Raw genomic sequence first — 72,089 nt, 5'->3', positions numbered from 1 at the left:
GGTCTGGAATTCCCTTATTTCACTGAAAGTCCATTTCCTTGCCCAAAAGATTATGCTCAATTTGGCTGGATAGTTGATCCTTGGTTGTAGTCCAAGCTCCTTTGCCTTTTAGAATATCATATTCCAATCCCTCTGATCTTTTAATGTAGAAGCTGCAAAGTCTTGTGTGATCCTAACTGTAGTTCCACGATATTTGAATTGTTTCTTTCTTGGCACTTGCAATATTTTCTCCTTGACCTGATAATTCTGGAATTTGACTACAAAATTCCTTGGAGTTTTCAATTTGGGATCTCTTTCAGGGGGTGATTGGTGGATTCTTTTGGTGATTATTTTACCCTCTGGTTCTAGGACCTTGGGCATTTTCCTTGATGATTTCTTGGAAGATATTGCCTAGGCTCTTTTTTTCATCATGGCTTTCCAGTAGACCACTAATTCTTAGATTATCTCTCCTGGATCGATTTCCCAGGTCAGTTGTTTTTCCAATGAGATATTTGACATTTTCTTTTATTTTTCCATTCTTTAGACTGTGTTTGACTGATTCTTGATGCCTCATAGAGTCATTAGCTTCTACTTGCCCAATTCTAATTTTTAACAAATTATTTTCTTCAGATAGCTTCTGTATCTCTCTTTCCATTTGGCCAATTTTACTTTTTAAGGATTCATTTTCTCCTGTTAGATTGTGTAATTTTTCTTTTACCTCTCTAATTTGGTTTTTAAAATTCTCCTTGAGTTCTTCCAGGAATACTTTTTGGGCTTGAGACCAGATCATATTCCCTTTTGAGGTTTCCGATGTGGGTACAGTGTCAATGCTGTCCTCTTCTGAATTCGTATTTTGAGATTCTCTGTCCCCATAATATAATTCAATGGTCTTTTTTACTTTTCTAGATTGCTTCTTCATAGTGGTTCCCTTTTTCCTGGCTTTTAAAGTGGATCTCTGCTTCTGGGGCCCAGGGGCCTCTGTCACAAGCTTCTTGTGATTGGAGCTAGGGGCCTGGTTACTGGCTTTGTGTGCTGTTGCCTCTGGTTTTGTCAGTCAGAAGCTATATGCTGCTGCAGCTCACCTGGTGCTGAGCTGGAGCAGGCTGGTGTGTGCCAAGGATCAATGTCCAGTGAAGTCTTTCTGAGTTTCCTCAGAGTTACAATGAAGGTCACAGCATGAGGTGTGGGGAAGGGGTGGTCTGGCTGTTGGAAGTCTCCTCTTCCCCTAGGGCTGTACTATATAGCAGGGTGGCCTCATCTATTGGTCTGTGCTGGTCTCTGCCAATTCCCCTGGCTATGTGAAGGCATGCCTGGGGTCCTGGTTCTGGCACTTGCCAGCTCTACCCTCTGGGGCTTAGGAACTCCCTCTGGGCTGCTAAAGTTGGGTTTGCTGTGATGCTTCCCTTCCTGCACTGGTCTCCTGTCACCACAAGAGGCGGTGTCCTTATCTTCCCAAGCTAAACGACTGCTGCACCCCCACTTCTCGCTCCTCTATTCCACGGTTTTTCCTAGGGCAGTATTCTCTGGGTTATTCAAGGGAGGCATGAGAGCTCTTAGAGTTTACGTGAGTTTCAAACCTTTAGACTATGGGCTGATAGTCCCATGAGTAGCTGTTGCTGTTGCTGAAGGCTCTGTGCTTCTGTCTCATCTAGCTCATTCAGACTCCTGTCCTGTACCAAGAGGCCTGGGGATTACCACTGCAGTCAGGGGCCTGGGCCTCCTCCCATTCCAGTATGGTGCTGCTGTAGGGTCGGATGTAGTTCCATGTGCTCAATGCTCTCCCAACCCTGTGAAACAGATCCCTCCTGCCAACTTTCTGGGCTCTCCTAGCTTGGAAATCTGCCCCACTCTGTATTGTAGTGGATTCTACCTCTCTCAAATCTGTTCAGATTCACTTCTCAAGAAGCATCTGAAAGAATTCATGAGAAAGCATGGCATTTACCTGCTTTCCCTCCACCATCTTGGCTATGCCCCCTAAGGTTTTTTTCCAGGAAGATGGATATCTAGGGTAGAGTGACCAGCATCTAAAATTTAAATGGCATCAACAACATTGTTCTGGGGTATACCTCTTGTCCATTCCTTGGTTAAACCACAGGTGAATTTTTTACCCTATCCATCTGCCCTATTTATTCCCATCCCTTCTCAGGTCCAAGGGCAAACTTCTTTTAAAACTTTGCTTTCAGTACTATTTTTCTTGATTCTGAGTTTGAATACTTTCACTGCTGGGGAGTTCATTAATTCACAAAGTAGCCTGTTCCATTTTTGTACAACTGAACCTATTGTGACCAATAGGAATAACTAATGCTCATAATAATAGCACTTATGCAGAGCTTTAAGATTTACAAAGCTTGTTACAATATGTTCATTTATTTGGAATATATGTTTCTATACTTCTATTACATCTCTTTTGGGAGTCAAGGGGCTTCCAGAAATTCTTAGAGGTAAAACGGATTTTCGAGACACCTTAAAGTGATAAGACTATACATGAACATTAACATCCTGGATTTCCTAATACTTTTTCCTTTGCCCTTGTGAGACACTTTCTGCCAACCACACAGGGCACAGGGGGCAGAAAATGCTACAGTTTGATTTAGGTTTCTTCTCTACTGTTTGGTCAATTTGGAGTTTTCTTTGAGAGTTGGCCATGACAGTTAGAAGGAACACTATAACATCAAGACTAGGCCAAGACTTTGGGATTGGGAATTGCCAGGTGGCACTGGGCTGTAGTTCAGCCCCTTATCTTCTATGAACTGACCAGAAGCGTATGAGCATAGACCAGCACCCAGACCAGGATTGTGGTGATAACCCAGACTTAGGAGCAGAAGGGGAAACCAGAGAAAGAGGTCCTAAGTGTTACAGACTATTAACTATCACAAATCCTGTGGCAGCAATACCCATCCTCTTTCCTATTCTTTCCCTGCCTTTCCTTATTCATACTCTGTGGCCTAGAACAGGCCTAGAAACACATCCCTTCTCTTTTGTTCCACTTTAACAATCTTTGGGTGAATATGGCTTGGAAATCTCCTTGGTGCACTAGAAGAATGCCATATGTTGATTTATCTGTATTCTCTGAATGTTCAACAGAAAGAAGAAATTCTGCATATGAAGATGGATAGAGTTTAGATTTCCTATTTTAATATTTTTGAATGATATTTTATAGCATCCTCCAGATCAAGGGTCAACAGACTATGGCCTATAGGCCAAATCTGTCCAACTATCTATTTTTCCATTACCCTGAACTAAAATTTTTTCTACATATTAAAATTTTATCAGATTTTAAGACACAAAAATCATTCTTAGCTCCCATGAAAGAATAGTCATTGGGCTACATTTCATCTTCAAGCTATATAGTTTGCCTACTCTTGGTCTAGACAAATTTAGAACCTGGTTAACTTGGATTTTAAAGTACTACACAGTCACATTCAAATCTACATGGTGTGGTAGTATAGGAGGCTCCTTTATGGACATGTCAGAGAGTCTTAAGTAAAACCACTGGGCTGGTAGCTTACACAGAGTACCACCTGGTGAACAACTAAGATTTTCTACTTCCTTGCTGGAAAATTATTGTAGTATCATATTGCCTTTCTCTATGCTTAAAGAAGACAATACAGACATTGATTTGGACTGCTTTCCTTATTGCAGTGACCTAAGTTTCATGCAGTATGCACATAAGAGGAAATAAAATATTGTTAACGTTCTGGGAACAAGGAAAATAAATTCAATCTCTCTTCCCCAAGATACTCTTTTATAGGATCATAGAACTGTGGAGTAATATAGAATCAAACCTTGTCATATCACCAATGAGGAACTGTAGAAAAGCAAAGTGGTTTGCTACCCATCACACTGTATTTAGCAAAGCTAGGATTCAAACCCAGGGCATCCTAATTCAGTACTAGAGGCTTCCAAAGAAACTCTACCCTAGATATCTGAAGACAGAAATCAATTCCTATTTATATATTTTTTCTTCTTCAGCTAATAATAATAACAGCCAACATTTGTCTTCAAGAAAAAGTATTGTCTTCATAACATGCCTATAGGTAGGACATGTGTTATCTTGCCCATTTTATAGATGAGGAAATTGAAGCTGGGAGAGATGGGGTGCAATGTCCCACACAACTAATAAATATCGAAGGTGGGAATAGAACCTGTTTCCTTCTTATGACATCAATTCCAGTGTTCTTTCCAATACACAACACTAGTTAAAGTCTTACAGAATATATTTCATGGAGGAGGAAATGATTCTTACATTGCAGAAGATGTGTTACCTAAGGATGTGTTCATATTTCAGTGAAGATAATGTAAGCAGTCGGAAAAACTTCATAAGTGTAAGACGAATTAAGCAGTTAAATAGTGTGTGCCAAGCTAACGGATGAGATGGTATCCTACTCTGTGTCCCACACTCATTAGCTGATTAATCTTTCTTACAAAATGGAGAAGAGTATACTGCAATTAGTAGGAGGCTATTTTGCAAGAACAGATGGTTGACCTGAGCCAGAGTGGTTTAGGCACTTCCCCAATGCCAGAGATAAGCGAAAGCCCGAACCTGCCATAACAAAAACTATCAGAGAATGTTAGAGCTGGAAAGGAAAGGACTCTAGAAACCTTAAAATCCAAATCCTTCATTTTTCAGGTAAGAAAACTGAAGCCTATGAAGCCTAGAGTGGGGAAGTCTTTTACTTGAAGTCAAAATAACAAGAGGCTAAGGCAAGACTCAGATCTTAACTCTTCCTGCTCAATGATTAAACAAGTAAGCACCTGAAATGAAGGAACGCTTCAGGTCTGTGGGATATGAGGATAGCATAAGGAAATGGAGGCATAGAACCCAGGGAAGAGAGGATGAGGGTTGAGGGAGAGAGGAGAGTTGCTATATGACAACTATGTCAAGTATTAGGAAGTCTATCCCCTGGAACAAGGATTGGACTTATACCAAAGCACAAAACTAAGAACAATGGCTATGGAGGTTTCAGAGGCAAATTTAAATGTTAGGAAAAAAATCTTGAAAATTAGGATTGTCCTAATGGTAGAATGGTTTGCCTTAGAAGGTAATAGTTGAGACAGTAGATAGAGCACTGGACCTGGAGTCAGGAAGATAAGTCCAAATCTGACCTCTGATGCTTACTAGCTATGTGACCTTGGGCAAGTAACTTTAAGCTCTGTTTGCCTCACTTTCCTCAACTGTAAGGTGGCAATTATAATACCTATCTCCCAAGGCTGTTGTGAAGATAAAATGGGACTATGTTTCTAAAGCACTAAGTGCCTACCTAGCACATAGTTTTTGTTTGTCTTTCATTTCAAAGAGGACCAATGACACCACAGGGTGATGTCTTGACTTGCCTGTGAATTGGATTTAAGTGAGGCAGAGGTGCTCAAAGTCATTAAAGTCTTGCAGCAAGACAAAAGTTGGGATAATTAGCAATGGCTCTGGATGCAGTGGATGACCTTGGTGTCTTTGATGTCCTCCTCCCTCCCTCCATTCCTTCCTTCCATTATTCTTCCTCCCTTTTCCTCCCTCCCTTCCTTCCTTTCCTTTCCTTCTTTTCCTTTCCTTCCTTCCTTCCTTCACTTCCTTCCTTCCTTCCCTTCCTTCCTTCCTTCCTTCCTTCCTTCCTTCCTTCCTTCCTTCACTTCCTTCCTTCCTTCCCTCCTTCCTTCCTTCCTTCTTTCCTTCCTTCTTTCCTTCCTTCCTTCTTTCCTTTTTTTTCTTCTTTCTTTTCCTTCCCTCACTTCAAGAAGAAGCCTTAGAAGTGGATTATCTTGAAGGATTTGGTTCCCTCTCACTAGAGGTCTTCAAGAATCTTGATGACCATTTTGTTGTTATTTTTTTTTTGGTTATTAGCTAAATGGCCACTGAAATCTACCCCAACTTTGAAATTCTGTCGTCTGATTATGATTTTATAAATTCTGTGGTCCTACGATTAGATTTTATAAATTCTCACAATTGAAAAGGACTTTTCAGAAGTTGTCTAGTATAACCCAAATGTGAAGTCAGTATATACATATTTTTCTTCTGAGCGTATGTTTTGCTATGTTCCGAACAAATGGGCATCAATTTAATGAGTAGAAGGAATCTTGGGTAGAAGAGTAGGTGATAATACTACAACATTGATAAAATATTCATTAAGTGTTTACTAAGGGTCAAGCAATGTTCTAAGATCTGGGGAAACAAGTACAGGAAAGGAAGATAGCGTCTTGTCTCAGGAATCTTATGTTCTAACAAGGGAGCACAGCATATGCCTAGAAGAGGGGAGAGGCTTTGTGTGCGGTGGCATGGCTTGGAAATAGTCAAAAGTGATGTGGAGGTCTGCTTCCAGATAAGATAAAGTGCAAAGCATGCTTACCTGAGCCCAAGATGGTTCTAAGAGTAGAGTCCTGGACTTAGGTGTAGCATAGATGAGGAGAAGGAGGACAACTGTTGGAATTCAGGGGAGAGACATGATTTGGAATGGCCAGGAAGTGACCTACTAGCGATTCTTCCAAGCTAGAATTACACAAAATTAAACATGGAAGGCACTTTAGAGGCTAATTAATCCAATCTACTTTTATTAGTAGGAAAGAGGAAAGAATGCTAGGGCTGGAGTCAGGAAGATGTATCCTCATGAGTTCAGATCTGGCCCTAGACACTTACTAGCTGTGTGACCCTGGGTGAGTCACTTAACCCTGCTTGCCTCAGTTTCCTCATCTGTAAAATGAACTGGAGACAGAAATGGCAAACCGCCCCAGTGTCTTTGCCAAGAAAACCCCAAATGGGGTCAAGAAGGATCAGACATGACTGAAACAACCCAACAACAACAAAACCTTCTAGTATCAATTAAGAAACTGAGGCTCTCAGGGAGAAATAGGACCCTGCATAAGGGAAACAAGCAGGAAGTGGCAGCACAGAGTTAACCTGAACCAGAAGCATGGATTCTTTCTTCTTCACTCCTGTGTTTCTTCCCCCGTCCCCTTCATTTAGCACCAAGGCAACACACAAGAGAAGTGGCTTGTCCAGGCTTTTGCCATAATTCTGGAATCACTTTTTTTTAAAGGGAGTATACAGCAAAGCACTTCCCACTAACCTGGAAAGAGGCAGAGCAGAAATCATAGCCCCTCTGGAAGCAGCGGGATGGGCAATTTGTTTCATATGACTTCTTTTTATGTTCCAATTGGAGGGAAACTTGCTAATTCACTCTAATGACAGAGACCAAAGTATTCGTACAAGGCAGAGCGTTGAATTGTTTCCAAAGGTTGATTTAATGGGGAGGATTAGATTCAGCAATCTGATCAAATGAGATGAGATATATAAAGCACATTGTAAACTTTCAAGCTCTCTAGAAATATTGGCCTTATGGTTAATATTGTTGTTATTATCTGCATGAAATTATCCCTAGTCAGTGAAGACCATGCTGAGTGAGGGGCAAAAGAACCCAAGGCCAGGGCGTTGGGCTAAGCTTGACTTTACCTTTGCCCTTTGACCTTGTACAGATCATTTGAATTTTCCATCCTCTAGTTTCCTTATCTGTCAAATTCATAATAATTAACAATAATCAGAGGACACCTACAGAAACAAAGAATCTCATTAGGCAGCCAAGTAAGGCAGGCAGTACAAATGTTGTCCTTGCTTTTCAGATGAGATTGACCAAAGGCTCAGAGGGGCAAACCTGCTCACCTACCATGACGCGGCTACCCCTGGCTTCCAGAAACAATGATATAATCACGGACTATGTGGGTAGAATTTTGGAGAAGTGATGATGCTCTTCCTTGAGTGCCCTTACATGACCTCAGGCAAATGCAGAGACACATAAGACCATGGGTCTAAATCTGGGAATCATTCTATAGTGAAGGAAAATAAAGCCCAGGGACATGTAAGTGACTAGCTCCTCGTCATAGCCAGAGTAAGCAGCAGAGGCGGCATTTAAACCCAGATGGTCTGATTCCAGAATCATCGCTTTTTCCACTCTCTCCCCTAGTCATTATTTTTTCTCTGAGATGAGTGTCCTTATTTCTATAATGAGGATAGTACTAGTTATACTATGATTAGCCCCTACTAATAATAAATTAATAAGAATGTTTATTATTATATAATAATATAATTATTAATAATAATAACCACTATTAATGGGGTTGTAGTGAGGATCAAATGAGATGTCAGGTAATTGTCAACTCTAAAGTGCCTCAGGCATATATAAACTTGATGTCAGAAGATGTTTCCTAAGAACTGGAACCATCCAAAAGTGGAAATAGGCTGCTTTGGGAGGAAGTTTCTTCAATTTTACAGTTGAGGAAACTAAGGCAAACAGAGGTTAAGTGACTTATCCAGAGTCACACAGCTAGTAAATGTCTGAGGCCACATTTCAACTCAGGTCTTTCTGACTCCAGGCCTCAAATCTGGGAGAACATTTATTGGGTAGAGGCAGCTAGGTGACCCAGCAGACAAAACACTAGGTCAGGTGTCAGGGAGATTTGAGTTCAAACGCAATCTCAGACATTGACTAGCTTTGTGACCTTGGACAAGTCACTTAGATGCTGTAAGCCTCAGTTTCCTTGTCTGCAAAATGGGGATAATAGCATCTACTTCCAAAGATAGTTGTGAGGAATAAAATAAATTAATATTTCTAAAGCACTTTATAGACCTTAAAGTTCTACATAGATACTATCATCATCATCATCGTCATTGTCATCATCATCGTCATCGTCAACAGTAGTAGTAGTAGGAGAAGGAGGAGGAACAGCGGTAGTAGTATCACTATGTTACCATCTTGTCCAGGTGTAGGTAGGACAGGATAATTTCTCAAGTCACTTCTCCCTTTTACACTGCATGATTTTCCGACTTACCCTAAACTACACGGTAAATGACAGTTATTGGATTCATACCTACACCTCCTGGGTCCTAGTCAAACGCTTTTTTCATCACACCTACCTGCTCATACCCAGGCCCAAAACACCCCACAAAATCATTTCAAGGTTAAAATAGGTTCCCAATAAATATTTATTGATTTGATTTCCCCTTCATTTCCAATATCACCTATTCGCTCTTATCACCCACCACAAACAGCCTTGACTCCTTTTCTTTGCTTTTAGCATCTTCTGCAAAGGAATTCTGGTCTAGTTGACCTGCCTTATCTGTATTATGCAGCTCACAGATTGTAAACGTGGGAGGAGGCCTTAGAACAGAGTATGTTAGAACACCAACCATGGGGACAAAGAACAGAGAATGGTAGAGGCATTTCAGAGAGCACCTAGTTGAATCCCTTCATTTTAGAGAGCAAACTGAGCACCAAGGTCACACAACAGGTAAGTTGCTGAATGGAGACTAGAATTCAGGTATACAGAAGCCCAAAGCTTTTCCATCATACCCCTAGAAAATTTCTCCTGGATTTATATATCTTTTCTTTAAAAATGTATGATTGGTTTTTATTTGCTTTCTGTATTACCATACTTCCCAACAGTTCCTTCTCCTCCTAGGAGAACCCTCTCATAACAAATAAGTATAACGAAAGCAAATCAAAACATTGGTAATTTCTGAAAACATATAGCTCCTTTACCCACACCTTTAATCCATCACTGCTCTGCTGAAAGATGACTGTCCCTTCTGTTCCTTCTAGGTCAACGTACTGTCTTTTTTACGCTCTGAGTTCCTTATCGTTTCTTACTCTGCTCTTAAATCTTTACCATCTTTCTCCTTTCTTCCTTGCATCCCCTCCTTAAAAGACTTTCATTCTTCTAGGAAGAATTCCTTCAATGGAATCACAAAGGCTTATTGTCTACTCATTTAATGCAAATAACAAAAGTGTGACCTTCAAAAGCTTTTAAAAAATGTTTGTGACCTGGATCCCTTGCTCTGTGTGTGTGGTATCATCATTGAATGTTCATTTATCTGGGTGTTTGCTTACCTTGTAGTTGGAGGGGGAGGAGGAGGAAGAAGAGGAGGAAAAGGAGGAGGAGGAAGAGAAAGAAAAGAAGAAAATAAGCATTTATATTGAGTTTGAAGGTTTGCAAAACATTTTACATGTTATCTTACATGATCCTTATAATAATACTATGGGGTATGTGTTATCACTCCCATTTTACAGAGGAGAAAACTGAGGCAAACAGAAGTTAAGTGATTTGCCCAGGGTGACACAGCTACTAAGTGGCTCAGGTCTTCCTGACTCTTAGTCCAATAGTCCATCCAGTGTGCCACCTAGGTCCCTCTTAATAATTTCTAGCATTTATAGAGTACTTTAAGGTTTGCAAAATACTGTGCACATGCTATCTCATTTTATTGTCACAACAATTCTTCGAGTTGGGTGCTATTATTATATGTTTTTTACAAATGAGGCAACTGGAGCTGACAGAGATTAAATGACTTGTTCAAGATCACACAACTAGTTGCTGTTTAAGGTAGGATTTGAATTTGGGTCTTCCTGACTCCAAGTCCATCTCTCTTCCCCATTATGCTACCTTGATAGAAGATAACTAGATAAGAATTATCAGATCAAAGGACTGATATGGTCATGGACCTGGCAGAAGGAGCACACTGAAGGGCAAAGTCACAGCCATCTGTCTCTGTCCCACATAACCTCAGGCTTCCTCCTCCTTCTACTCTCCCACTTATGACCCAAAACTTTTTCAGACAAACTATCTCCTCTGCAAATGGGGACAATACGTGCATTGATCTCACAGGGCTTTTGTGAGACTCAAGGGATAAAAATAAGAATTAGCCCTGTGTTGTCATTGGTGTAGGGAGCTTCCGGGAAGGAGATTCTTCTACCGAAATAGCTCTGTACTTTCAATGTAACTTACAGTGTTCCCTGGGGCACTGAAAGGTAAGTGACTTGCCCAGGGTCACACAGACAGGATGTGTTTTCCTGGCTTCCAGCACCCTGACTTTCATTGAGGATACAATGCCCTAATGTATAGAAAGAGTTTTTCAAACTTTTAAGTGGTATATGAATGTGAACTGTCACCACCACCGTCACCACCACCACTATTACTATCACTACTACCTATTACTACTACTGCTGCTGCTACTACTACTACTACTACTACTACCACTACTACCACTACTACTACTACTACTACCACTACCACCACTACTACTACTACTACTACTACTACACTACTACTACTACTACTACTACTATTACTATTACTTCTTCTATTACTACATACTACTTCCACTATTACTATTACTTCTATTGCTCTTCCTCCCCTTGGATTTCACTACTACAACTACCACCCCCACCCCCACCCCCACTAATGCTTCTACTGCTACTTCCATTAATACTAGTACTACCACCTCTATTTCTTCTTCTTCTTCTTCTTCTTCTTCTTCTTCTTCTTCTTCTTCTTCTTCTTCTACTACTACCACTACTACTACTACTACTACTACTACTACTACAACACTACTACTACTATTACTATGACTACTACTACTACAACTACTGCAACTGCTACTACTACCACCGTCACATCTACTCCTGCTGCTTCTGCCAATACTAATACAACTATTTTACTACAAGGACTGTGGATTCCTTCAACTTCTGCTACTGCTTTCATTATTACTACTATTATTTTTACTATTACTATTATTGTTTCTATGCACCTTTATACCAGTATTACTTCTACTAACCCTTTAACTACCACTACTACTATTTCTTTTCTTTCTACTACTTACTAGGACTTCTACTATTCCTACTGCTACCTCTACTATTCCTACTACATTCCCACTAATATTACTGTATTACTACTATTAATTTTACTGTTATTACTATTGCTACAAGTATTATTGCTGCTAATTTACCACTGATATGACTATTTCTACTTTTATAATTATTGCTATTCTTACCATTACTTCTATTACTCCTGCTCCAAGTCCTATTATTACTACTAATTTGGCTACTACTCCTTCTACTACTACTCCTTCACCTCCTCCCCCTATTTCCTGCCTCTCCTTTTGCCCATCCTCAACCTAGCAGTCTTTAGCAGAGGAGGAAAAGGGGCTGATGGATGGTGAGAGAAAGAAACAGATGGGATCAAAGGAAGAGGGGAAGTGCTTTTAGAAATAGGAAAAAAAAAGAAGTGAATGAAGGAAGGAAAGACAGCTGAGGGGAAAGACTGAGGAAAACAATAGACAACATAGAATTTTGCATATTTTTGCAATGATTTGCAATTAGTTATAGACTTGTTTTTTAGTTAAAATTTGCTGCTTTTTTTAAAAGAAAATTGACATTGTATGAAAGGACACAAACAAGAGTATTATATGATGGACTGACAAGGGTCAGCTGCAATCTGTCCTGTGGAAGATAATACCCTGGCCAAAGAGATTGTAGAGTCATTTAAATCACTGAATATTCAAATACTAGAGGTGATAGGTGTTAAGACTAATAAATTTAAATTAGAGCAATGTCCTAGCAAGTCTATTTTCGTAAAGCTATCCTTTCTCAGTATAATACTTGGATTGTGATCAAGATAGAACTAGAGATGGGTGTGCAAATATGTAGATCCCTAAGTATATAAATTCATCTCTATTCAGCATCCAAGCTCCTGCAGAGGAAAACAGGTGAGAATAGCAGCAAGTAAGTGATTCAGATTCTATGCTTCACTAATAAAGGGTGAAGTAGTTTTTCAAAAATGGAAATGAAGCATTTTTTAAAAATCAGCTGGCTTTTTTTGTAATTAGCTACAGGTGAGAGGGTTGGCATGTCCTAGTACAGTGTATAAAGAATTGATTTTGGAGTCAAGAAGTTCTAGATTCCAAATTCCACCTCTGACACATCACTGGGTGACTATAGGCAAATTACTTAACCTCTCCATACCCTCACCCTCAGATAAGTCTCTGAGACTCTAAGTTAAAAGGGAGCAGTTGGTTGCTTTGCGTTAATGGAGAGAATTTCCATGCTGAAGATTCCCTATGCTTGATAGAGACAAAATCAAAAACAAAATTCCAAAAGTCAGGAAAATAACAACAGAAACTTGAATATGAAATTATAAGAAGTTTATATATATATATATATATACATACATACATACATACATATATATGTATATATAAGTTTCATTAATGATAACTTTCTGTACGTTTGTCTATTTCTTTCAAAGCTAATAAGGCAGTCTCATATACACTTTCTCGTTTAATCTTCATAACAACCATGGGAAATAGGCAGGGCATTTTATAGGTGAGGACACTGAGGCACAAAGAGATAAATCACCTTGGTTGAAACCCATAGCAAGTACATGACTAAGGTCTCCCACTGCATCCAACCCAGGGTCATCTCCAGTGGTCCTTATCTATATCTTGCCGTTGGGCCCACATAGTTCCAGAGGAGAAAGTGGGGCTAGTGACCTTGGACAGCTCTGCCCCCATGAAATCCAATTTACTTGCAAGTGAAGGACGAACAGCAACATGACTAAACCAGTGAGTGTGTGAACTCCAGTCTCCTCATTCCACATCCAGTGGACTCCTCATTGTATCACACCGACTCACCATTTTGGTTTAATTCTAGCTATGAAAAAAAGAAAAGCACATGTGCACTTGTGTGTGTATGTGTGTCTGTGGTCTGGGGAAGGGGGAAGCAGGATGTACTAAGCCCTGGCTAATTTCCTCCATTGGGACTTTACATGTCAACATACTTTTTACATGAGGTGTACATTGAGAATCCTAGTTGACTCTTCATTCTCCAGGCTCATTATCCAAAATTGCTATTCACAGAGGAAAAAAGAAAGACACAAACATGGGGAACACATGTTCCCTACTGCGTAGTCACATGAGTGGGGAAAATTCCATATGGGAAGCAGATGTCTCAGCTTCCCAAAGGGTGAAGAAGAGATTCATTGGCTTTTTTTGTGGGGGAGGCTGAAACTGGGGTGTGTGATAAAGTGAAAGAGGAGGAAGTGAGACAGGGAGCTCAGACTTCAGAGATTCTGAGCTGTTAGAGAAGTGGAGAATCACACAGTATGATCAGTGTATCCTTGAAAGCAGCTGGGCAGGGCTGGACCTAGGGAGAATGGTGATATAGGTGAGGGTGAAATTATGGAGGCAACCTTCCATTCAACTTAGTAAGAATCACATACCCTGAGGCCCAGGGTCTGGTAATCTAGTGCTGGCCTTCATTAACCCTGATTACCCATTGTCACTTCCTCCTCCTTCCCCATCCACAATTCCCTTCTCCCTTCCCCATATCCCTAATGATGCAAAACTCTAGCTTTCCTTAAGGGTCTTCGTTCCAGGAAAACTCAACATTCCATGTCTCAGTGCCCAGGGTTCTATGAGGAAATAGCCAAGGGAATTTGACAAACTGATTACAACCAAGGAGTTAATAACTAATAATGATTCAATGTCCTATGTGTCCCAGATAATACTTGAGTTTGAACAGCAGCCCTAGCTATAACTTTAAATGAATAGAACCATAGAATTTCAGAAGGACCTTCAGAGATGGTACAGTCACCATACCTGAGTAAGACAGAAGGAAGAATGAATAAAACCTAAACAGGAAAAGAGTGGAGCAGTGAGATGGCACAGTGAGTGCCAAGCCTGGAGTGAGGAAGACTCATTTCCCTGAGTTCGAATCTGGCCTCAGACACTTTCTAGTTGTGTGACCCTGGGCAAGTCACTGAACCCTGTTTGCCTCAGTTTCCTCTTCTGTAAAATGAGTTGTAAATCACTCCAATAACTTTGCCAGTAAAACACCAAATGGAGTCACAGAGAGTCAGATATGCCTGAAACAGCTGAACACAACAACACTTTAAACAAATATTGTACTATGAAAAAAGTCAACCAATATTAAGTGGATGATGAAAGATAGAATCCTGTGAATTCCTGACAGGTCATGGAAAAAAGCAAAAAAAAAAGTTTTTGCTCTTCTTATTGATATTATCATCTCATAAAGCTTAGCTTCCTTTGTGCTTTAGCATTCTTGGCACTGTTCATATTAGATGGTTACTTTTGCTTTGTATTCACCCTCAGTTAACTTTTTTGCTTTTATCTTTTTTAAAACCTGTATTTTAAAATTCTGAGATGGTTGATGAGTCTCTACCCTGTTCCCTATAGTCATCTTTTTTTAAAAATCAAGATCTTATTGGGATATACCATCAGAATTTCATTCTTTAGAATTTTCTATTCCTCTTGAGTCAACTTTCCTTATATAATCTTCAACCATAAAATCCAGCCTACCCTTTCTTTGAATTAAGTTGGATTAAACTCTTTAACTCTTTAATTTTCTCTCCTAAAATCTAGGGTGTATATGTGTCAGAAGATGCTTGCCTTTTTTTCTTTTTTATCTATTCTAAAATTTGGATCATAGATTCTGTTAGAGTGAACCTTAAAACTCTCTATTTTAATCCATACTAGAACACAAACTCTCTCTACTATATCTTCAAGTGGTCTTTCAGCCTCTATTCGAAGACATTCAGTGAAGAATAAATAATTGTCAGAAACAAGTGGTACAGTATACTTTTGGAAAGTTTGGGTAATTGGTTTAAATGTTTCCTTTTGGGTTGATATATACCTCTACTCAACTTCTACCTATTTCTCCTATTTCTACATTGTAAGGCCAAAGAGAATAAGTGTAATCCCTGTCCTACATGAAAGTCACTTAAATACTTAAAGATGGCAATTAATAATTTATTTTGTGTAGACTTAAATATCTACAATCTGTTTCCCCCAATGGAATATATAAGTCCACAAGGGTAGGATCTGTTTCATTTTTTGCCTTTGAATCTCTTTTGTCTTTGAATCCCTTTACAATGCCTTGTAAAGTGCCTGGCACAGAAAAGGTGCTTGGTATTTAATATTTGTTGTTTGATTGATTCATCACACAATTCTCCCCTTTCCTTTCTCCTTTGCTCTATCCCAAGAATGGTGTTAGTGATTGTCATTAGAACAACATCTACCTGGAATTATTCCCAGTGAGAATGGGATGGGACCAGGAGAGGGGGAGAGAATTTTGAAGCATGGGACACTTCAAGGGGGAGCCACTGGATCCTCCAGAGGATGATGCCTTCTTGGAGGTCAAGCACATGGAAGAAACAGGTGTTAGAGGCTGAGAAAGAATTTTCTGTAAATTGAGGTTGTGCTTAGGGCCTTGGTTGGTTGCTTGTGTATCCCTTTGAATGCCAGCTTGAGAATGCTTCAGGGCACCATGACCCAGAGGGAGTGCCAAATTTAATGTGCAAGCTATAAATCCCAGCCTCTTAGCATGGTCTGAGTTAAATCACTTCCCTCAGTCTTGGTTTCTTCATCTCTAAAAATGAGAAAGTTGGTTAACTGAATTTTAAAGTGCTTTCCAGCTCTGTGCTTTTATATTTTCCCTAAGTCTTTTTTAACTAAGTTTAATATCCCATATCTCTTCAATTATTCCTCAAATGGCATGGTCTCCATTCCTTTTTCATCAGGCTGATCATCCCCCTTCCAGCTAGATACACTGTAGTTTGTCAATGTTCTTCCTATGCTGTAATGCCCAGGATAGAATACAATTCTCCATGTGAGTGGTCTGATCAGAGCACAGTACATTGGGATTATCAACTCCATCTTCTGGACCTTAGGCTTCTGTTAATAGAGTCTAAGATTATTTTGGGTTTTTTTGATAGCCTTGTTGAATTGCAAAATCACTAAAAGCCCCAGACCTCTCACACAGGAATTACTGTCTACGCCAGTTTTCTCCTTGATTCACAGAGAAGGAGACTGTGATACACAGAAGTTAGGGACTTTCCCCAAGGTCAATGAGAGATATCAAAGCCTATATCTTCTGATTCCCAGTCATTTGTTTGTTTTTCCCCATTAAGAAGAATTGTAAATAGAGCAGGATGACCAGACTTTGTCTCAAAGGAGGGATTTGTCCAAGGGTAGGGATGTTGGTCTTAGAGTATTAAATTTAAAGAGCAATCTCCAGACTTTTGTACTGCTCTAGAAAAAAAAAAGGATAAGAGGTGGATAATTGCTGGGGGAACAGGGGTGGGACAATAGTTTTCTGGAGAAGAGTCAGGAGCATACTATAACTGGGAAACCATAAGCTCACAGATCCAGATCTGGAAGGGACATTAGAGGTCAACTAGTCCAACCAATTTCTTCATTTTACATTTAAGGAAACTGAGATCCAGAGAGGTGGAGGAACTTGCCCAAGGTCACATATGTAGTAAGTGGCAATGCTGGGATTAGAACACAGGCTGATAAGATGATAGGATGCTATATTTAGAACAGGAAGGGAACTTAGAAGTCATCAAATTTTACACCCTTATTTACTGATTGATTATAATCACCTTTTCATGATCCTTTAAGACTTACAAAGCAACTATATACTTTATGTATGTTTATATTAATCTTATTAATTAAATTGTATAATTAACTTAATCTTAGTTCTTTCCTTCCAAGATTATCTTCAATATATGTATATGTACATGTATATAGATGTATACATATAATTGGTATATAGTTGTTTGCCTATTGTCTCCCTCATTAAACTGTGTTCTCCTTGAGAGAACAGGGATTTTTTTTGCCTTTCTTTGTATCCTCACCACTTAGCACAGTGCCTGGAATATAGAAGATACTCAAATGTTTCTAGACAAATATATGATATATGTATTTATAACATATAATGTGTTTATGCATATATACATGCATACACACATATATACACATATACACATACACAAATACATACATTAATGATTTCATTTGAGCTTTATAACCACTCTGGGGTAGGTAATACAAGTATTATTTCCCACATTTAAAGATAAGAAAACTGAAGCTCAGAGAGATAATAAAACTTGACAAGGGTTACAAAACTTTATTTGAAGTAGTTTTTTACTTGATTCTCTAGGATTCTCCAAGTTCATTATCCTATCATCTGCAAAGAGTGATAACTTAGTTTCTTCTTTGCCTATTCTAATTCCTTCAATTTCTTTTTCTTCTCTTTTTACTAAAGCTAACATTTCTAGTACCATATTGAATAACAGTGGTGACAATAGACATTCTTGTTTCACCCCTGATCTTTTTGGAAAGGTATCTAGCTTATCCCCATGACATATAATGCTTGCTAATGGTTTTAGGTAGATGGTACTTATCATTTTAAGGAAGGCTCCATTTATTCCTATGCTCTCTAGTGTTTTTTAAATAGGAATGGTGTTGCATTTTGTTAAAAGCTTTTTATTCATCTATTGAGATAATCATATGGTTTCTGCTAGTTTTGTTGTTGATATGATCAATTATGCTGATAGCTTTCCTAATATTGAACTAGCCCTGCATTCCTGATATAAATCCTACCTGATCAAAGTGTATTATTCTTGTGATAAGTTGCCGTAATCTTTTTGCTAATATTTTATTTAGAATTTTTGCATCTATATTCATTAAGGATATTGGTCTATAATTTTCTTCCTCTGTTATGACTCTTCCTGGTTTAGGAATATTCTTCCTGGATATTTGTATCATGAAAAGAATTTGGTAAGACTTTTTCTTTGTCAATGTCTCCAAATAGTATATATAGTATCGGAATTAATTGTTCTTTAAATGTTAGATAGAATTCACTTGTAAATCCATCTGGCCGTGGAGAGTTTTTCCTAGGGAGTTTATTGATGGCTTTGTTCAATTTCTTTTTCTGAGTTGGGGTTATTTCAGTATTTTACTTCCTCTTTTGTTAATCTGGGCAATTTCTATTTTTGTAAATATTTATCCATTTCACTAAGATTGTTGAATTTATGGGCATCGAGTTGGGCAAAATGATTCCCAATTATTGTTTTAATTTCTTCTTCACTGGGGTGATTCACTGTTTTCATCTTTGATGCTGGTAATTTGATTTTCTTCTTTCTTTTTTTAGTCAAATTAACTAAAGGTTTATCAATTTTATTGTTTTTTTTCATAAAACCAGCTCTTAGTTTTATTTATTAGTTCAATAGTTTTCTTAATTTAAGGGTCACATAACTAATAAGTGTCCAACTTATGCCTGTATGACCTGACCTGAAGTCTAATGATCCACCAATAACACAGAATAGGGATGTCTTTCTGACATGGAGGTAATAACCCAATGATATTAGAAGACTCATCTATGGTCACCCAAGAAATAATTTGTCAAGGCCCAAGATAAATACATTTATATTTGATCCAGTGGTTGAGATGCTTTTATGCTGAACCTCCTTCAGCCTTTAATAGGTAAGGAGACGACAGGAGAACATCTCAGTCAAATAGCCTTTAGTCTCCTATATAATAATAACAAATATTTATAAAGCTTATAATGTCTGAGAACTCTGTAGGTATCATTTAGTTTAAACCTCACAAGACTTTATGAGGTAGGTACTCTACAGGGAATATTATCTCCATTTTACAGATGAGTAGACTGAGCTTCAGAGAAGTCACATGACTGGCCTTTGGTCATTTGGCTAATAAATATCAGAGGCAGTATTAGAACCCCTGTGAACCTTTAGTTAATTGTTACTATTATTAATTATTATATAATATTATTATTAGGGAATAGAGTATATTCTTTGGCATCAGGTAGATGTGGGTTCAAATGTTTCCTTAGACATTTATTACCTGTGTGACTTTGTACAAGTTCCATACCTTCTCTGAGGCTCAGTCAGTCTTCTACTTTGCAAAATGGCACCTTATGGAATTGTTCTGAAGATTAATTGAGATATCATATTTAAGAACTTTGTACAATATGACATAGGAATATTACATGTATTTTGTTGAAATAAACATTCTCAGATTACCCTGGCTCCACAGCTCATAGAATGGAATGGGAAAAGCACTATCTTTTGAATTCCAACTCTGCAACTGAGTAGATGCACAGTCTCAAGAAAATCATTTCTCCTTTCTGGGCCTCAGTTCCCCATTTGTAAAACAAGGGAGTGAGAGGCCCCTTCCAGCTCTAAATACTCTGATTCTATGAGTAGGTTTGATAAACTTTTTCCTTCTTGTCTCAGCATCAAGACTGGAATACAGTTCAGAAAAATAGCTCAATTCCCCACTAATTCCTTATCTAATCTAGCTGGAAATCTTTGGCTATTTTATTTTCTCTTAGCAGGCTTCCTATTGCCAGATGTGCTGTTATGACTTGTTCCCTCCTGTTCCCTTATATTTTATTTCCTTCAGATCTCAGGCTGGTGGATTACTTTTTATTTCTTCTTTTCTTTTCTTTTTAAAAAACAGATTTTAGCAATTGAATTCCCATTTCTCCCTGTTCCCTTTGGTGAAATCCTCCTAAGTCTCTTCTTTTGGTGACTCTCAGGAAACATTTTGTTTTTCTCTTAGTCATGACATGTTAGTTGGTCTGGTCTGGCCACAACAATGTGAAAAAAAACAGAAACAAACAGTCACCTGGAGGCAGTATCTTTGTCTGGGAGGCTAGGCATGGTTGTAACTGGGCTTTGGTCCAGGGCTCAGACTTTGACTTCCCACAGGGGCTTATTTTTCCTGTGTGGTGACTTCCTATTCTTTGCTGGTGTCCTAGGAATTAACTCCCCCCTCCACCAAGCCCAGGATGGCTTTCCCATGGTGCTGACCTTCCCCCAAACCTCCATGAAGAAAAGGCTTGGGAGTCCCTGGAGCATTAGGTAAATAGGTGGGATGGTAGAGTACTGCATTTGAGAGAGGATGATCTGAATTTCATTCTTGCCTTTGTGGCACTTTCTAGTTGTGTGAACTAGAACAAATCACTTAAGAATTTTGAGCCTCAGGTTCCCCATCTGAAAAAAGGGGATAATAGGGTGGTTGAGAAAATAAATCACAGTAATATTTGTAAAGTGCTTTGCAAACTTGAAGTGCTATATAAACATTAACTGTTATTATTATCGTTACTTTTATGGGCCATGCTTTTCCTATGTGATCTGCTGTTCCTTCCACCCTTTAACTGACTTGTCTCAAGGTATTGTTTCTGTAAGTTAAGACTTTAATTGGATACAGCACTGGCCCTGGAATCAGGAAGACTTGAGTTCAAATCTGACCTGAAACACTTACTAGCTCTATAACTCTGGGCGAATCACTTAACCCCTATTTTCTTCAAAAAAAAAGCTAAGACTCTGACCAAGAAGTTTTACCAATTAAGCTCAACATCAAGAGAGTAGTTCAAGTTTGGAATGGTAGATATCCTGCTTGAAGGTCATACCTCAAGTAGCAAGCATGGAGGAAATGAATGAATACAGAGTAAAAGGGCTGACCATATAATTTACATATATTTAATCAAAACTCACTGGCTGCCTACTCTGTGCAAGGAGTCAAATGAGAGAGGCTGGCTTCCGAAATGATAAAACCTGATATCTTGGCACATTCTTGAACAGATCAATGGTAGCTCTAGAGCTTACCATAATAGGCCTACATGGAAATGTTATACACATCAGTAACAGACATGTGCTGTGGAAGGAAGGACTCTGGCCAGGAATAGTACAAAGTACAAGGAGGAAGTTGGCCAAGTTTTGTCTTCCTTGACCTCAAGTATCCCTTCTGTATGCTCTTCTCCTTCTTGGTCAAGGCCTTCCTCTATCACTTATCATCCCCTCCACCCAGCTCCACCTGTCGCCGCCACCCTCCCCCTTCAAATACATGAAGGCCTGACTTTGTGAAATGGTCTAATATTAGTTACTTCTAAATTAGTATGAGTTTAATGCTATCTTAGAACCAGAATAAAGGATGTAATAAAAGAAACGTGTGATTCAAAAGAAGATAAGCTGATCATAGGGTGAGATCACTGGATAAGTGATAGACAGACTATATTCTCCATTGGTAACTTCGTGATGTCAATCAATCAATAAAGCAAGCAAGCAACAAACCTTTATTAAGTACCTGTCCTTTGCCAGGCACCATGTAAGGTGGTAGGGATACAAAGATATACATGAAAATGTCTCTGCTCCCTAAGAAAATGGGCATTCTACCAGTAGAGACAATAGGTAGACATATGGGGAAATAAAATAAATGCAGGGTCATTGGGAGGGGTTCATGGAGGAACTGGCATATGAGCTGAGCTTTGAAGGAAGCTAGAGATTTTACAATCTGGGGGTGAAGGCAGAGTTCACTTGAAGCATGGGGCAAAGGCTTAGAGATCCAAGGTGGAACATCACATGTGAGGGATAGCAAGAAGGCCAGGTAGGCTGAGCCAAAGTATGTGTGAAGGAGAGTAATGTATAGCATGAAGAGGACCTCAGAGCTCATCTGCCTGAGTAGTACTCTCCTCATTGGTGGAGACAGACGACTCAGAGCTCTGCACCTCTTTGAAAGGTGGAGTTGGGAGCTTGGGACAGGAGAAATATTTTTCTTCTGGATTTCATCCTCTAGAGAGAAGACTCAAAGTTTTGGATTCTTTTCAGGGAGAGATCTCTGAAGGGAGTGAAAGACTTGGGAAGAAGCCAGTAAGTAGAAGAGCTGGCACATTGATCATGTTCTTATTTCTAGATTATTACACTAGAGACTTTAGGACATCACCCTTTGGGTGGGTGAGATCTGATTCATTCTCTCTCTCTGTCTCTGTCTCTCTCTGTCTCTGTCTCTCTCACTCTCTGTCTCTGTCTCTCTCCATCCCCCTCTCTTTCCCCCCCTTTCTCTCTCTCTCTCTCTCTCTCTCTCTCTCTCTCTCTCTCTCTCTCTCTCTCTCTGTCTTTTTCTATCTCTCTCTCTGTCTCTCTCTGTGTCTCTCTGTGTCTCTCTGTATCTCTGTCTCTATCTCTGTCTTTGTCTCTGTCTCTGTCTCTCTCTCTCTCTCTCTCTCTCTGTCTCTCTCTCTTTCTCTTCCTCTCTCTCCCTCCCTTCTCTCTTTCAACTGACAAATCTCAGTAGCACAGTTCATCCACTCTGAGCATAGTCTGGTATATTCTCATCTGTTTAACTTCTCTGATATGTATTTACTATAGACTTGAATAAATGGGAAGGAATTCCCTAAGCTCTCCAACTAAAGCTTGACTTCCTTCTCATTAAATTCCAGTTACCTAAAGAACACTCATAGTGAGTAGCAAATAGACCCTTTTTCAAATTTCTCCATTACTATCAATGGCACCACAATCCTTCCAGTCACCAGAATCTGAAGTGCACTCAGCCAACCTGTTGCCAAGTCTTGTCCTTTCCACATTCACAACATCTCTTATGGACTTTCTCTTCTCTCTATTTGCATAGCCACTCCCCTGGTATAGACCTTCATTATCTCATGCCTGGACTGTTTTAATAACCTTCCCTGTGGTCTACTTGCCCTAAGTCTTTTCCTACTGCAGGCCATCCTCCTCTCAGATGCCAAAGTAGTCTTTCTAAAGCACAGGTCTGACCATGTCACCCCCTTATTCAATAAACACAGTGGCTCCCCATTAACTTCAAGATCAAATAGCAAATCCTCTGTTTGGTTTTCAAAGCCCTTTATAACCAGCCATCTTCCTGCCTTCCCAGTTCTCTTACATCTGTCTCCTCCCACCTACTCTGACATCCACTGACACTGACCTCCTCACCTATGTTAGTCCTTTTCTAGTCTCTGAGACTTTTCAATGACTGCTCCCAATGCCTGGAATATTCTCCTTCCTTATCTCCCACATCTTAAGTTTACTGGCTTCCTTTAAGACTCAGCTTCAACACCACCTTCTGCAAGAGGCTTTCTATGTATGTATGTATGTATATATATATATATATATATATATATATATATATATATATACATACATATATATATATATATATACATACACACATATTTGATAAACATTTATTAAGCATATACTACAGGGTGTCCCTAAAGTCTGGGCACATAGGAAAAATGTATATTTTGAAATATTTGGAATATTAACATACCTTAGCCCCCTTGACTTCTTTTTATGGGCTACGCTAAAGGAGGTGTACTCAATGAAAATCACAGATGCAACACACTTGATTGAACACATAAAGAGTGAATGTGTTAATGTGCTAAGATGGATGCTAATGTGGAGTTATTGCATTGAGTTCACGTGAATCTTGCAAAGTGCATCAACCTTTTCATCACAAATATTGGAAGTCATATTGAAGATGTTATTTGTTAATATATTAAATAAAATGTTGTTGAAAATTTCATTCATTTCATTTCTTGAAAATATGCATTTTTGCCTTTGTGTCCAGATTTTAGGAACACCCTGTATGAACTAGTAGTCAGAGTGCTTAAGGATGCAACAAAGAAAAAGATAGTCTTTGCCCTCATGTAGCTTACAGTCTAATGGGGGAAGATGATACACTAAAGGGAGCTGAGAAGGTGGTAGGGTAGGCCAGCACAGGAGCATGATGGTTATGGTAGAGTTGAAAGCAAGCAGAGGACCTGGTGGCAAATGAAGAATTTCCTGGGATTGAGCCCTTTATAAAGTGAGGCTATGGGAGCAGATTTTTGCTCCACCCTCCAGTCCACACATCAGAGGGGCAGAAGCAAGTAAGGATACTGATTAGGTAGGAGTAACAAGACTGAAGCAATCTCCCTCCATAATAATGAGTTTCCTGGCAATGAGCTTATAGGGGGCACAAAGAGGGTGAGAGGAGGGGGGGTAGCGGTATGACAATAATGATGGTGGAGTTGAAACAAAGCATAGAAGCTGGTGGCAAATGAATAATATACATTATCGTATTTAATTCAACAGATCCTTACAAATGGGTTCAATCATCCCTGTTTTACAGATTAGGAAACTGAGGCTTACAGAGATTAAGTGCCTATGGTCACAAAGCCAGTAAGAGCATGAAAGGGAATTTAACCTCAAGTCTTCCTTGAAGGTATATCAAAGACTAGTCCAACTACACCATCTTCCACATGAGGAAATTAAGAGACTAAATGAATTGCCCAAACTCATGGAAAAAGGGGAAGAGGAAAGACTAAAACCTGGGTTAGCTGACTCCCAGTCTGTTTCCCTTTCTTTCCTTGACTATAGAAAACTATTTTTGTTTGTTACAAATGTTTTCAGTGGGAAAAAATGCATTTTTATTTTTTATTCTTACCCTTCCCTTCCATATTTATCATCTGTTTATCCACTTGAAGAAATTAGGAAATATCTAGTTTCATAATAATCTCATTTTCCCTGTAAAGTTTGATTTGGAAATGATTTTTGTCTTGACAAAAATTTAGCTCCTTTGTGCATCCATCAATTTGCATAATAAATTGGGGTGTCCAGTTGCCATCCAATGTCCAATTGATTAACTACTCATCATTCTCTGACTCTTGCCTAGAGCTTGCTTTTTGGGTTTTCTCATTTTTACATAAATGATCCCAATTTCAGCTTTTATGGAAAGAAAGCCGGAGGGGAAAACCATGCACACATCCATACTAATTAATATAGTAAAATATAATGTACCATAATATGTAACAGTATAGGTTAATATATAATATGATAAATAATACATCATGTAGTATTTTATATGTGTCGATATACATATATTTGAGATGCCAGCTTTAGTCTTTCACACTGGGCATGAGCTGATGTGTTTGCATCATAGCAAGTTCTTAACCTTTTGCCGTATACCACTTTGGCATTCTAATGAGGTCTAAAGACTCCTCAAAATTGTGCTTTTAGTTGTGTAAAAAAAAATGGGATTTCAACAGAAACCACTTATAGTGAAATAAGAATGTACTTCTTTTCCCTCTACTGAAATCTATCAGGGGCCCCTTTGGTGGACCCCAGGTTAAGAATTCCTGTCATAAAGGGAGGGTCTCAACTCTGAGACATTTACAGCCAGAAAGTAACTGTAAAATATGACTGACAGCTCCCACACTATCTTCTTAATAATGTTTTTATTTCTCTTAAGGAAGCCTTACATGCTCAGCGTGTATCAAATGGGTATCAGTATTGAATGTGCAAGGGAGCCATCAAAAGGGCAAGTGAACAACAGCTTCATAGGGGTTTTCCTGTGACTGCTATGTTTAGTGGGGAGGAACACACCCTCCCACAACACTTCCCTCCCCAAATCCACACAGCCACACACATGTCCCCCCACCCCAACGGGATAAGCCAAATTTATTCTGCTCCAGCTGAAACAAGTGTGTTATCTCCCCACCAGGACTGCAGAGATCTTGGAACCTGTCAGTGGAGATGTTAGGATGATAGTGGAAAAGAAACCTCATCACCCACAGCAACTGACTTAAGCAGCCTGGAGAGGAAAGCCTCTCTTGTGTAGAAATGTGTTTGCTCCCTCTTCCAAGATCCATTTGTTTCCAGGGGCTTTTCTCTCATATGGAAGCAACTACCATTTACAGGACACTTTATTATAATGATTATTTTTATCAATGACATCTTTTCCTTCTGTCCAACTAAAAAAAAAGTTCTGCGAATGTCAGTTGACTCCTTCTGTAAGCCCTCTGAAGAAGGTTAGGTTGGTGTTCTTAGCATGTCATGAAGGGGAATGTTTAAACTGGGGGACTCACATAGAAAGCAATGAGTTAGGGGCTAAAGTAGAGAGAAGACAAAGGCCCAGATCCAACATGTGGCCTTTGGTCATCTGCCGAACCCATGACCTGTCAGGTTCAAGTCCAACCAGTGGTGCAGTTGGAGCTTACAGTTTTGAAAAGGTAGAGAAAGGATGAGTGGAGGAGTCTGAACAGGGGGCTCTCCCTCTGGGTCAGTCTGAAAAGTTACACAATGACTTTCCCTCCTCTGTCTTCCTCTCTTTCCTTTTTATTTATGTTCATTCATCCTCTTTCCTCTTACCCTTCAATTCCTAGTTCCACCTTCCTTGTTTTCTTCCTTCTAACATCCCCTGACCATAACTGTCCAACCACACACTCCTGATCTCTCCTTACCTCTTCTAAATACCCATTGCCTTCCCTTCTTTTTTTCTTATTCTTCCTTTATCCCCATTTGTTGATGTTGAGTTGTTTCAGTTCTTTCCGACTCCCCATGACCCCATTTGGGGTTTTCTTGGCAGAGATACTAGAGTGGTTTGCCATTTCCTTCTCCAGCTCATTTTACAGAGGAGGAAACTGAGGGTTAAGTGAATTGCCTGGAGTCATATAACTAGTGTTGGAGGCTGGATTTAAACTTAGATCTTCCTGACTTCAGATCTGGTACTCTATCCACTGTTCCAGCCTTCCTCCCCATCTTTATATTTTTTTCTTCCCTATACTTCCTGGACCCCCTTCTCACCCCCCCAACTCCTTTAACAATCCTCCTTTCACATACACATCTCTGTGTGGTACAATGGATGGCTTTTGAGTCAGAGGACCTGGGTTCAAATCCTACCTTTGATGTGCACTACCTCTGTGACTTCATGGAACTCACTTATCAACCTCCCTGGTCTTCCACTTAATGATCTGCAAAATAATAGGGTTTGACTAGACTCTGAGATCTCTTCCAGCTCAAGATCTATGATATTTCCTTTCTCTTGATCTACATCTATTTGCTTCTCTTCTATCCCTTCCCCCTTTCTGCTTTTTGGCCTGCTACTGACCAGGTGAGACAGACCATTATGAGCTGACCTCTTCCATTCGGGGGCCAGGAACACATTCTTTACAGTGTCTTACTTCTCAAAGAACTCCTACAGCTCAGAGTTCTTTCCCAGCCAAGGAAAAAGAGAGGGCATACTGAACTACCAGGATATGGCTTAGAAAACATCCGTGGAAGTGACTCAGACCTACCCACTTCTAGCTACAGATTACTGAAACAGAGTAGACATGTTATTTCTTATTTCTAGGGGAGGGAGACTGAAGGATAAAGAGGAAAATGGGATATCTTCCTGGGGTGCACCTAGTGGCGTTTGCTGAGAACACTCGACCCTAAAGCTGCCATTTACAGAGAAAATTCATTTGGGGGTGTCATAATATCACTATGGTTACTAATAGATTAAATAGATAAGAGAGAGAAAGGGGAGAGACAGAGACAGAGAGGGAGAGAGAGAGAGAGAGACAGAGACAGAGAGGGAGGGGGAGAGAGAGAGAGAGAGAGAGAGAGAGAGAGAGAGAGAGAGGGAGAGAGAGAGAGAAAGAAGAGAGAAGAGAGAAGAGAGAAGAGAGAGAGATTGATTGATTTTTGGTGTTATTTTTCCTCCTTTGTTCTGGAAGAGGACCAATGACATCAGGAGGGTGATGTCTTAATTTGCAAGTGAATTGGTTTTAAGTGAGCAAGAGCTGTGCCAAGTCCTCAGCCTCACTCTCTGCTCCAGTTATCTGGGTCCAGTGGCAAGGCATAGATCAGGATGACTGGTGATGGCCCCAGATGCAGTGGGAGAGCTTGGCTTTTTAAGCTAAGATTTTTTCTCAGGTCTCAGTTTGTCTGAGGCAACACCCATTCAGTAGTTAAAGGGTAGGTAAGGATTGAGGCAAAAGATGGCCTGGTTTGCCTTCACAAAAGAGTCAGTTTGGGAGGGGAAGACCCTCAGAGTTTCTGGCCAGGACAGAAAAAAAAAAAAATTGCTATTTACACTCACTCTGAGCCATTAGAACCCAAACAATGAACAAGTGAAACTTGGACAGGGACCTATTATTTGTCAATCAGTGAGAGCCAGAGTGATTTGGGTTTAAAGCCCCATTAGAGATAGAGGGAGAGATAAACAGCCAGATAGATAGGTGGAGATAGACTGGCAGAGCATTTATTAAGGGCATACAATGTGCCAGGCACTATGCTAAGTGCTGGGAGTACCTATAAGAACAAATGAGAAAGTCTCTGCCCTCAAGGAGCTTATATTCTAATGAGAGAAGGCAACAGATAAAGGAGTGAAAAGGACCATACCCAGGGAGAGCCATGACTGGGAGAGTACAGGAAGTGGCAACAATGTGGAGGCCTGGTTTCTGGTGATTTAAGCTTAAGGTTCACTTATGTGGGGAATCCTCAATTTCTGGTGGGGTAAAGATGGCTGAAAAGTGGGGCCATGATAAGGAGACTTTTCCATAGTCCTGGGTGTCCACTTTAGAATATTTTTTTAAGCTGGGCAATTGGGGTTAAGTGACTTGCCCAAGGTCACACAGCTAGTACATGTGTCAAGTGTCTGATGCTGGATTTCAACTCAGGTCCTCCTGACTCCAGGGCTGGTGCTCTACTCACTGAGCCACCTAGCTGCCCCAACTTTTGAATATTTTTATTCTCCTCCTTTGCATATTAGTAAATATTGAATATAGGTAAATACTGAAACATTAATTAGAGATATTTTAAAAAAAAGACTTTTCCATGCCCAATTCTCTTTCCGTGCAGCTGTAAGGGAACTTACAGAACTCTCTGGTATAGCCTTCTCACTTTAAAGGTGATGCAACCCCCTCCATAGTGACCAAAGCTCCTCCTGACACCCATACTCTGGGAGAGATATTCTACTGGGCTCTGGGGGAGGCTTGGGGCACAGCTAACTTGTGTGGTGATTAAAGAGCAAGTACTTGAAATTGGCCTCATTTCAGGATTCCACTGACCTCTGCTTCAACAACAACCAGGATGGGGACCTGGAACTCTGGTCATCTCCCCTGCTGCTCTTCTCTTTCCACACTGGCCATCAGTCCAGGACCAAAGACCCTCCTGAGATGACTTTTTCCCCACCTTCTGCCTATAACTCAAGGAATGACAATCAAATCATTCTGTTCATTGCTTCCCTGAAGGTCATAGTGATAGTGACGATCTATTGCACCGAAGCTTGCTCAAAATCCCTGCATCTGCCTCCTTGGCTCCATCTTCTCTCCAGTGGACATCAGGGGTTCCTGGAGTCACTTAAAGGTTAAACAACTTGTCCAGGGCTACAAGGTCAGTTCATTTAAGAAGCCAGCCTTGAACAGGTATTTTTTGAACTTTAAGGATAGCTTTGTATCTGCACTTGAAAATAGCACTTTTATCCAGTGCCCTGCTCAGAAATCTTCAAAGATTCTTTACTGCTTACAGAAAAAAGCTCAGGTCTTCAGGCCTTCCCTAAACCTCTTGCCTAGAGGTACTGTGAAATACTCCTGATTGCTTTTTCTCCCTCTGTCTTTTGTTTCTAAATCTTTTAAGGGGCATAGCAGGTAGAGTGTTGGAACTGGAGTCAAGAAGACATGAGTTCAATTCCTGCCTCATATACTTATCAGCTACATAACTTTGGAAAAATCGGTTAACTTCTTTCAATCTCAGTTTCCTCATTTGTAAAACGGGGATAATGATAGCATCTAACTCAGAGGTTTGTTGGGGGCCAGATCATATATATGTAAAGCACTTTGCAAACCTTAAAGCATTATACACGTGTATTGTATAGAATGTGTGTATATGCATATATATGAACATATATGATATATGCACATATATACACATATGTTTGTTTTTCAGTCATTTTTCAGTCATGTCCACCTCTTCATGACCTCATTTGGGGTTTTCTTGGCAAAGGTAGTGGACTGGTTTGCAATTGTCTTCTCCAGCTCATTTTACAGATAAGGAAACTGAGGCAAACAAGGTTAAATGACTTGCCCAGGGATCACGCAGCTAGTAAGTATCTGAGGCCAGATTTGAACTCATGAAGAAAAGTCTTCCTTATTCTAAGCCCAGTGTTCTGTCCACTACACAGTCTATCTATCTATCTATCTATCTATCTATCTATCTATGTATCTATCTATCTATCTATCTGTCTATCTATCTACCTGTCTTTCTGCATGTATGCGTGTATATACACACATCTACATATATATGGATACACATATATACAATATATGTACCATATACACATATATATGTGCGCATGCATGTATATATATATATATATGTGTGTGTGTGTGTGTGTGTGTGTGTGTCAACAATTATTAATACAAGGCTACCTAAGTAACTTTCTGAAATAACATGCCACAACGATCCCATAAGTCTTCTATGAAACTTTTTTTGCTGTGGCCATAAACTAGGAAGCCTGATGAACCTGATATTCCAAGGTCTTCACAATCTGTCTCCAACATTCCTTCTCATCCTTATCTTCTGATCATATAGGAGTGGCTATTCCTGCTCACTCCCACCTTAGTAATTTTTCCCTCCTCTGAAGATGGACTGAGGGTTTTCTCATTCATTTGGCACTTAATCATCGGCTGGCTCGTGAAATCTCCTGTTTTATCGTCTATTCTTAACATTGCTTCAATTCTTATACTGCTTATTCAACTTTTCATAGGTCTATGTCATGTCGTCCCAGGAATAATAATAGCTCACTGCCCCACAGTGATTTAAGATTCTACGAAACACTTTCTACTTAACCACATTTTCCACAGGAGAAAACTGAAGTGCAAAGAGATCACTCTACTGATTTGCCCAAGGTGCCGTAATTTCAGGGAGGCAAAACTGAGATTTGAACTCATGTTTTCTAACTCCAGATATGGTGCTTTCTGCACTATACTGAGCTAATTAACTGGATTATAAACACTTCAAGGGAGGGATCCTCTGTGGCTGAATCTCCCCCCAACTGCCAAAAATGTCATCCTTACACTCCCCTCTCTCCTATTGCTCATTGTGCTGTTCAAGGCCTAGAAGAATCCATGTTCCATGGACAGCCCTTCAACACAGCTCCCACATGCCATGACCCTAGCAGTCTTGCCTTGGCTGGGTTAGGATACCTTGGGTTCTTTCAACTGATCATAGCATTTTAGAGTAGGATGGCATTTTGAGATCATTTAGTCCAAGCCCTTCACTTTATATATAAGGATGGTGCGGCTCCCAGGGAGGCTGGCCAATTCATTGAAATGTCACACAGCTTTGTTAAATGGAAAAGCCGGCTCTTCTGACTCTCCATCCAATATTCTTTCCATTGCAATTTTGCCTCCACAGGTGCTCACTAAATGTGTGTTTAATAAATGAACGACTGAATAAATGAAGTGGGACTGGTTATTGATTATAACACTAAGTGCTGTCTTGATGGTACACCTTCCTAGACCAGACCAACACAACGGGCAAGAACCAATAACTCTGACGTCATTCACAATTGGTCAACCTCCAAGCACTCTTAAGTGGGTTTAGGGATGATCGATTCCTTTCCAGGGGAAATGAAAAGAGACTTGATAGAGACTTCTAGACTTATGACTATTTGCAACATAGGAATCATTCTTGACTCTTCTCTCTTTTACCTTGCTTCCCATATGCAATCTATTGCCAAGTCCATCAATTTTACCTTCACAACTTCTCTTGTATGTGCACTAACACCGCTCTGGTGAAGGCCTTCTTAACCTAAGGCCTTGATTACTGAAATAGCTTTCATTCAAGTCCCAGAAAAGAAGATTCCTATCCAGATACAAAAAGGGCAGCTAGGTGGTGCAGTGGATAGAGCACTGGTGTACGTATCAGGACTCCTCTTCCTGAGTTCAAATCCAGCCACAGATACCTGTGACCCTGAGCAAGTCACTTAACCCTGTTTGCCTCAGTTTCCTCATCTGTAAAATGAACTGGAGAAGGAAATGGCAAAGCACTCTAGTGTCTCTGCCAAGAAAGCCCCAAATGGTGTCATGAAGAGTCTGATATGACTGAAACAACTCAACACCAATAATTCAGATACAATTATTTTCTCTATTTTCACAATTAGCATTAATTAGTTGGAAGAAGCTTGGCATAGTGGGATAGGTATTGGACTTGTGGTGAGTCATTTAACTTCTCTCAGATTCAATTCCCTCATCTTTAAAATGGGGATAATAATAGGATTCAATGAGAAGATATACAAAAAGCACTTTGCAAACCTTAAAACAGTATGGTAACTATCATCAGCTAAAAATCATCACCAAAAATCACCAAATGGAAAGGACCCTGCCTGAGAGCGTCTATTAAGTAAGTGCCTGTTATGTCTTGTCCAACCAGCACCTGACCAGAAATCCCTTCCACACCGTATGGGCTCTGCCAATCTCTACCTGAAGACCTTTAATGATGGAAGACTCTCATGTCATTTTGTTCCACATTTGGATAGCTGTAATAATTAGGATGCTGTCTTTTGAAAGCACTAACCTATTTTCCTTATACTAAACCCATCACCCCGTTGCTCTTAATTCTGCTCTCTGGGGCCTAGCTGAACCCCTGTTCCATAGATAGCTCTTCACCACAGCTTCGGCAAATGACCTCCACAAAGTCTTACCTTTGCTAAATTGACACACCTTTGGTTTTTTCAACAGATTATCTTAAAGTATAGATTAAAGAACCTTCATCAATTTGGTTACTCTCCTTGAAAAAGGCCAATACATGAGTCATAGAGATCAGTGGTGATAGAATTTCTGTTATTTGGTAATTACCTACTCTCAATAACTCATTCATATAGCACATAAAATGTTTTTCCTACAACAACCCTCTGAGGCAGGGAATATAAGTATTATTATCTTCATTTTGTATCTAAGGGCACTGAGGCAAAATTATTTGTTCAGGATGGGTCAGCTAGTTGTATCAAGAATGGGTCTAGCAGCTGCTGTGGTGGCATAAGACCAACAGCACCAGCACACAGGAAGAACTCCAGCACAGATTCTTTGACCTGCTTTTATAAGGAAAGCAACTTTAAGGGGTTAACAATCTTACTTTAATTAAAAATACATGCATCATTCACTTGGTTCAGGGGAAAAAGTCAGCACCCTGAATTTTCAGAGAAAATACAGAAATTACAAACAGGAATTACGAGCAGAGAGAATAACACAAACCAACAGACAGGCTTCTATCTGTCTGAACAAATCACAATACACAGTTACCAGAGAAAGAGGCACCAACATTTAGGTTTTCAAAGTGGGCAGGGTGTGGGGGGGTCTTAACGGTTATCCAGAGTCTGGTCATCAAGGACTCTTGATTCATTCAAAGACTCCCATATGAAATAAAGGCAAGACTCAGCAAAGGCACTTGATTGCCTTAGTACTGAGAACAGAAGGTAACAAAAAATCCACTTTGCTTGCCACTACATTTGAAAGGCAAGACTCATCCAAGTTACTGCCTTAGCGCTGAGAAGCGCTCCTAAAGAAAAAGCAAAGGCAAAAAGTCCCACCCTGGTTGCCATCACACTAGTGATAGTGGGGCCTTAAGCCCAGATCCTTCTAGCTCCAAGAGGAAGAGATATAGAAAATTTACATAATGATAAAATAATCCTTACATAACTTATTAGATTCTCATTTCTTAGGATTTGGCCATGAAGTATCAAAAAAAATGATAATACAGAACAAAGATGAGAAGAAGCCCATTTCTATTGGCATAGGAATCATTACCCATACTATTTGGGAGTTTGGAATTCAATGTAAACAGGAATAATATGGAAGTGGCACTAGGGCTTGTAGCTCAAGACAGGGAACTCCTTGGAGATTAGTTAACCACAGCAACAAGTGAGTGTAGCTATTGCTTTCTCAGGCAGGAAGCTGGATGATGTAGTAGGTAGAATGTTGGGCCTGGAAACAGGTAGACCTGAGTTCAAATCCAGCCTCAGATACTGTGTGACCCCAGGTGAGTCACTTTACTTCTGTCTGCTCCAGTTTTCTCCACTGTAAAATGAGAGATAATAATAGCAGGTACCTTGTGGGGTTGTTGTGAGGATAACGTGATATATAACATGATGTATAAGTGCTTAGCTCAGTGCCTAAAAGCTTGTTTCCTTCCTTCCTCTGTGGCTGAAACAGTAATAGAGGTCAGCAACAAAGTGAAGGTAGGTCAGCCTGTCTGATGCCTTTGATTTCAAATTTGCAGATTGCCCCTTGAATGGACAAAGGTGCTGGATACACCAGAGTCAAGCATTCTGGTACCCTAGGGGGAAGTCATGTGGCTAATGGGCCTCACAAAACGAAACGGCCTATCACCTATCTTTTCCCTACTCTCTCTACTAAATAATTCAACCTTTGCGATAAGTGTGCCAAACAATTCTTTTCCCAAGTCTGGAAAGAATCTGTTCTCTCAAGACTAATGTACTCAGAGAGCCTTTTCTCATTGTTGTAGAATACTTTTCCAATATTATGTACACCTGTCTCTCCTAACTGAGATGGGTTCTCAAATATGTGATGGGGCCTATGGATGATAATGAATGACAATGAATGAAAATGGTTTCTCTACACTTTTAAAACCTGTGAGTGACTCTGCACTATGTCCAAAGCGCCCATTCTGATGTCAAAACATGGTGTTTAGGTCATTGTAAATGTCCATAAAAGGGAAAAATAAAAACCTAGTAAGAATATTCATTATAAAATTTCTATTTACATTTTCATAATCAAAATTAATCATTCTGACGGTAAAGTCGTTTGTATCCCTGAACAAATGGAAATGTGCTTGAAATTTGGCATTCTTGCTTTTCACTATGGAGACTCAGGTTCCACCAATTCCCTCGCTTACTGACACCTTCAATCATGGTTTAGTGTCTGGGTCTGTCAAGGATAGCAGGTTGCTGAAACAGAACAATCTTGGAGACTTTCAGACATCAACTGGCTGGCGATAGCAATAACTACCATGTTTATGGGGCTTTAGGGTTTGCAATGTACTTTACGTACATTATCTGACTTACTCCTCACAATACTATGTGATAAGGACTATGACTATCCTCATTTTACAGATTGGGAGATTGAAGCTGACAGAGGCTAAGTGACTTGCCCAGGGTCACATATCTAGTAAATGGCTAAGGAAGAATTTGAACTCAGGCCTTCCTGACTCTAGGCCCAATAGTCAAGTTGTTGCCAACCTGTTAGGAGGAGTAGACGGGGCTTCCTGTCTAAGGAAGGCTTCCGCTGAATTTTCTGGTCATCTACTTTGTGCACTATGTCTATTTCTACTCTCTTGACTGATTACTACTGGACTATGATTTTCTATCTAATCACTGACCAATGTTAACAGTGTACACCGGGGCCTTTGATTGCTTCCTCAGGTTTGACCTTCTGCTCTGTGTCTGATTATCTTTTGTCATTCTGGAATGTCAGCTCAGCTTAACCCTGATATCTATTTTTGCTTTTAGCCACAACAAGACTATTGCTGACCTAAAGTCTTGTATTTACCAACTGCCCACGGTTCATTCTGATTTAAAGAACCTTAACTAAACGAACAGGGGATTATTCTCCACTAGTAAAGTTTGAGCTAGTTTGTGAATTCATCTAATTATTCTTGTCTATCACAGACATGGAATCATTAGCTATCATACAAATATACAGGGAAACTTTTTTTTTGGTTAGAATCCAAGAAACATATCATGACATGGACAAGTCCTGTACAGTAGTGGAAGAAGCCTTACACTTGGAGTCCAAAGGCCTAATCTGGAATCCTGGTTCCCCTTTTTCCTGACTATATCACCTTGGGTAAGTCACTTATTTTCACTGAAACTCAGTGCCCATTTATATAATGGGGGCAATGATATTAACTGTAATGTAGTACAAGTCTTGGGATAACTAGGTGGCACAGTGGATAGGGTGCCAGATATGAAGTCAGAAAAACTTATCTTCCTGAGTTCAAGTCTGGCCTCAGACACTTACTAGCTGTGTGACCCTGGGCAAGTCACTTACCCTGTTGGCCTCAGTTTCCTTACCTACAAAATGACCTGGAAAAGGAAATGGCAAACCACTCTAGTATCTTTGCTCAGAAAACTCCAAATGGAGCCACAAAAATTTGGGCACGACTGAAATGACTGAACCAGTCTGAGGCTCACAGAAGCAAGGTGACTTGGCCATGAAGCCTTGGAGCTGAAATTTGAATGCACATCTTCTGACTTCAAAGCTATCCTTTTCTACCACACAGTCTCTTTCCACCATATTACACACACTAATTAATCTGACTCTGCAGTTACCTAGAGGGTTGTGTTTTGTTTTTTGTTTATTTTTTTGCCTCTTATTTTTATAAAAAATCAGAAAGGAGGCTGATATTAGGAATGTATTCAGAAAAGCAACATCCAGGTTGTGTCCTTGGGTGCATATAGATTCATTCCAATCCTCTGTATCTTCTGTAGCTAAGGTCCTCTAAAATGAGAATTGATGTTCAGAATGATAACCCTGAGGCAGGATCTCTAATCAGTAAACAAAGATTAAATTGTGTCCTGTGCAGTGTACTTACAGCGGCTCAGAAAGTGGATTAATACATATTACATAGGACTCACAACCAGGGTTGAAAGGGAAAGGACTTTACTGTTAACCCTTAGTAAGAGCTTTCCATGAACCAGAGTCCTCCATCCCCAGACATCACAATGAATCAAGGTCTTTGGATCACAGTGTTTAGAGAACATCTAGGCCAACCTCGTTTTATAATTAAGGAAACTGAAGTTAAGAAATTTGTGGTCAGGACTCAACCTCAGGCCTATGTTTCATGGAGGATCTTTTTTACTTTGAATGTCTTCCTATGTTCATTGCTTCCTTTGAGTGGTAAATTGACTTGACCCGGTCACGTAGCCAGGGAATGACAAAATTTACACTCAAATCTAAGTCTTCTGGTCTAGGTCCAGTGTTTTCTGCCACACAATGATATGTTCCCAGCTGATTCTAAATTGCCCATGTCCCTAGCTGACCTCAGAGTACCCTTCCAACTCTGAGATGCCAGGATTTGCTGTGACTGTGAGGTCACGAGAAGAGGCTAATGGCTTGTCTCTCACCCTAGCCCTTGGAGAATCTATTTCAGCATTCTTTCTCTTAGGACTTTGAAGTACTTTGCTGCTAATTATCACCTCAGATTTTCCCCAAGGGAGCCAAACTGGAATCTTAGAATTCCCAATCTCTCCCAATCTGATCGATTATTGGTCTTGACTTAGTAGAAAGTTTATTCTGCCCTCTGGCCCATGGCCTGGATGAAATCTTATTTCACTATTTTGTTAGGGACCATTGTTAAATATTTACCTGCTTCCTCTGGATCAGGGCTGTCCAAAATATGGCCCTTGGGCTGCATGTGGCCCACAGTGAAATTTTATATGGCCCGCCTGTGGGTTTTAATTTTCATGAGCAAAAAAAATAAAATAATAATTTGCATGGGATGCATATTAGATTTTTTAAATTCTATCACTAATAAATAATCTCATTGATAATTTTTTTGGTGTTTATAAGCAGTATTACAGATGGAACATATTTCACAGAATTTTCAATCGATCTGTGGGATGCATTCTGTCCATATGATATCTAGTCAGTATGCACCTACCTTTATACTGTTGTGTTGTCACTTTGTTGTTTTGTGTTTGCTTTCGCTCTTCACACCTTCACCTGTCATATTGATGATGTTGGTTCCCCCACTTTCTATTAGTGTACTGTATTTTTTATTCTGGGTGTGGCCCTCGAATAATTATTTTATTTTAATGCGCCCCTAAGATAACCTAAGGTTGGACAGCTCTGCTCTGGATCCTTTGAATCGATAATCCTTACTTTGGCCTCCAGTCTTCAGGCCAAGAGGACCATGGTGTTATTACATAATCACCAAACATTTGAGCCAAAAGCCATCAAATAAGGAGCAAGTTGGAGAGAATGGTAAGGGACTTTCAGACCATGCCTTGGTGTTACAGGACTCTAACTTCTCAAGAACAATGTTTACTCCCTCTGCCTTAAGAATAAAGGTCCTTTAAATTCAGCCACAGTTGGGGAATCGTTGGACAAATTGTGATGCATTAATGTAATGGAACATTGCAATGCCATAAGATATGATGAATATGAAGAATTTAGAGAAACCAGAGGAGACTTGTATAAACTGATACAGAATGAATTAAGAAGAATAAATAAGAGTAGAACAAAATACACAATAATATACATGATGACTATGGTAATGTAAATACAAGAACAATAAAACAAAATCCAACTCTCTATAAGGAACAATCTTCGGGAAGGGGCCTTTCATGTTTTTAAAGCATAATAATAATAATACATGAATTAATTTATTCATTACAACAACCTAATAAGGTAGGCCCTACTCTTATTTCTTACTCTATAGGTAAGATATCTGAGATCAGAGTGTTTAAGTGGTTTGCTTATAGATAGTATTTGGCAGGATTTCAAACCAAGTCTTCTTCCTGACTCCAAAGGAAGCACACTAAGCAGTACAGGTACCACTATATTTCACTGGAGAGGTGGGAAACTGTGGGTGTGGAATATTTCATGTGCTGTCAGTCACAGGTACTGAATTGGTTGGTTTTGCGTAATTGCTCACTGGAGTGGGGTTAGGTGGGGAGGCATATCTGTCAATGTATGTAAAAATAAAGGGCATCAAAAAGCTTAGGTAAAATAAAATTTAATTATGTAGAGGAGGCCATGGATCCATAGTAACATAGATTTGGAATTGGAAAGGATATCAGAGTTCTACTAATCCAACTCCCTCATTTTACCGGTAAGTAAAACTGAGGCTGGGGGGGGGGGGGGTCAGGTAGGTGGTGCAATGGATAGAGCACTGGGCCTGGAGTCAGGAAGATCTGAGTTCAAATCTGGCCTCAGATACTTACCAACTGTGTGACCCTGGGCAGGTTATTTAATCCTTATTTGCCTCAGTTACTCATCTGTAAAAATGGGGATACACTGGAGAAGGAAATGGCAAACCACTCCAGTATCTTTGCTGAGAAAACTGTATGGACTTTGTCCAAGGGATCGTGTAGAGTTGGACATGACTGAACAACTGAACAAAGTGAGGCTCAGAGAGGTTATGTGATTTTTCTAAAGTCACACAAGTAGAACTAGAAGTCAAACCTATATTTTCTGACTCCAAATTCTTAGAAATATTCAACCATGACACTGATTCTGGTGGTTGGAAAAGAAGGAAGGCAGTTTGGAAAGATTCCAGGCTTCCTCTAAATAAGAACCCATTAAAATTCCACCCTAGTTCACAGAGGTCTGAGCCACGGTTAGAGATATTTGGTGGCTCGGGTGGAAGGATGGATTAGGAGGGTGACCTGGAATGACCCTTCCCCCCAGCCACCTGCTCCCTGAATTTAGAACAAGGGCTTATAAAAATTTAGGCCTAACTCACAGGGATGAAGTAGGCCATGATTAAGTGATACCTTCATGGAAAATGGGTCACTGCCACCATATGCTTATTTCCACTCCTTTCTTTTGAGAACAGCCAACCTGCTAAAGAATCCACTAGTATTGTATGAATCAGTGTTTGTAAGCCATGTCACGTCCTCCTGTACAGCCAGTGAGATAGCCCCTCATCTTTACCTTTGGTCACTTCCCATCACCATAGCCTAAGGAGGTTTCTGGTCCATGCACTCAAAGATTATCTTATCACCAGTCTTGCCACTCATTTCCAGATTCTTGACCTGCCCATAATCTTTAGATGGATTCAGAGTTCTATTAATAGTAATTCCCTGATTTCTTTTCTCGGATCTCTCATTTATTGGCCATGTGACCTTATAGAAGTTCTTCTTGAGATTCAAGGATCTTATTTATAAAATGAGGAGATTGAACTAGATCAGAGCTGTCTAAAATGCGGCCCATGGGCTGCATGTGGCCCGCAGTGGGATTTATGGGCCCTCCTACAAGCATAGAAATTTACATAAATGCTTTAGTAAAGGAAGCCAAGCTACCGCAGAGCTCTCACTAAAATGGCAAATCAAAATATATTGTCTATTGTTTCAATAAAAACCTAAGGTTGGACAGCCCTGACCAAGATCATGTCCAAGGTTTCTTTCAGCTCAAAAAGTCTATGATGTGTTTGTTCTTCATGTTCAAAGAAAAGTTTAAGATTTGGAATGGGGACCTGGGGGGGAGAATCATTTTAACTCTTTTTTTGTATTTGATTAGATATTTAGTTTCAAGCTGAGGGCCAGGAACATAAATCTTAAGGAATTTTTTTGAATGAATGAATAAATTAATGAGTAGCCATTGCCTCGTACTGTTATATAATTGTTTCCCTTTGGGGTAGCAGGATGCTAGTTCCTAATCTAATGTCATAGGGGAAGAGAGGAAGGAATGCCTTGGGTCAGTGTGGGTAGACTGGTAGCAAACACAAAATAAAAAATAGGAAGGAAATTTTTGGAAATTGGCAGCCAGACCACTTTGAATTAAAGTAAACTACAGAGTTGCTTGCAAATGTGATTCACCCTTATCCTTCCTTCCAGAAATTGCTTAGTATTTGCCAGAGGGAGTCAAGAGAAAGGGAGGAGAAAGACAGACAGACAGAAAGACATTCATGGGGGAGGGGGAAGACAGGGGGAGAAGGGGAGAGAGACAGAGAGAGAGAGAGAGAGACAGAGAGAGAGAGAGAGAGAGAGAGAGAGAGAGACAGAGAGAGAGAGAGAGACAGACAGAGAGACAGACAGAGAGAGAGAGAGACAGAGAGAGAGAGAGACAGAGAGACAGAGAGACAGAGACAGACACACAGAGACACAGAGAGAGACAGAGATGGGGAGAAGGACAGAGAGAAGAGACAGAAACACAGAGAGAGAAACAGAGAGAAAGGGGGAGGGAAGGAAGAAAGGGGGAGGGAAGGAGGAAGGGAGGGAGGGAAGGAGAGAGAGAGAGAGAGAGAGAGAGAGAGAGAGAGAGAGAGAGAGAGAGAGAGAGAGAGAGAGAGAGACAGAGACAGAGAGAGAGACAGAGAAACAGAGAGAGACAGAGAGACAAAGAGACAGAATTACAGAGACAGATAAAGAAATGGATCAAAGTCAGAAACCAGTTTGGGTACAACCCTGATGTCAACCTCAAATAAAACTTTTCAAGATGAATCTGAAAATGGGGCTAGATGAAGAATATAATGAAAGACTTCAGAGAATACAAACCTGTGTAGCCTAGATCGCAATTTCTTTCTGTGAAAAAAATGAGATTTGACTAGGTGACCTCAAAGGTCCCTTTAATTAGAACGTTCTATGGGTTCTAGAGTCTCGTGCTTCATGGTTCTGCTCTGAGAAGCCAGGAGATCAGTGCCCGAGGGTTGTGTATATGATTTACAGATCACCCTAGTCATCAGCGGCCAAGTGGATCATTTTGCTATGCCACATGCCATTATTAATAACCTTATTTTTTTGCTAGGATAAGGAAAACATTGTGTGCTCTAGTTAACTATATTTATGCTTTATTTATCCATTATGCTATCATTGCAATAATCACAGGATGTCAGATTTGAGGGGGAATTCACTGACCATCTAGTCCAATCCATAGCCCCCAAAGATCCCCACGTCCAATGTAACCAAGACATGGTTATCCAACCTCTGATGGAAGACCTTCAGTAAGGTTTCCTGCAGACTATCTCCCCAGGCAGCCCACTTCACTTTGGGATAGCTCTTGTTGAAAGGGAATCTCACCTTATTATTGAACCCACATTTATGTCTGTGCTTCCAGCTTCTGTCCCATAGCATCAATCAGAGCAAGTTCAAACTCTTTCCTATGTTGTTGTTCAGTTGTGTCTGACTCTTCATGACAATATTTGGGGTTTTATTGGCAAAGATACTGGAGTGGTTTCACAACTTCCTTCTCCAGCTCTTTTTATAGATGAGGAGACTGAGGCAAACAGGGTTTAGGGGACTTGCCCAGAACCACACAGGTAATAAGTGTTTGAGGTTGGATTTGAACTCAGGTCTTCCTGACTCCAGGCTTAGTGCTCTATTCACTGAGTCATCTAGCTGTCTTTTTCTATGCTACAGCTCTGTAAATATTTGAAGATCATTATTATTCTCTAAGTCTTCTCTTTTTGAGACTAGACATTCCCATTTTCTTTGATCCATCCTCATTCAGTACCAACAAGAGGCCCTTCACCCATCTAGTTATCATCTACCCATTCTCAGCCTTTTTTAAAAATATGTTTTATTACATTTGAGTTCCAAACTGTTTTCCCTCTCTCCCTCCCAACTTCACACTAGAGAGGGCCAACATTTTACACATATATATGTAAAACTATACAATGCATAATTCCATATATCAGTTCTTCCTCTGGAGGTGGACAACATCTGTCTTTGTAGTTGATTTGAATATTCATATACCTCAGAATAACTTATTCATTCACATTTACTCTTTGAACTGTTTTGTTGTTACTGTATACAACATTCTCTTAGTTCTGCTCATTTCATTCTTAATTATTTCATGCAAGTCTTTCCATGTTTTCCTAAAATCAGCCTGCTCATCATATCTTACAGCACAGTAGTATTCCATCACAATGATATACCACAACTTGTCCGGCCATTCCCCAATTGATGGGCATCCCTCAATTTCTAGTTCTTTGCCACCACAAAGAGAGCCATTATTAATATTTTAGAACATATAAGTTCTTTTCCTTTATTCCCTGATCACCTTAGGAAAAAGACCTAATAGCGGTATTGCTGGATCAAAGGGTATTCACAGTTTTTTAACTCTGGGCAAATTTCCAAAATGGTTGGATTGGTTCACAGTTCGACCCAATCAATGTCCCAATTTTCCACATCCTCTTGAACATTTATCATTTTCCCCTTCTATCATTTTAGCCAATCTTATGGGTATGAGATGGTATCTCAAAGTTTTAAAATTTACATTTCTCCAACTAATAATGACTTAGGGCATTTTCCACATGAGTATATTTAACTTTGATCTCTTCATCAAAATACTACCTGTTGATATCCTTTGACCATTTATCAATTGGACAATGATTCATCTTATAATTTTGACAAAGCCCTTTATATTTTTGAGATATACAGGGTGTTCCTAAAGTCTGGACATATAGGCAAATGCATATTTTCAAGAAATGAAATGAATGAAATTTTCAGCAACATTTTATTTAATTGGAATATTAACAAATAACATCTTCAATATGGTTTCCCTCATTTGTGATGCAAAGTTTGATGCGCTTTGCAAGATCCACATGAACTCAATGCAATGACTCCACATTGCCGTCAATTTTAGCACATTCACTCTTTATGCGTTCAGTCAAGTGTGCTGTATCTGTGATTTTCATTGAGTACACCTTCTCCTTTAGCATACCCCAGGAAAATAAGTTGCTGAACAACACAGAGTCTTTGGTGAAATGGTTGATGAGATGTTAATGAGATTTCTATGTGTCTAGATTTTAGGGACACCGTGTAAGGCCTTTATCCAAGAAACTGTCTATAAAATTTCCCCCCTAATTTTCTGCTTTCTTTCTAATCTTGGCTACATTGGTTTTATTTGTACAAAACCTTTTTAATTTAATGTAATCAAAATTATCCATTTTATCTCTGTCAATGCTTTCTATCTCCTGTTTATTCAAAAATTTTTCTATCTGTAAGTCTGACAAGTAATGTATTCCATGTTCTCCTAACATATTTGTCTCTGGCTTTTTCAATGTCCTTCCCAAATGATGGAACACAGAACTGAACATAATACTATAGATGTGGTCCAACTAAAGCATGATAGAGAGGGATTGTCCCTTCCCTACCCCTAGACAAGGCAGCTAGGGGGTACAATAGATAGAGTGCTGGGGCTGGAGTCAGGAATATTTATCTCCTGAGTTCAAATCTTGCCTCAGCTATTTACTAGCTGTGTGACCCTGAATGAGTCACTTACCCTGTTTGCCTCAGTTCCTCATATATAAAATGAGCTGGAGAAGGAAGTGACAAACCGCTCCAGGATCTTTGCCAAGAAAAATCCCAAAAGGGTCACAAAGAGTTAGACATGACTGAAAAATGACTAAACAACTCCCAGACACCATGGTTCCCTTTATGTAGGTCGATGTCACATTGGCTTGCAATTATAGAACACTATTAAGGTTTATTAAATGCTTGTTTCATAACAGTTTTGTGACACGTCATGTTATTATCTACATTTTCCAATTGAGGAAACTGAGGCTCAGAATAGTTAGATGACTTGTCCAAGTTAATAATGATGATGCTGGTGATAATGATGATGATAGTTGTAGCTAGCATTCATACACTACTTTCAAACTCAAGATGCTATACATGTATACAAATGTGTGATATAGATATATATATATGTTATACATAGATTATATATTATTATTATATATTTATCAATATATATTTATATATTATATATTTATTAATATATATTTATATATATTATTATATATATTATATATATTAATATATATTTAGAGAGAGAGAGAGGGAGAGAGAGAGAGAGAGAGAGAGAGAGAGAGAGAGACTAGGTGATTAAGTACATAGAGTCTAGACTGAGTTTGAATCCAGCCTGATACACTTACTAGCTTTGTCACCCTGGGAATGTCATTTACCCTCTCTGTACCTCAATTTCTTCACCTGTAAAATGGAAATAACAATAGCCCTGACCCTCAGGGTTGCTATGGATTTTAGCTGAGAAATATTCACTGGAGAAATACATTTGTTAATATGTAAAACACTCTGCAAATATTAAAATGCTATGTAAATGCTAGCTACTGTTAATATTATATTCACATATTTCAAAATATTATTTTATTAAGAACTTCACAAAAACCAAATAGAATGGGCATTTGCACATAAGGAGTAGAAAAAAAGAGAAGATTGCACATGAAACGTCAAATCAATCTCTATTATGTATAGTTCACTTTATTTTAAAAGTATTATATGTGCATATATAATGTTATCTATTACATATGTTGTATTGTATGCATAATATATGTTTGAAGACAGGTATTCTACATACATCAAACCTTTTCTTCTCCAGGCTAACCATCCACACTTCCTTCAAGAACTTCCCCAGGATCAGGGTTTTAAGTTCTTTTACCAACCTCTTTTCTATTTTCCAAATGTGCTCCAGTTTGTCAAGGTCCTTCCTGTAATGCACCACCCAGAATTATATCTGAATGCCATATGACCAGGGAAAAGGGCAGCAGGGTTATTGCCTTCCTCTATCTGGACACTTGTCTTTTCTTCATGTGTCCATGGTAAACTGATCACTCTTGGGTGCCACATCACACATACTCAGTTTGAAAGTGAAACCTGGAACAGCAACATATATCTTATGGAAGTAAAATTTTGTTTAAACTAATATGTATGTTGTGGGAAAAATATAGATCATAGTCATCCTCTAATCAGTGAGATATTTCCACTGTCTCAATTTTCCACAATGCTAAACTCTTCTAGCTTTCTTATTGTTAAGTAATGACCAGGCTTAGTGACTTCATTCATCTCCTCCAAAGAGAAGGAGGACCAATCAGAGGTATGTTAAATGTGCTTGTTGGTTCTTCATTTCTTCCCTCACTTTTAACTTTGATTCAGGGGAAATAAACACACCAATTTCTGTAGAAAAGTTACAAGTCAACTGGCTTTGAAAGAGAAAGAAGAGGAGAGAGAGGAAGGAAAAGGCTATGACGGCAACTGAGTGTAGAAAGGAATTAGAGGAAGAGAATAAAAGGGGAGAGAAGGAGGAGTGTCATGGTAAGTATCATCAAGGACATGTGTGAAGAGAAAATGAAGCAGGTTGGTCATGACAAAAACAGTAAAGAATAACATTTCCAGGCCCAATATTGCAGCAATGTGCCTGAAATGCTCTGAGAACGATAGGCCCTCAGTAGGTTCTTGGGGTGGTTAGGTGGTGCTGCAGTGGATAGAGTCCCAGGCCTGGAGTCAGGAAGATGAGTCTTCCTGAGTTCAAATCTGGCCTCAGACACTTGCTAGCTGTGTGATCCTCGGCAAGACACTTAACCCTGTTGGCCTCAGTTTCCTCATCTGTAAAATGAGTTGGAGAAGGAAATGGCAAACCACAACAGTATCTTTGCCAAAAATGGGGTCACAAAGAGTCAGACATGACTGAAAAGACTGAACAACAACTGATATATTCTCTGGATCCTCTGTTGAGTATTTTCAGAAAGCCATGGACAAGAATGTTACAGATTTAACTAGAAGGAGAAATTTGATGTGCACCAGTGGAGGGAATTCCCCTCCTACCAGTGAGAATTGATATCTACCAGAGTCCATAAGTACTATAGTGCCATCTTATTTAAACAACTCCAGTCTTTCTTACTATACTTAAAAAAAATTACTGTATATTAACATATACTAAATAAACTGGCTGTAAACAAGCATTTATCAAGCTCCTACTATGTGCTAGGTACTATGTATAGTGTTGGGGATACAAAAAAAGGTAAAACATCAGTCCCTGCTCTCCAGGAGCTCACAGTCTAATAAGGGAAAATGAATGCAAACCAGATACATACAGGGAAAAAATAAGATTAATTAATAAAGGGAAGGCACTCAAATTACAGGGCACCTAGAAAGACTTTTTGTAGAAGCCGGGATTTATCTGGGTTATCAAGAAATTAAGAGAAGCAGATGATGGATAGAAATTCTCTTTTGTAAATTACAAAATATTTTTTAAAAGTAAATGGATTATTCTCCTTGTCTAACTTCAAGTCATGGAATGCTACAGTGGCTAAAAAATTGAGATTGAAAATAGCCCAATGGTCATTAGAGAGGCCCCTGGTGAGTATAAGCATGTTGCCAGATATTACAAAGAATTAGGAATGAGAAGTGGTGTAGAAGATATCATTAAAGAAATGTATGAGTGAAAATGTAGATGGTGTGGGCATGTAAAGACAGTGGGGAATGGACCTCCTGTACTCCAATGGTATTGTATTGACATCAAGAGAAACTGAAGAAGGCAACTGGCATCTTGGGTAGATCCCACCCCACCACTCCAGTGTTGAACTTATGGAAAGACATGGATCAGAGTCACGTAAGATAAGCAGCTATGAGTGGTTCTCCATCACTGAAGAGAATACTGACTTTAAGGGGCTCAGAGATTTGTCCAAGTATTCCTTTATGCCTCTTAAAGCTTTTGCTAAATCCCATGCATCTCAAACTCTTGCTTCTTACTTCAGACAATTTACTACTTCTGGAATTCTCGTGATTTTCATGAGTAGGAATGTTTCTATACTATTATTGTGTGCTAACATCTGGTGACTGATTTGTCAATAATCATGATTGCAGGCTGATTGTAGTTGTAATAGCAACTATAATTGATTTTGGATTAATGGATCAATCGGTAATTGTATTAGGTTAAAGTTTGGATTTTTTCTCACTGACTCAAATAGGAATGTAGAATTCCAGTGAAATCATGTTTCCCTATCCTCAGACTCTCTTCTTAAATATACCTAATGCTTGGCTTTGATACCTGGTTGCGTTCTGCTCAACTTCCTGTTTGGACTCCAGTTCTAAAGTTTGACAGAAATTCCAGACTTCAACTTTGCCCTCAAGAATCATATCTTTTCTGAATCCCATTAGCCCATGTGGACATAATTGCTAATCTTCATGCAATACTTTCCATTCTATCTCTAGTCCTAGGCCTGGACTCCCTTAGCTTGCCTTTTCCCAGGCTACATAATTTTCTCAACACACCTTGATTATGTTCACACTGTGTATAAAGCAGTTTGCTAGGCCTTAGGGTTACAATACTAAAAGGCAAATGGTTCCTACCCTTAGAGAGCTTACATTCCACTGGAATTCTATCACATGTATACAACAGACATATTTATGATCCTGCTATGACTAGAAATATATCCAGAATTTAATAGTTCATATTTTTAAAAAGATTATATTTTGTCTAGAGGCAGCTAGCTGGTATATGCTTTCAGCACTTTCTGTTACCTGTCCTTTCTGAAAGAAGGGCTAGGGGACATAGCAAGAAATTCCTCCCAAAGCCTTCCTTTATAAAGGACTCTAAACTACCCACCTAACTCCATTTCCATCAACTGTTCTTTTTATTTTTGATTCCATGAACATCATGTTCCAACCTCCCTTCAGCTTCCTTTCGTGTAATGTCTTTGCCCATTGGATTTATAAGTTCTTTGAGAACAGATTTTTTTCTTAATTTTGTCTACAAGACTTAGGATAGTAAATGCCACGTAAAAATTCTTATTGATTTTTTATTGACTAGAAAGAGCTTTGGGCATGGAGTCAGGAACGCTTGAGTTCAAATTCACCCTCAGACCCTGGGAAAGTCATTTAACCTCTGCCAGCCTTAGTTTCATCATCTATAAAATGGGGATAATTATAGCACTTCCTCTCGAAGTTGTTGTAATGATCAAATTACATATTTGTAATGTGATTAGTATAATGTCTGGCACATAGTAAATGCTTAATAAATGCTTACTTCCTTTTCTCCTTACTCCCCCACACAATTTAAAAGAAAACTGAAACTCTTGTAACAAATATACATAACCCAGAAAAACAAATTCCTATGTCCAAAATGTATGTTTCATTCTACAGCTTGAATTCAGTTCATTTCTCAAAAGATTTTCCTAATAACAACAACAGCGTTTTGTGTTTTACAGAATTGAGACAGAAAAAGGATATGCCATACCCAGAATCATATCAACTGTAAATGGCAGCATGTCTGGTGGTAGTTTGCCTCTTTAGTAAAGTCTTCTTGTTACTGGTAGTGAAAATGTGACATTGAACTGGGAGTCAGGAAATCTGGCATCTAACTCCAGCTTTTCCATTAACTCATGTGACCTTAACATACCTAAGCCCCATCTACAAAATGATAGGGTTCAAAGAGATCTCAAAAATCTCTTCCAATTTTAGCAAGCTTTTTAAAAACATCGTATTGCCTTTAGAGCCTTGCCCTTCACTTAGTTCCAATGGATAACTTGGTATATACGAGCACCTTGAAGACAATTTCATCCTCCTATATGAATTTCTCATCTCTCACTAGCATTCATTATGATACTTTACTCACAGGGCTTTAATCCTTCAGTGGAGCAGGTATAGGATCTCTCTCCATCAGCGCAGGTCATATTCAAAAGAGCTCTAACAGAGCGGAGGAAGCTTTTGGGGGTATAAAATTACCCTAAAGAGACTTAAAGGACATCTGGGTGGTACAGTGGATAGAGTGCTAGGTTTGGAGTCAGGAAGACTTATCTTTGTGAGTTCCAATTCAGTCTCAGACACTTATTACCTGGGTGGTCCCAGGCTAGTCACCTAACCTTGTTGGCCTCAGTTTCTCACCTGTAAAGTGAGCTGGAGAAGAAAATGGCAAACCACTCCAGTATCTTTGCCAAGAAAACCCAAAATGAGGTTATGAATAGTCAGACACAGCTGAAATTGACTGAACAACAGTAAAGGGAGTTAATTCGCCCAGATTACCATTTAACCTGGAATTCATTTTCAGTGACTCTCTTTCCTCCCTTTTTGCTTATATTCAATCAGTCGCCATGTTCTACATTTTGTTTCTCTGTGACATCTTAAATTGCCATTACCTTAATAAAGGCCTTCAATACCATCTTTCTGGATCATTGTAATACCCATTTGACAAGTTTCTCTAGACTCTGCGTATGATCCACTTTTCACACTATTGCCAGATATCTTTCTTATGCATCAATTACACTATATTGTCTTTTATTCACAAATCTTCAACACCTCCTTATTAGCTCTCAAGTAATACTCAAAGTTCTTCACCTGTCATTCAAGGTCTTTCAAAATCTGGTGCCACTTTACTCTCTACAATTTATCTCAAACTACTCGCTATATACCCTGTTCTCCTCTCTGAACACCCTCTCATGGCCATGCCTTTGCTCACTATTTTCCTTCTTCCTGAGATATCCTCCTATCCTATCTTCACAAGTTGAATTCTCACCCATCCCTTGAAAGAAATTCTATTTGTTTCTTTACTAAGATTCCTTCCCTCTTCTTACCTGGATCCCCTCTACTGAGTAATGATTGTTCTTGTCCAATCTTACATAATACTTTTTCCCACTTCTATCATATAATGTAATTTTATAGGTATTTCTGTGTGTATCATCATCATATTCAACTTTAAGACCCATTAAAACAGGGACTGTGTTTCATCTCAACTTTCTATATACTCCCCTCTTTTCTCAGTGCCTGGCAGAGTTCTCTGTGAAAGGCTGGTAATTATATAAATATGTCTCTATCAATATCTCTTTATATATCCTTATCTATATTTACATGCATAAATATGGATACATAGTATATACAGAGATAAATCAAGATAGATATTTCTGTCAAATATCTATTTTTCTATCTATCTATCTATCTATCTCACAGTTGGAAGGGTCCTCAGAAATCATATTATCCTGATGAAGAATCCCCATGAAAATAGCCTTGATATTGGTCACCAGTCTGGCTTGATGAAGGGAAATCTACCAACTTCTAAGGCAGCTCCTTCTACTTAAGATTAGCTGTGTTTGTTAGGGAGTTTTACTAGAGATTTAAGAGAGAGATAGACTGTCTAAATGATAGATACATTGTAGCTAGATACATCTCTATAGTTATCGTAATCTACATGTTAGATACACTGTATCTAGATATATCTTTTTCCAGCTATCTGTTAAATTGCTGGTAAAAACTTCCTAAGAAGTAGAATGAGTTACTCTAGAAGTTGGTAGATTTCCCCTCTTCAGGCCAGATTGAATGACCAATGTTAAGCATGCCATCATGGGGATTCTTTGTCAGGTACTGAATGGACAGTATGGTTTCTGAGGTCTCTTCCAACTGTGAGATTCTTTGATGCTATGATTATGTTTTGTGAGAATTTAAAACTAAAGAGAATTGGCTTTAGCCAATCTTATTCACAGTGAGACATGTAGAAAAAAGAATGGTGTTCCTATTGGAAAGTCCCCAGCAGGGAGCCCAAGTTTAGTTCTCACTATTTTCACCTCTCCCTCAACTCACGAATGAGTTTTCTGTGGTCAATAATCATGTATTTTCATTTAGCAAAAAATAGTTTCCAAAGGAAACACTTATTAATGGTTTTTTTGTTGTAGAACTTAGAAGGCTCATAGAATTTGAGGCTTCTAGATCTGGAAGGGACATTAGAGATGATCTGTTTAAACCCTATCCTTTTACAAACGAGTATGTAACGAGAGGGGAGAAGAAGCTCATCTAATGTCGTGTAGGAAGGTGATGGAGGCATTTAATGTGAGCCTGAATTTCCTGGCTTTGCTGTCTTGTAATCCTTCCATGACTTCATCTTGGGCCTTCACTTCTAGACCATGAAATTACTTATTCATGTTATATACTACTTGCTTGTTTGGGAGTGGAAGAAGGAATATTAGAAGATGGGATGCATGATCCTTCTCTCTTTTTTTGGAGGGGGGAAAGCAGGGCAATTGGGGTTAAGTGACTTGCCCAAGGTCACACAGCTAGTAAGTGTGTCAAGTGTCTGATGCTGGATTTGAACTCAGGTCCTCCTGACTCCAGGGCCAGTGCTCTACTCACTGCACCACCTAGCTGCCCCTTCTTCTCAAAAAAGTTTTGGCATTTCTCACAAAGATAACAGTTTTTTTTTCTTTTTCCTGAACTGGAGTGAAGAAGGAAGTGGGAATGGAGGGGTAGGATGGGAATTCACCCTCTGCGATTGTTACAAAGTGGCCTATGGATTCAGGCACACTTGGCATTTCTCATCCCTAGGGGTCCTCTACTAGTCTAGACTCTGGGATTAGGAGCTGGGGTATTTGCTCAGGGAAGTATAAATCTATACAGGCCAGAATTCTTGTCCTTCCCCCTTATCTCATGACCTCCTTCCAATTCATAGAATTTTAGATTTGGAAGTGACATCATAGGGCATCTAATCTAAGCCCCTGCCTGAAGTATGCACCTGATATAAGAAGGAATCCAGCCTCTGTTTGTATACTTAATCATAATGAATGCACTGTTTCATAGAGGATCCCATTCCATTTTCAGATAGTTTTAATTGTTAGGGAGTTCTTTCTCATTTTCAATGAAAATCTATCTCCCTCTGTCACCCAATGGTCCCAGTTTTGTCCTAAGGGCCCAAGTGAAATAAATCTACAACCTTTTTTAACATGACAAACTATGCCCTGCCCTTGTCTTCCCTTTGCCCTTTTCCCTGTCCCCACTTTCCTCTTCTCCAGGCTAAACAACTTCAGTTTTCTATGCCCAAAGGGCTATAAAACTGTGCATACACTTTAATCCAGTAAGAGCACTGCTAGGTCTATATCCCAAAGTTGTAAAAAAAAAGGGGGGGGAAAGAACCTATTTGTACAAAAATACTTATAGCAGTTCTTTTTATGGTGACTAAGAATTGGAAATCGAAGGGATGCCCATCAATTGGGGAATTGCCAAACAAGCTGTGGTATATGATTGTGATAAAATGTTATTGTGCCAAAAGAAATGACAAGAAGGATGATTTCAGAAAAACCAGGAAAGACTTACATGAATTGATACAAAGTGAAGTGAGCAGAACCAGGGAACGTTGCTCACAGTAACAACAATATTGCACAATGAAGAATTGTCATTGACTTAGCTATCCTCAGCAATACAATGATCTAAGACAATCCCAAACGACTGATGATGAAGCATACTATCCACTCGAAGAGAAAGAACTGCTATTGTTTGAATACAGACTGAGGCATACTATTTTTCACTTTCTTTCCTTCTTTTTCTTTTATTTGAAGTTTTTCTTATACAAAATGACTAATATGGAAATGTTTAGCATGATTGCATATGTATAACCTATACCTGATTGCTTACCATCTTGGGGAGAGGGGACAGAAGGGAGGGATGGAATTTGGAACTCAAAACTTAAAAAAACCCAAATGTTAAAAATTGTTTTAACACATAATTAGAAAAAAATATAACATTAAATTAAAAAAATAACTTCAGTTTTCTCCATAACTCTTTATATGACATGAATTTGAGCCCACTTACTATACTAACCTGGTTGCCTATTTCTGGACCCAATAAATATTCTTTCTGAAACATGGTACCCAATTCTGAATATCTTATGCATATCTTTCTCAGGCTCTAGCACAGAATGCGGAAGAACAATTACCACTGTCATTCTGGATACTATGTCTCAACAAATGAAGCCTAAAACCATTTCATCAAGGACTTGTATAACTGGAAAATAAGTGAGCATGTCATGTAATGTAAGGGATAACAGATCGACATCTTGAATGCTGCAATCGTTTGTATTAAATAGGAAAAGAATCAGAGGAAGGCCTTCGGTGTGATGAGTAGATTCTCCTTCCACAGGAGATTTATGGAACAAAGTGGACAAAAATCACACAGAATGAAAGAACACATGTGAGTTGCCAGTGCATTGGCAGAGGGAGCACCTACATAGTAGAATGACATTATAGCTCTGTAAAAACATTGAGATAAAATCGCATTAGCATTTTGTGGCTGTAATGACACTCCCCTGATTCACTGTGGTCTTGGATTCATTAAAGCTCTCAATATCTTTTTCACATGAATGATATTTTCATGTAGCAACTTTTGTCTACCCATGCCTTATTCCACTAGTTCTTGTGAAGTTGCTTTGTTTAACCCAAGCATACTTTTATTCCTAGTCCTTTTCATCTGATTATATTTGGACCAATGTTCTAAGAGCCTGTTGAAATAATCCTGGCTCTTTTCATCCAACATGTTTTCTAACTGTTCCAGCTCCACACTATCCACGAATTTGATAAACATTTTCCCTGTAGCTTTTTCCAAGTCATTGATAGAACTGTTGAACTGCATAAGGCCCAAGGCAGTTCCCTGGGGCACTCCATTAGAAACCGACCTCCAACTTATCATTAATCCATTAATCACTGCTGTTTTGGAGTCAGAATGTTCAGCAAGTTCTGGACACATCAAAGTTCTATCATCCATCTGTTCTTTGTCCATCTCTGATGTCTCCAAAGGATGTGAATATCATGACAATATTTTCCTAATGCTGAAATGTTTTAAACACTTGGGATCATAGGATTATAGACCTAGATGTCTCATCCAACCCCCTCATTCAAAGATTAGGAAACTAAAATTAAGAGTAGGTAACTAACTTATCTAAGGACATACAAGTAAATGGACAAATCAGGGTTCTAACCCAGCTCCTATGATTCCATATTAAGCACTATGGTGATAAAGCCCATCAGCCTCCCAGTGATATTCAACTGTTAAGCTGATTTCATTTAGATACATTCACTGGAGGAGGGAAATGCAAGGGACTGAACTCTATCATGCCCCCACAAACCCTGTCCTCAGGACAATCATTATCCTGTGAGATTATGTCAGCTTTGGTATCCTCAGTAACCACAATGACCACATCCCAAAGTCTCCATTTAAAGAAGGCTCCCAGGCCAGCCATTTTCCTTTCCCACTCAATTATACTTCTTTATCTTTATCATCATCATCACTTTCTTTCATATTTATATCCCCAGAGCTTAGCACAGTAAGTGGCATACAGTAGGTACTTAATAAATGTTAATTGCCTCATTGACTGACTTAGTAAAAGGGACCTTAAAGAACCCTGAATTTAGTCCTTCTATACCCAGAGAGGTAAAGACACTTGTTTAAGCTAACATAGTTAGTAAGTGTCCTCTGTCTTCAAATCCAGTGTTTTTTCTATCATACATGAGGTTCTTAAACTGGGCTCCAGCTATGGATTTCAGGAAGGTCGTGAATGTGGATTGGGGGGAAAAATGCACCTTTATTTTCATTAACCTCTAACTGAAATTTAGCATTTCTTTTAATTATTCAAAAACATGATCCCTAGAAGGGGTCCCTAGGTTTCATCAGATTGCCAAAGGAGTCCAGGACACATGTAAGGTCGAGAAACTCTGGACTATTCAGTATTTGTCCTCTTTCAATGTTCTCCGCATGTCTCTAGGCCTCACATCCTGCTTGGGAAATTCTCTGAAGCATCTGTGATAGATGAACCTCCTCACTCCCCATCACATGTACATTCCCTTTCTCTATCCTCTTAAAAATATTTATTTTCCCCCTCAATCCTCCTTCAACTCTTTCCTTATCTGTCCCCCTTCTTCCTCTCCCCCTTTCTCTTCTCCTTTACCTCTACCTGTGCTGCCCCCACTGCCCAGGCCTCATTAAAACCTGCTTGTAAGAACAGTCACTACCTACTTCAGGGGAAGAATCCACTCTCATTTGGATGAGTTGAAGGGGTGGGAACATGACAGACAGAATCAGTGCGTGGTTAAGAAAATGGCCCAGGAGGGACTCAGCTGATACAGAACCTTGATTAAGAGTCCACAGTTTTCTTTCTTCCATGTCAAACCACTTGTCTGAAGGCGCCATTTTGATGAGGTAAGTGAACACGAGGCAAGTTCAACAGGATAAAGTTTGCTGCTTGATGCACCAGAGCCTTACATGAAAGGAGGCTGGGGGCTTGGCAGGAAGAGTATCAGCTTCTGCCAAACCCCAAATATTGGAAAAATACTTCAAGATGTTAAAGAAACCACACGTGAGGCTGAGCGCAGACCACTCTTACGTGGCTAATTCCTTCCAGCCTTGTGACTCAGTCACAACAGAGAGGTGATATCCCCCTTGGCAGCGGCAAGAAGGAGAATGGATGGGGGTCAGGGGGAAGGGGGGTGCTACCTGGAAGCTATACTATGTCACTTTCTGTAAATGCAATGTCTGTAGCCAACTGGCTTGAAGTATGGAAGACTGATTTCAATATTCAGGGAGCAGGGAGGTTTAATCTGACCACTTCCAAGTCTACAAGGACTCGCTAATGTTCACTTAATAATAGCTAGCTAGCTAGCATTTAGATAGTGTTAAGGTTTACAAAGTGTTTTACATGTTATCTGATTTGATCCTGACAACAGTTCTAGAGGTAGGTGCTATTATTATCCCCATTTTACAAATGAGGAAATTGAGGCTGAGAGAGGTTGAATGCTTTGCCCGAGATCACACAGCTAGTGAGTTTCAGAGGCAGGATTTGAACTCTGGTCTTTCTGACTCTGAGTCCAAAAGTCTATTGACTGTGCCACCTAGCTGCATTAAAGTCCTAAATGATTCTGCCATTCATGTGAAATTATAGAACTGTATTAGCTTTAGAGACAGAAGAGACATCAAATGTTACAGAATCAAAGCATTTTGGAACTAGAAGGGACTTGAATTCCCATCAAATAAAACATGAACCCAAATATTCAGTCAGTTTTTCTTTGAAGACCTCTAATGGTGGAGGGTTGGGGCGGGGGGGTGGTACCAATAACTCTTGAGGAAACTCATTCAATTTCAGGATAGCTCTAATTGTTAGAAAATTGTTCCTTATATCAAGACTAGATTTTCCTCTTTGTAATTTCTATCCAGCATGCCCTCTGGGGCCAACAAGAAAAAGTTTCATCTGTATTTCATCACAGCCTTTGAACCAAACGTAATGCAAGTATTATTCTCCCTGTTTTACAATGAGGAAACGGAAGCTTTGAGAGTGAATGGCTCATAGCCCCATATCTCGGAAATGTCTGAGGTGGGATTCAAACTTAAGTTTACTGGCGAGATTGCAGGGAAAGGGTGGAAGAAAGATGGGAGGGGAAGTGGAGGGAAGAGAGGGGGAAGGAAGAGAGATAGAGGGGGAAGTTTGAAAAATGGGAATTGCATATACACATATATGCAGATAGATATACATATATACACACAGTGAAGGAAATTGGGAGAAAAACACATGAGGGTGGGGTCGTGGGGTATGAGGAAGTAGGCAAAGAAAGGGAGGAGAGAGGAGGAAATGAGGAAAAGAAGAAGCTGAAGAGGATGAGAGGCAGACAGATAGATAGAAGAAAAGGGTATAGAAGGTTTTAAGTTAAGTTCAAAACTTATTTTTGTCGATACTTTTATGTAAGGTTAATTGGGAATAAGATCTTCCCTGCCCCATCAATAGGCCTCATGTGGAGCCCATTAAAGGATGCTTGCTTGCTTATAGGAAGGCTTACACATCTTTTGTTGATTTCTAATTAGGCACTGAACCTATTAGCTAAAAGAGTATGTATTCTAAGAGGTGAGCTTTTACTTTGGGGGCTCTGCTTATGAGAAAAATGTTGTGCTTCCCTGGTCAAGACTCTGAGAGGCCCTATATTCAGAGCTCCCTGACTCCTCAGAGGTAAAGTCTCTCTGGTTCAGTGGTGGATGTGAAGCTTTGATTCAGGCAGTAAAGCCATGTATGTTGGTCTTTATTTTTCTTTTCTATATTTCCCGTGTTTGTATTTTATGTGATTAAAAAAGAAAGATTGTTGACCCCTGAAATAGCTCTCTTTCCTTAGGAAAGCAGATAAAAGAACCTGCACTAGCGGCCATCCTGGGTATGCCAGTGCGGTCACCATTACATTTTATTAACATAACATAATAATAATAATAACTTAAGGTTTGCAAAGCACTTTCCACATGTCCTGCCTAGCACATATTTGGGCAGTAGCTAAGTTCCTCTTGTTATATTTATTATTATTATTATTAACAACAATAATAACAACATTGACATAGAACTATGTTCCAGGTACTGCCCTAAGTGCTTTATAATCATCTCATTTGATCCTCACAACAACTCAGGGAGATAGGTGCTATTATTATCCCTTTTTACAGATGGGGAAATTGAGGCAGAGATTAAGTGACTTGCCAAGGGTCACACAATTGATGTGACTGAATTTGAACTCAGGTCTTCCTGACTTCAGGCCCCCAGCTTTGTCCACTGTACTGCCCAGCTACCTATTAGTTTGTTAAGAGCTGATCATAGCTCCTAATCTTCAACTTTAGTGCCTCTACCTTTGAAGGGGATTACTCAAGCATGTAACCATGGTTGGAATACAGCAGTAGGGACCAGAGTCAGGAACTAGTTTATTTGGGAATGCAGTAGAAACACCAGGGCTGAATAAAACATAGTTCTTTAACTGTGGCAGTACCCCCTTATTTTTATAAGAGCAGTAAAGCTGTTTTAAAAAAATGAACCAAGTGTGAATTACAGAATTACGATCAGAAATTCCAATGTGAAATGGCAAAGATGAGAGAAAATAAAGACAGCTTGGTGGTAAAGTCTGCTTTTCTAATCTCTCAGAGGAAAATGAAACCCACCATTTGTTTCCCATGTCTGTTAGGTATTTTTTTTTCCTTTCAAATTTGAGTGTCTCACTTACTTTCACAAGCCAGACTTACCCTAAGACCTAAAAACCTTGAAAAGCCAAGCAGATGCTTGCAATGTGCTCTAGGCACTGGTTTGTTCATCAGTAGTTGACTTTCTATTGCCCAAATCATTGGAATCTCTTGTTTTGCAAGAGAGAGTTTGAGATGCCATTTTTCAAGAGTGTGCAGGCAAGTTGCTTCATCATATTTTTCATTATAAACCAGGGAAGGCTTCAAACAGAGCGAACATGCTTCTCCGTGCCCCTGGCTGTGTGAACCACTCCACTGATCTAATGTTAGCCACTGGCCTGGGCACTGACACTAAGTGTTCTGATCAACACAGCTGAATTCATACAGTTAATTTTAGGCAGAGAATTTCAGATTCTGTGAGCCAGAGAGCACATTAAAAAAGGATCTGTGTTTCTTTCTTTCCTCCTTTCTTCCTTCCTTGCTTCCTTCCTTCCTTCCTTCCGATGCAAGTGGGTAGTTTTTTGGTCGGTATACATTCTTCCAACTAAATGGAAATCCATTTTTTCCCTTTTTGCCAAAATATGTGGTATGGTTTTCAACTCAATTCTACAAGCATTTTAAAAGTATCCGCTGTGTATCAGATACTCTACTGAGCACTATGGATATTTTCTTTTTGTTTGTTTGCTTTTTGGCAGGGCAATTGGGGTTAAGTGACTTGCCCAAGGTCACACAGCTAGTACATGTGTTAAGTGTCTGAGGCTGGATTTGAACTCAGGTCCTCCTGACTCCAGAGCTGGTGCTCTATTCACTGCGCCACCTAGCTGCCCCCACACTATGGATATTTTAAATGTTATCTGTGAGCTCAGTGATTTGAGAGTTCTTTCCAGGAATGCAGATTGCAACCTAGCTATTCCTGTCTATCCTGTGCAACTCTTGCTCTCCAGATGCCCTTCTTTGCAGTAGTAAAAATTAACATTTATAAAGCACCTACTAAGTGCCAGGCATTGTGCTAAGTACTTTTACTTATTATATATATTTACTTTACCTTAATTATTGTTTAATTTGATCTTCATAACAACCCTGTGAGGTAGGTGCTATTATTATCTCCATTTTACAAATAAGGAAACTGAGGCAAAAAGAAATTAAGTGACTTGCCCAGGGTCACACAGCTGGTAAGTTCCTGAGGACAGATATGAACTCAGGTCTTCCTGACTCAGCGCTCAGCGTCCAATCCACTGCACCACTTAGTAGGTGATATTGCATCTGGGTGCAAGGCATTGCAAAGCCTTCAGGAAGAGAATGGCCATCCCCCAAAGGAGTTTGGCCTAGTCATCCACATGGCAAAGAGCAAATGGATAAAGGCTATCCACTGCTTGTGTTTCAACATGAATCCGAATGGATGCCCTGTAGAATGAGACTCTGTACTTGGAGTCTACAAGCCGCTAAGCAGTCTGTAAACAAACTTTAGAGGGGATGGAGTGGGGGGAATCTGTGAACTTGGACATGAAAAAAAAATATTTAAAATTTATTTTCACTGACCTCAAACTAAACTTTATCATTTCCTTCAATAATTACTGTAAGCAACAAACATCATTCCAAGAAGGGGTACTCAGGCTCCACTACACTCTTAGAGGGGTCTATGACACAAAAGTGTTAGGTACTCCTTCTATAGAGTTTGTCCTGCTTTATGTTCGTCTGGGACAGATGATACAGATGGGCACCAAGGATTCTAAACAAAAGCAAATACATCAGTCCATGTTCTCAAAGACCTTACATTTTGCTGGATTTATGGATGTGATCATTCCGCATTTTCTGTGGGCATTTTTCGTTGTTATTTCAGTTGATATTAAGTTTATAAACAAAAGTATAATTTAATTATACCTCCATCTTTAAAAAAACATAATATACATATATGCAATGTGGACTTGAAAAAGACGCGGGATGGCTTGAAATAAACCAAGTCAATCCATTTTTTGGTCTATGGTGAGTGGAACTCAGAAAAAAGGAGTAGTATCCAAAGGCAAAATTGAAGAAGGAAATAAGAATATTAGTCATTGAAATAAGCGTTATTACTCTCACTGGTGACAGGTATTCCAATTAACTATTAGAGGCCAACCAAATATTTGTTATAAACAAAATCTGCCCTACTCCCACCTTTTTCATTTTCTTTCTTTTACATCCTACCACGCTTCTCCCCCAATTCACCTTAAGATACAGTGACACCAACCTTCTTGCTGTTTACCACACAAGACACTTCAACTCCTGACCCTGTGCATTTTCCACTGACTGTCCTCCATGTCTGGAATCCTCTAGCTCTCATCATCTCTGCCTCCTGGACTCCTGGCTTTCTTCAAATCTCAGCTAAAGTCCAACCTTCTACAAGAAGCCTTTCCCAATCCTCTTTAATGCCATTGCCTTCCCTTGATTATCTCCTATATACAGTGTGTACATATTCGTTCGCATGCTGTCTTGCCCATCAGACAGAGCCATCTCCAGTCCTCCTGATCTATTATCTTGCCAATAGACCCACATGGCTGTGGAGGAGAAAGTGAGGCTGGTGACTTTGCACAGCCCTCCCTTACTGACATCCAATTCACTTTAAAGTCATGGCATCACCTTCCTGATGTCATGGTCCTCTGTGAGAATGAAGAACAAAACCACAACAAACAATAGCCCATTAGACAATGAGATCTTTTGAAGTAGACTGTCTTTTTGACTTTCTTTGTATCCCCAGTGTTTAGCACAGTGCCTGGCACCTGGTAAGCACATAGTAGACAAAATAAATATTTACTAACTGACAAATCAATAACATTGAGAAGGACTAAGCAACTTCAGATGCATAGCACGTAGAATAAACTAGGGAGACACCCCACTTTAAGAAAACTACCACATGAAACACAGAAAGTTCATATTTACTAAAAAACAACCAGCAGCAGCAGGAGGTGATTTATTGACTTTACAAAAGTTTACTTTGCAACAAGATCCACTTTGCAACAAGATCTACTGGAAGATTTGGTTAAACAAAAACTAATTGAGGGCATTAAAATATAGTTTCGTTGACACATTTCATTTGTATACAGCTGTTTCAAGATGTATTTTTTGCATTATGTTTGGTTCACATTTCTGAGCAGGGACTTAATTGATAGAAGTGAGTCTTCCCAGTCACATTGCTCAAGGCCTGTGCTTGAAAATTTGAGGAGAAGAATCAAGTGACTTACCAATGCTGCCTGCCAGCTGAGTGTTGAATCCCTGCAACATATGCTAAATTGTCCACTGGCCTAAGAAGAACCATCCACTTTCTTCAGAGATGGAACATCTATAAGGAGAGACAAGTAAAGAGTGAGTCATTCATGTGATCGTAGACAAGTTTTTGTAAATAAGAATTAGAACCTTGCCAATATCCACCAGAGGAAAACTTCAAGGCAGACGAGGGGGAAGGAGAGAGGAATGGACCATAAGCACCACATGATGCAGAACTGTCAATGGCTTTAGAGATTATCTAATGCAGCCATTAACTTTATAATTCCCTTTATAGTTATTGACATGTTACCTCTCCCATTAGAGTGTAACTTCCTTGAGGATTGAGACTGTGATTTTAACTGTTTTTGAATCTCAGAGCTTAGCATGATGCCTTGAATATAATAAGTACTTAATAAATGCTTGTGGATTAAGTGATGAGGAAACTGATGCACAGAGAATTTAAGTAACTTAAATCTATACAGATAGCAAGTGAACTGAGATGTGAACCCAGGTTTTCTGAGTCCAAACTCAGGGCTCTTTTTTTCAAAAGTTTTTAAAATTATTATTTTAAACTTTCAGTTCCAAAGTCTCTCCTTCCCTCAATCCCTTGGCCCACCTATTGAGAAGGCAAGAAATATAATACCCATTATACATATGAAGTCAGGTAAAACATATTTCCTTAGCTCTGTTGCAACAAAAGCAAGAAAAATAAAGAAATTGAAAAAAATATGCTTCAATCTGCATTTCGACTTCATCGGTTCTCTCTGTGGAGGTGGATAGCATTTTTCATCATGAGTCCTTTGAAATTGTCTTGGATCATCGTCATGATCATCAGAAGCAAAGTCTTTCATAGGTGATTATCATTACCATGTTACTGTTACTCTGTTCAATGTTCTTCTTGTTCTGGTCATTTCACTCTGCATCAGCTCATATAAGTCTTTCTAGGCTTTTCTGAAATTCTCTCCTTTGCCATTTCTTACAGTACAACAGTATTCCATCGCAATCATATACCACAACTTGTTCATCCATTACCCACTTGATGAGCATCCCTTATGGGGCACTTTTGAGAAGCAGTGTTGTGTACTCTACCCACGGTACTTGCCTGCTCCTCTCTACCTTTATAGCTTAACTTCCTGGGTAGGCTTTCAAAGTTTTCCAGGCATTCCCTATTGAGTAGATTCCTTGTTCAGGCTGTACCTGGTCAGTCCTGCCTTGAAAACAAAACCAACAATGAAAAAACTTGCAATCGTATATCACAATAATCCCTACGAGCTACTTTCCTCTAACTAACCTTGTAGAGTGTGCAAATAGGCACATGCCATTTCATGGAGGAAGCAGCAGGGTTAAACAGCTCAAGTGACTTAACCCGGGATCACAGAGCATTAGAGCTCATTGTTCACACTCTTCTCTGTGCCTGAAATACTGTCTTTGGCTCTCTCTACTAGTTATTACTGAACTGTTAAAGTCCAACCCGAAAAATATTGCCTCTACATAGCCTCTTCTCTATCCACAAATGATCATCTTTCTTCCTTCTGATCTTACACAGAACAGATGCTTGTGTTTCTTAATTACTCTATCATCATTAGTCTATGTTTTTCTGTATTATTCAATTCAGCGCTTCTTAAACTGTGGGTCTCGACCCCTTATGGGGTTGTGAAAAATTTGGCAACAGTAAAAGGTTTCTGAACATGCGATGACCAAAAAATTAATTCAAAATCCAACCGATTAAGAATCTGAGGTGTCTTTGGCAGAGTTTGTGGGTGTTTCATCCTGCAACTTCACTGTAGCCTTGGTTCTGAATACAAAACATGCACACTTTGCCCTGCACATGCCCTTAGGCCATGTGATGTCAAGCTGCCTAGATATGAAAAGGGGTTCTGAGTAGAAAAATTTTAAATAGCTCTGTTCTATATTATGATTATATGCATTTGTGATGTATCTTTCTCCCTAATGAATGAATTCTGAGACCACATCTTATCTGAACTTTGTGTCTTCCCTAGAGGATAGAACAGTGTTGAACTGAGGAAAAGAATAATCGAATTGTACCAGTTTCAACGATAGGAGAACTAAGAAATGTTAACTGACTCAAATAGGACTTCATAGATTATCTAGTCCAAGATCCATTCCAAAAAAGAAAAAAAAAGAGATTATGTTTAGTCACCAATTCCAATATGTCCTATAAAATAGAGTAACTTCATTATTTTCATTTTTTGCCACATATCCTTTATTATTTTATCACTGTGTATACAAAAAATTGACATTACAGCTAAAGAAATACTTTAAGTTATACGAAAATCTTGGTATGAGACGATTTTTTAAAATTAAATTAATAGGTTTGGTTCTTAATTTTTTTTTACTGTCTCCAGTAACACAACTTCCTTCTCCCCCTGCCACTTTTTGTGATTATCTCATCCAGTGAGGCAACTAGAGACTCAAGCAAGTAAGTTTAGTCACTGAGGTCAACAGTAGCAACATCAAGACTAAAGGCTAGACATGGAGCCCCAAAGACCTGAGGTCAAAGCCTACCTCACTTGTTCCTTAGCTGTATAGCCCTGGAGTAGTCACTTGACCTCTCTCAGCCTCATTTTCCTTATCTGTAAAATGAGGGTAAAAATAGTGCTTCACAGGATTACCATGAGGATCAAATGATATAACAAGTAAAGTTCTTGGCCAACATTGAAGAGCTAGATAAACTCCAGCTAGTCTCCCAACCTAGGAATCTTCCCATTTAGTCCCACATATGTACTTGTTCATTGCACTAGATGGATGAAATTCAAAAATGTTACAAAGAGACTCAGAGGTGAAATAAAATAATTGATTGTGAAGATTCTTTCCATTTCAGTGATCCACAATACTAAGGGAAACACTGGGGGAGAGTACATGTTTTTAAATTTGAAGGTAGCTGTCTTGAGAGCATTTCTTTACTTACTCGTAGCTGATGGAATTGCCCACTTTTCACCCCCAGGCTTCCCATTTCAGAAAGCAGCATTCATTCCAAATGAACATGCTGTTATATATGGATTATATGTGTAAAAACTCTTGGTTAATGGACAAGATTTGTCCCTGAAGTTTTGAAAATGGTCCTCCCAGTACCAGAGTTGTTTTCAAACTAGAAGTATTTCAGATGCTTCAATACACATGGGCGTGGAGTGATAGAGGACAGGGCATGGATACCATATCCTGGATGAAATAAAGTTGATTCTACTAATGACTGAGAGGGAGGAACAGAAGGATCATGGGGCATAGAGTTGGAAGGAACCTCGGAGGTCAAATAATCTAGCCTCTGCAATGCGCAAGTGAGGACATTGTCTACCAAAAAGGCTGTGTATTTGAAGCTTAAGGTAGGCAGCAGTAGTGAGGTTTTAAATCCAGGATCTTTGACTCTGAATCCAGGGCTCTCTCCTATACCATATTGGCCTTACAATTGGGTTAAGCAGGGAACTTCCAATGTGGCATGGTTTGAGGGGGCACAAAAGGCTGCATCTGCCCTCAAGGTGTCTTCCTCCATTAGATAAAGGCATGTTGAGCCTAGGTAGGTTCAGCCACCTTTGTGGCCATTGGAACAAATTGTTCTGATCCACCTGTTCCACTGGGCAAAGTCTTCACATGCTTGGAATGACATTCTTCTAACTCACCCATAGGCTTGAACCCCCATTAGTTACCCTCAACCTGGTTTAACCCATCTGCTGAAATGGTTTTTATTGGGATGTGGCCACTGCACATGCTACAGCTTCTTGGAGTCACAGGTGAGAGTTGGGTTAAGGTAGACACCAAAAATGGATAAGCAGTCCTGAACGGGGCTCGAGCCCTCACAGCAGAGGTGCAAGTTCTCCCTGAGCACCCCGTATACCCCTGTCCAAGGTCACTTAGGTAGTAATGGAAGCAGGATAAATCAGTACTCCTACTTATACAAAACAACAAACATACAAATAGATATAAAATATACACAAAAGAAATGAAAAGGTAATTTGGGGGGAGAAGGTTACAATCAGAGAAGGAGGTGACGAGAAACTTCATGAAGGTGGTGGTGCTAGATTTGAACTTTAAGAGAAGTCAAGAATTCTTGCAACTAGACATGGGACATGATGCATTCCAAATACGGGAAACAGCATTAAGAAGGCTTGAAGGTAGGGAATGACATGTAGCAACAGCAGCAGTAGTAGCAGTAGTAGTACTAGTAGTAGCGGCAGCAGCAGTAGTAGTAGTAGTGGTGGTGGTAGTAGTAGTGGTGGTAGTAGTAGTAGTAGCAGCAGCAGAAGCAGTAGTAGTAGTAGTTGTGGTGGTGGTGGTGGTGGCGGCGGTAGTAGTAGTGATAGTAGTAGCAGCAGCAGTAGCAGCTAGCACTTATTAAGTGCCTACTATATGCCAGACACTTTTCTAAGCACTTTACAAATGTTATCTCATTCGATCTTTATAATTCTGGGCGGTAGTTCCTATCATTATCCTTATTTTATAGTTTTCTAGTAAAGAACTGAGGCAGACAGAGATTGAGTGACTTCCCCAGGGTCATACAGCTAGTAAATGTCTGAGCCTGAATTTGAATAGGTCTTCCTGACTCCAGGTCCAGCACTCTTACGTATGGAAAATGGGTAATAGGAAATAGGCCAATGTGGATGCATTGTAGATTGAGCGAAGGGAAGGTGGCCATGTGAAGTTAATCTGGAAAGATAGTATGGAAAAAGATTGGGACAGACCTTAAATTGAAAACAGAGGAGTTTGTATTTTATCCTAGAGAGAACAGAAAGCCACAAAAGGTTTTTGAACAGTGGAGTGGCATGTTCACAACTACACTCTAAGACAGGGGTGTAGAGCCTGTGGCCCAGAGGCTGCATGTGCCCTTTTAGGTCCTTGGGTGCAGACTTTTGACTGAGTCCAAGTTTTATAGAACAAATTCTTTCATTAAGAGGGTTTGTTCTGTGAAGTTTGGATTCAGTCAAAGGGTCACACTTGAGGATCTAGAGGGCTACATGTGATCTCAAGACCACAGGTTCCCCACCTCTGCTAAGAACATCATCTTTGCCTCTGAGTGGAGGGTAGATGGGAGGGGGAGAAACTGGAGAAAGGATACAAATTAGGCATATTTTTCAATAGTCCAGGCAAGAAGTAACGAGGATGTGAATTAAGTTGGTGGCTATGTGTGGAGATAAGGGGACAAATGTGAAAGATGCTGTGGGGGGAAAATGGACAAGATTTAGAAAATGACTGGAATGCCCATCAATTGGGCAATGGCTGAACAGAGGTCAGTAAGGGTAAGAAATGAGAAACTTCAATATCGTTTCTGAGTCTTCTTTCTCTTCTTCTGAAACTACAAGTTGTGGTATATGAATGTAATGGAATACTATTGTGCTATAATAAATGAGGAGCAGGCAGACTTTGGGAAAACCTGGAAAGACTTATATGAACCAATGCTGAGTGAAGTGAGCAGAACCAGGAGAACATTGTACACAGTAACAGCCACACTGTGCAATGACTGATTGTGATAGACTTAGCCGTTTCTCAGCAATGCGAGGACCTAAAATTTTTCCAAAGGACTCATGATGGAAAATGCCATCTACATCAAGAGAAAGAACTATGGAGTCAGAACACAGAGCAAAGCAGACTCTTGTCCCTTTTGTTTTGTTTTCTTTATCATGGTTTCTCCCATTCATTATAATTTCTATTTGTTACAATGTTCTATGCAACATGACTAATGTGAAAATGTGTTTAATAGGAATGTATGTGTATAGCCCATATCAGATTGTATGCTATCTTGGGGAGGGAAAGGGTAGGGAGGGGGAGAGAAAATTGAAAATTTATGGAAGTGAATGTTGAAAACTAAAAATAAATAAATATAAAAAAAAAACAAAAAGGAAAACAAAATGACTGGAGATGGGGAGTGAGAGAGCATGTGAGAAGATGAAGGTGACTTAGCGGTAGAGGACCTGGATGAGAGGAAAGATGGTGGTGTTCTCAACAGAAATAAGAAAATTAAGAAGGTTAAAAGTCTTGGGGGCAAAGTTACTAAGTTCTTTTTTGAACATGTTGAGTTTGAAATGCCTATAGAATTTCCACTTTAAAATGTTTACTAGTCACTTGGTGATGTGGTTCTGAAGCTCAGGAGAGAGATTACAGTTGGATACATGCATCTGGGAATCAGCAGTAGAAGATAATGAAATTCATGGGAGTTGATGAAATCACCAAATAAGTGAGAGAAGAAAAAGAGGGCTCAGGGCTGAGACTTGTAGTACAGACTCTCCTAGGGGAGGGACATGGGTAGTGATCCAGCAAAGGAGGCCAAGAACAATCCTACAGGTAGGAGGAGCTCCTTGAGAGAACACAATTCCAAAAATCTAGGGAGGAGATAGTATCCCAAAGGAGAGGATGCTTTACAGTAGGTCAGTAAGGGTAAGAAATGAGAAACTTCAATGTTGTTTCTGAGTCTTCTTTCTCTTCTTCTGAAACTACTAATGTACAATCTGTTCCCATTATTTAGACATTCATAATATCTCCGATAGCCGTTGACCTTTGTTGGCTCCCATTCGTCCTAGTTCAGATCCTCGACATCTCTAACCTTCGACCTATGCGGTCTCCCCCAATACTTGTCCAAATTCCATTTCCCTCTTTACCTCAAAAAGTTTCAGTGGTAACATGCTGCCCACAGGAACAAAGCTAACCTTCCTTAGTCTTGCTTTCAAGGTCCTGTACTGCATGGACCCAACTAAGTGAAGGCAAAGCAAAGAGAGTGCTGGACAGGAGAATCTGTCTTCAGATCTCACCTCTGGGACTTTATAGGTGAGTCAGTCTCTCTGAGTCTCAGTTTTCTAATCTACAAAATGGGTATAATACCTACTTTGCCATTTGCCTGCAGGCCCAAATGAAATAATGGGTGCAAAGCACTTTGTAAGCTTCCAAGAGCTATTAGATGCAAGTTTTGAATATTTCTCAACATTTTATGATCCATTTTACAGTGAGTGACTCCTTCATTAACACTGAGGTTTGGGTCCCTCAGCTAAGAAGTTATTAATGTTAAAACATTAATTAAATTAAATTAAAACTTAAGGGACAACTAGGTGGCACTGTGGGTAGGGCACTGGCCCTGGAGTCAGGAAGATCTGGGTTCAAATCTGTCCTCAGACACTAGCTGTTTGACCCTGGACAGATCACCTAACCCTGATTGCCTCAAAAAAAAAAGTAAAAATAAAATAAAATTGAATGCACCCAGAGAGAAGAGAGAAATCATTTGTTGCCATCCTTGTTTGTCAAAGCCATGAAACATGTCGCACAAGGGCCTAGGCATACTTTGACGCTATTCCTCCTGAATATTTTTGATTCAAAGTAAAGTGTCCTGAGTCTCCGTCAGCCTTAATTTTCCAATTAAAAAAATGGGTCTGATAGTATATTGATGCTACCTTGTCATGCAGAAAGTACTGGTATGGTAGATGAAGCACTAGACCCAGAGTCAGAAGACCTGAGTTCTCATCTGGCCTTTGACACTTACTAGCTGTATAACTCTTGAACAAACCACTTAACCTCTTAGCCTCAGTTCCCTCATCTGTAAAACTGGGATAATAACAGCATCTACCTCACGGGGTTGTTGTGAAGATAATATTTGTAAAGTACTTTATAAATGTTGAAGTGACATAGAAATGCTACCTTGTCATTAATAATAATCATATTAATAGAAATACATCATAAAGTACTACTGAGGGGCAGGAAACTGTAGTGTAGTCATGTCAAACCCAAATGGAAATGAGAGCCATTAAATCCATACATAAAGATGCTGGTATGCTGAATACTGACCTAGAAAACCATGCATGTTTATAAATTTATTTTTGTTAATTTATTTGTTTTCCTAAATGTTTCCCATTTACATTTTAATCTCAGGAATGTTGTAGTCCACATAGGCTGAGTGTCTGAAGCCTCTGGTACAGTGGATAAGGAGCTGGCTTTGAGTTTGGAGGGCCAGGACTCATGTCCAGTCCCTCTGTTCCATGCAGACTGTGTGACCCTGAGCAAGACACATGACCTTTCATGGCCCTGGCAGCATTCTGAGCCCATCAATTGGAGAGAAGGTGTCAATTTGAATTAAGAAAAGGCATTTCTCTGTGAGAATTCCCTACATTTTGGGTTTTTAACCTTTTTTGTGTCCAGGACCCCTTTGGTAGTCAGCCTAGGGAGTCCTAGGTCCTTGAAGAAAGAGGCTACAGTTTGGCATAGTGGAAAGAACATTGTTCTGGGAATTGAGAGACTTGGGTTCTTGTCTTTCTTTGCCATTGACTAGCCTTCTGAGAATCATGTTTTTAAATGCATAAAATGAAATACAAGGGATTGCAAAGGAAATTAATTATACTAATATAGTTATCTATGTATCTATCTATTCATCCATCATCTATCTATCTACTTATCTATCTATCTATCTAAAACAAGCTCATGTTCCCCAGGCTAAGAATTCCTGCCTCATACCAATGAGATCTCACGCCAATCTTATTTAGATTAGAAAATGTAAACAATTATTATTGTTGCTATTTGATGGCACCTGAAATTTTCTCTCTCTGCTTCTCTCTTCTTTCCATGATAATTCTGTAGTCCTTTCCTCCTTCCTCACCAGTCCGACAATGGCTCTTTGGGAAATCAGGAAAATCCTGGCTCTACCACTAAGAAGTTGTGTGAATACAAACTCCTTGAGGGTAGGCATGGTTTTGCTTTTACTTTGTACTCACAAAGCTTAGTACAATGCTCAGTAAATATTTGCTGATTAACTGATTGCGAGTTTAGGCAAGTAAAGTGATTCTGTGGTCCTTGGCTTTCTCTTCTGTGTGTTGAGAGTCAGGACAATTTTTAATAGGCAACATGTCTTTTGGTAAAACTGCCCAAACATATCCAATCATGTATTTACTCAATTCAATAACCTGAGACTGAGGAACCTTAGAAAGTCATTTAACTTTTAAAGGTTAAGATAGTTCATCCTCATGAATATGAACCTATTTTTAATTATTTAAAGACATGGGTGGGGAACTTCCAGGAATCCAACATTATTTACGACATGATCACAAGTTTATCAAATGTATCTACATCATTGCTGTTGTTGAGTCATTTCAGTTATCTGACTCTTTGTGACCCCATTTGGGGTTTTCTTGGCAAAGATACTGCAGTGGTTTGTCATTTCCTTCTCCAGCTCATTTTACAGATGAGGAAACTGAGGCAAACAGGGGTAAGTGACTTGCACAGGGTCGCATAGCTAGTAAGTGTCTGAGGCCAGATTTGAACTCAGGGAGTGACATTCTCACTGCTTTAGGAATGGAGAGCCCAAAAAGCCATTGCAATGGTCCAGGACATAGGTGATGAGGGCTCATTCCTATGTATTTATAATCTCTTCCTTAATTTTATGCCATTTTGGGGTACTCACTAATTGCTTAATGTTTGTCACTCCTTTGTTTACTTAAATAGATTACAGATCTTTGAAGAAACAGGCTACAGTTTGGCATATTGGAAAGAGCATTGTTCTTGGAATCGAGACACTTGGGTTCTTGTCCTCCTTTGGCATTTACCAGCTTTGTGAATTCACCTACCTGAGAATTTCTTCCTTGACTGTAAAATAAGGAAGACAGACTGGATCTATATCCTGTTCTGTATTCTTGATTCTAAAGAGTTTGAACATTCTGTGTTCAAAGATCATAGATGTTATAAGGTTAGCCTCTACCTCTAGTATCTTATGTTCTGCAGTATAGTATGCTGTGTTCTAAGGTCCCTCCAGTTTTGTTTCCAACGTGTCTTGTTTTGTACCTCTTCGAATTTTTAGCAAGTGATTGACAGATAGCTATAATTTGGATTTCTAGGTTCACGTTGCCTATGGCAAGCTGGTAACTTAGGGGACAGAGAATGTCCCCTGAACAAATCTAGCCCAAATATTCCTTAGATGAGAGTTAGGCTATCTTTTCATGGAGGAAATGCCTCAAAGTAATGATTATAAACCAGAGGGTGGGTAATATGTTATTCTTGATGGAAGATTAAGAAAAGAATGAGATTGAGGGATAATCAAAGCCCAAAGCCATCAGGACTGGAGAGTTCATTCTAAGAGCTCTGCTAATCAGAGAAAATGGAAAAGCCACTTGAAGATGGAAATTTCTGATAAAATATGGGTTATTTTAAGCAGAATCTTTCCGGATGCAAGATTTGATAGTTGGCATGAATTTGAGGTATGACTAAAAGGTAAGGAGAATGAGATTTTAACTATCTAATCAGAAATCCTAGGTACTAGTGAGGGCAAGTCCTCTTCAAATCAAGTAACATAAGTAAAAGAACTTAGAAATTCTAAGTGGCCATATAAACGCCAATTATTAAGGTTACGATTCAATGTAGCCAACATGAAAATAATAAAAAATCATCTTACATTTACATAGTTCTTCAAGGTTTACAAATAACTTGGCTCACAAGAACCCTGAGGGGTAGGCAATAGAAGAATTAATGTTATACTTATTCTGTAGAGTTGGAAATTAAGACTCAG

Source organism: Trichosurus vulpecula, chromosome 2, assembly GCF_011100635.1.
Source record: "Trichosurus vulpecula isolate mTriVul1 chromosome 2, mTriVul1.pri, whole genome shotgun sequence".
NCBI lineage: Eukaryota > Metazoa > Chordata > Mammalia > Diprotodontia > Phalangeridae > Trichosurus > Trichosurus vulpecula.
Note: the sequence above shows the minus strand (reverse complement) of the source record.